The sequence below is a fragment of the Tauraco erythrolophus genome, chromosome 7 (genome assembly GCF_009769465.1).
Source record: "Tauraco erythrolophus isolate bTauEry1 chromosome 7, bTauEry1.pri, whole genome shotgun sequence".
In the NCBI taxonomy this organism is placed as follows: domain Eukaryota; kingdom Metazoa; phylum Chordata; class Aves; order Musophagiformes; family Musophagidae; genus Tauraco; species Tauraco erythrolophus.
Window position 1 is genome coordinate 34,717,722 of NC_141471.1, and position 72,089 is coordinate 34,789,810.

General features: G+C 39.8%; 2 protein-coding genes across 2 annotated transcripts; both read right to left on the reverse strand.

Annotated features, from left to right (window-relative positions):
- Nucleotides 1-2,972: 2,972 nt before the first annotated feature.
- On the reverse strand, nt 2,973-6,590 carry POLR1F (RNA polymerase I subunit F). Its single transcript, XM_086614790.1, is given in 5 exon segments — nt 2,973-3,098; nt 3,101-3,405; nt 4,776-4,984; nt 6,091-6,232; nt 6,373-6,590. Coding segments are annotated over 5 exon segments (963 nt in total). The 3' UTR covers nt 2,973-3,009.
- A 26,361-nt stretch (nt 6,591-32,951) lies between these two features.
- TMEM196 (transmembrane protein 196) lies at nt 32,952-51,633 on the reverse strand. Its single transcript, XM_086614911.1, has 4 exons — nt 51,487-51,633; nt 39,352-39,412; nt 37,271-37,524; nt 32,952-33,014 (listed from the first exon to the last, which is right to left on the reverse strand). The coding sequence occupies exons 1-4, from the start codon at nt 51,631-51,633 to the stop codon at nt 32,952-32,954; spliced, it is 525 nt and encodes a 174-aa protein (XP_086471037.1).
- Nucleotides 51,634-72,089: the final 20,456 nt, after the last annotated feature.

Here is a 72,089-nt window from a genome sequence, read left to right on the forward strand (position 1 = left end):
TTAAACCTTTATGATGATTAAACTTCACAGGAACTTGAAAGTATCAAGTTCGACTTCTTTCCTTTGTTAATTTCAAGCACTGGAAAATCTTACTTTTTTTTTAAGGGGGGAAAAAAAGAAAGAGAAGTGATTTAAAGTCATAATTAGAGTGACAATTCACTTTCGAAAATCCAAGTTTTGTGGACATATTTAGCTAATACATCAACAGTGCAGCTGTGAGGCTGCCAGTACTGGCTCCAACTGTGAAAAGCACTTTTTTTCTTTTTTAAGTCTTTTCTTCACTTGTCCCCTGCTAAAGACACAAAACAGCAGAAAACAGACAACTGCTTTCTCCAATTGTCAGGCAAAGGAATCTACAATTTTATTTCGTAGCACAGTTGCTACTTGCATATTAACCTAGCAGGAATTTCATGTAGCTTGTTAAATTATTTGCAATATTGGAGTAGCAACTTGTTCAGCAATCATGAATTGCTAGCTCCTGCATTTAATTTATTTTTTAATTGCTCTCTCCTCTTGTAAGCCAAGAAAGGAAACGAAAAAACGATACAAAAGGGTGCTGGCCACACTTGTGTGTCTAAAACATTCTGCCTTTAAATAAGGCCCAAAACTGAGACAGATTACATTACAGTGTTAGAAAAGTTGCTTGATACGCTCAAAAAGCCTTTTTGCACAGTTTGTTAAATTACAGCAGGCAATTCTCTTTCAGGAAGAGAACGGTAAAGCAGCAGAAGTGGAAAGAGAGCAATAAAAGTGCTGAAAGCATTTACACTGTCTAAGTCACTCGACTCATTCCTTGCAACTTCAGTTCTTTCCCCTGTACGTCTCCCTTCTCTCCATACTGATGAAAAGCTGGAACAGAGCAAGACAAACTCTTGGTGCTAACAAGCTGGTTTTAGAAACTGGTGGGGCTTGGCTTATGCCGCAGTCACCAACAGTGGGTCTGCTGGGGATGTGTTTCCCTTCCCTAAAAGGGAAAAGTGAGCTATAATGATTATTAAGGACTAACAGATGAAGTCATATCACTCACAGTCTTCGGTTCATCTGCAACAGCAACTGCCTATTCCATCGACATCAATCCATTAAAAGAAGAAAAAAAAAAAGGGGAAACTAACACATAATTTCTGACTGTAAATTACATCCCAAGCTTCCGCCTATCCACGTATTTAAATGTTAAGCACATCAGGGCAGGACTTCTGTGTTACTCTGCAACACTTGACACACCAGAATACTGCCCTCAGTTGACTTTGTAGCGTGCTGTAACAAACAAATTACAACCGTTATCTGACTTCTCAGGTTTTGCCACAGTACAGGAAGAAAGGACAGATGAGACAGCATCCATCCAATTGCACGTAGCTCAAGCGCCAGCATCGTCACATGTGGAAACACAACAGAGACAATGCATGTTCATCTCAGGACTGTCCAGAAACTGGTTTCAATATCAAGTATGCTGAAGAGCAAGCAGAAGAGGATATACTGAAGTTTCTACTGCCTTAAGCAGCTATTTAAGCTCACCTTATAGGTCTTCAAAAACTCTGAACTTGGTTCTTTATGTTGTTACAGTAACATTAAAATGCCTAAAACGTACTGCCATACCACCAAGCCTGGAAAACAGAAACTTAGATTTGTCTTACTAAGTTTGGAGCTTTAAAGATACATAAAATACATTAATAATAGCACAAATACACAATAATAGCATAAAATAAGTATCACCACACTTTAAATTCAGAACACCTTCAACGTGAATGGATATGTTATTAGGCACTGTATATAAATCCAGTAAAGTGAGTGAATAGCATCAGTTGCACTAGAGCAAAATATTTTGTCACCTGAGAACGGATGAACAGCAAGTTTCCACATACATGCAGTTTACTTACAGGCTTCCAAAGAGCTGGTTATGTCTTCTTTTAATAGGTAGATCTACACCAAAGTAATCATTGCCTCCTACACCAGCTAAAAGCTTAGCCTAGTCCATGCTCTCCCCAGAACTCCTCACAATAGAAAAGAACTGCAACCAAAAGAACAGATATTAAAAAAATGATCGTACTTGTACATCAGGAAAATTAGTCCTTAATAAAGGTACATTTGTTAATGTTTGACTGTAATTTTCCCATTCTCAGAACTTTCCACTAACATTAATTCCAACAGTTTGGAAAACACTGACAGTAGGTACCTGCTATTCTAGAGAGCAGTGTTTGAAAGTTACAACTAGCACAAAAAGTTGGGAGTTGCACTTTAGCCTTTTTTTTTTTGAAAGAAGCAGTGAAGTCAATGAGCTTGATGCATAAAAATTATATCAAAGTATGTCCCATTACCAACTGCTTTATCAGCCTGCATCTCAGTGGTATTAACCCGTTAAGTGGTACTTCATTACACTAGATTACACTACTCTTCTGTCTTTCCTGCTTGCTCTGAATCAACTGATCATATTGTTTCTCCTAGAGTATCAAGAATGGAGTGTCCTGGATCTTTAAAAACACCTGTTTGCTTAACCTTAAAGTCAGGCTGTGGAGTTTCATTCACAGGCATTCATGGCTCCTTACTATAATAAAAAAAATTTAAAAAATCTTTTCTCAGCTCCTGGGAATCCAGGTAGGTCTATTTCCCAGAACCCCAAAGACAAGCCTGATCTACTCTTATAAAATCAAGACACTGAGCACCAAAGATGGAATTAAGAGCAGCAAAGATCGTAACTAGCTACTGGTTAATGTGTGGAACTGGGAAGCAGACACAGAGGGGATGCACGTGTACCTGTAATTATGTTCCACTGTTCTTCTGTGCCCTATTCCAGTACATAAAACAGGCAGATATTGCTTCTATTCCATTTCTTCTATCACTTCTTTAAAAGCTCCTGCCTTTAAAGCTGTTGGTGCACATATGTACACAAACATCATCCCACCCAGCTGAGCAGATTGTTTAGTAAAGAAACACACACATGCATTTTGAAAATAGGATTTTATTGGAAGCTTATCAAAACATCTGAAATCATCTTCAGGAAAGGCACTTCAGACTTTAGTCCCTTTTCTTTTTAGCTCTGGGTTCTTGTGACAGCTGAGATAACTCACTCTCTTCAACTTCATCACAATGCTTTCTTTTCTTTTCTTTGACTTTTTATGGTCACTTTGGTAACCACTGGAGTCACTGGTAGGCAATACATGTTCTTGTTCTTCTTGCTTATGCTTTTTCTTTTTCTTCTTCTTCTTATTTTTATCATCACATAATCCATTCACAGCATCAACACTTTGCTCTTCTGCGTTTTCCCTCCCAGTGTTATCTGTCTCACCTAGAGGCTCCTCTGTGACATTATCTCCCCCAGAGTCATTCAAGCCATTTTCCTGGTGGTCGAGACTTTGAGTTTCATCTCCATTTGTACTGTCAGTGACAGTCTCAGATTGTTTGGGCCGCATGCTGTAGAGAAACATACAAAATAAGCTAAAGTGCATCTAAGTGCACCTCACACAGTGAAATGTCAAAATTTGCTAAAACACAGTATTTACACCAAGTAAGTAAAATATAAGCATTTGCTAAAACCAACAACAAACGGAGAACAGGATACAAGAGTTACAGAAAATCATAAAGTCAGCAGAATACTTTCATGGTAATCTCTTTTACCCAGCTAGCTTCCTTCTTATCACAGAATCAATATTCTCTTTCAAATCCTAGCCTAAATTTCTTCTCTAAAATGTTGTACAGACCATTTCGATACTTCTGCTTTTCTTGTAGTCTTTCATCCACTAATCCATAATTACACGTTCTGTAGTAAAGCTTTTTTTTTTTAATAAAGTTATTCTCAAACATGCACAGTCAACAGTCTGTTCAATCATACATGAGACGCGCTGCTGGTTTTACCAAGCCTTGCTGACGTCTATACAGTTAAAACAAAGGTGATGCCAGAAAAGCCAAAAAAAGAAGAAAAAAGCCCCCAAACAAAATCAAAAAACCCAGCAGGTACCTTGCAACTGAGAGCACTGGAGAAAATGTCTAGGAAGACAATTATGGAAAGAATGCAGTTAAAAACCATGGTGGAGGAGATGTCCCCAGAGACAGTGAGAACAAAATCATTAAGTTTCATTGTAAGTTTACTGAGACAATCCAGAACATCCTTCCAGATTAAAAAAGAAAAACCAAACAAAAAACGTTATGATTTTGTCACTAGTAGTCATATGGTACATTTAATTAAAAACATAACCACTCTGGTAGAAAAAAATTGCTCAGCAAACGGCCATTAAAAAAAAAAAAATCTGAATCAACTCTTTTAAAAGTATCACTATTACAATTTTTAGCAAGCTGTTCTAAAAATTTACAGAGGCATAAGTGAAAGGCAATGCATTTTCTCATATCATCTCTGATATTCTTGTTTCAGCAAGCATTTAAGTCATCCACATATAACTATTTGTGATTATGTAATGCGCGCGCGTGTGCAAACACCAATGCAAACATTGTGTTCAGGAACTGGAGTGTTTTTACTTGAAAAGCCTATGCACATTCACAAACACAGCTACGCCAGATATTTGGGGGTGCTATTTTCAACGTGTATTATTTATGCAATCAACAGTTCATAGGTCACTCAAGCTTCTAAAACTCAAAAATCTACTTTTATTTTTCCAGAGAAAACTTCCATGCAAGTCCTTAATACTCGAAAGTTTAGTTTAAGATAACTAACACAAGAGTTTGTGTCAAAATAAGAAAGCTTAAAGATGAAGATATTAATTCAAATCATTTAACTTGTAACAAACCCATTAAAACAGTTACAAGTATTTTCTAGTAGGGCACAATACCTGCTTTTGGTAAGTCCTCCTCGAATGAAGAACACCCCAGCTGCATCGGAATCCAAGTGCAATACTTGAAATTTCAGTTCATCCCCTATTTTTAACCCCAGCTCTTGCCACTGTACAACAGACATTTGTTCAGGTTTAGGGATAGAAGCATTGAAGCATCCATGTATCAGGCAGCCAATATGACTAGGGGCCACTTTATTAATTACACCCTAAAAAAGAAAAAGAATGTGATATGAAGATAAAATAAAGATTATCCCTTTAAACGTACATGATATATATTTAGTTTCCTACATGGACGCTTTTTGACAAGAGTTTATACACAAGTTACAAAGTCAGTTTATCTAGCAAATAAGCTAACCTCTCTTCACTAAAATCAAAGCTATTTCTATATACTCTTTATAAAATTCTTCTCAAAACAGAACTGAACCTGTTATCTGCAAGAGAAAGAAAGTCAAAACATCGGATTTATCTACATACTACAGCCATCAACCTTCCTCTAAAGCCATTTGAAGTCTGATTTACTTGCCTAAAACGGCCTTCATGCTGGCACAGAAGTACTTAGCAGCTAAAGATACCGATGACACCTAAATAGGTTTTAAGTACTCTGCTCAGTGGGTTTCTGATACATTTGCATGTCAAACTATTCACCTTGGTTTTCTCCAAGGATGCACGAAAGACACTGGAGGTTTCTCTATTCCCTTCCTAGCAAGAAAACACATTCTTTACATTTAGAAAGATACAAGCTATAGTGCAAAACGTATGGCACAACAACGAATGTAAGCCAACTCTGAACTTATTTTTCCCACAAGTAGTGACACAACTGTATCAACAAGTTGAAAGCTGTTCTATGAGCCAAACACTTCCTTTTACTGAAAGTCTGGCTTCAACTTGATGTACTGAAGGAAATAAACTCATGAGAACACCCTCAACATTCCTGCCACTATTAGAAAACAACAAGCACACCTGTTTGAGAATTATCTGCTTTTCAGAAAGATATTTGTATATCGATATAAACGATATACAAAATTATGATATAGTATTTAATGTATAATCCTTGTTATACGATATCTTAACAGTATACACTATACATACATTCAACAAATATAGGGACAGACAGTAGAGAGAGATGAAAATAAAAAGTATTACTACAAACTGCTAATAAACTACTGTAAATTACTTACACGCGAATAAACAACGGATATAAACTAAAATATAGCTTCACCTAAGTCCCAGACCTCCGCTGATGACGGAGATAAGCCAAGCTTTGATTATTTAATAAAAAAACGCCCCGTGAGACATCAACGCGTCTACATACCACCAGTTTTTTCCCTTTCTTGGGGCTGAAGATGACGAAGTCCGCCTCGATGTTCAGGTGGATGAATCCTTGGTCGTCGTAAATGTCGCCGAGCTCTCCCACCACTTTGATGTTGTCGTAAGCCACCGGCACACCCTGAAAGCTGGGAGAAGGGGAGGGAGCACCGTTAACTGTTAGGCCGGACACTGTCAGGCGCTGCCCCCGGCCGCGGCGGGGCCGCCGGGTGGGCTGAGGCGTCCCCCGGCCCGGGAAGGCCCGAGCCGAGCCCCCTCCCCGCCGCACCTTTCCGAGTAGCGCAGGAGCTCGGCGTCGAGCTGGGCGCGGATGCCGGAGCGCTTGCGGCCCAGGAAGCGCGGCGCCAGCGCGACGTGCCTGCGGTGCGGCGCCACCACCAGACACGAGTAGCGGCGCCCCACCAGGCCGCGGGCCGCGGCGAAGGAGGGGATCCCGGCGGCGGGCAGCGCGGGGCCGAGCGGCAGCGGCTGCCCCGCCACGGCCATGCTGCGGGCGGGCGGCGGCGGCAGCGACGCCTACAGCTCACGCCACGGCGCGCCGCGATGGCGTCACGCCGCATCCCGCGGGGCGGGGGCGCGGGACGGCGGGGCCCCGGCCGCGGTGAGTGACGCACTTCCGAGCGCCTTCGGCGGCGGGAAGCGTCGCGGCCGCTGAGCCGCCGGTCGGGGTGCGAGAGCCACGCCGTGCGGCCCGGGCACGGAGGGGCCCCGGTGCGGCGGGTCCCGTGGCGGCGCTGGGCCGGGGGCGGGCGGGGAAGTCGCCCCGAGCAACTGCCTCGGTTTTGGTGTCAGCGCGCCCCGGGGCGTGTGGCTCTGCGGGCTCGTGGCCCACCAGGCTGTGCCATTTCCCGTCTCTGCCACAGCCCCGGGCACGTGGGGCGGGCGGCGGTGGCACCCAGAATCATAGAATCATAGAGTGGTTTGGGTTGGAAGGGACCTCAAAGTATCATCTGGTTCCAACCCCTCTGCCATGGGCAGGGACAGCCTCCACTACACCAGGTTGCCCAAAGCCTCATCCATCCTGGCCTTGAACACTTCCAGGGATGGGGCATCCACAACTTCTCTGGGCAACCTGTTCCACTGCCTCACCACCCTCTGAGTGAAAAATTTCTTCCTTATATCCAATCTAAATCTGCCCTCTTTCAGTTTATATCCATTGCCCCTTGTCCTATCACTACATGCCCTTGTAAAAAGTCCCTCTGCAGCTTTCCTGTAGGCCCCCTTTAAGTACTGGAAGGCTGCGATAATGTCACTCCAGAGCCGTCTCTTCTCCAGGCTGAACAGCCCCAACTCTCTCAGCCTGTCTTCATAGCAGAGGTGTTCCAGCCCTCGGATCATCTTTGTGGCCCTCCTCTAGACCTACTCCAGCAGCTCCATGTTCTTCTTTTGTTGGGGATTCCAGAGCTGAATGCAGTATTCGAGGTGGGGTCTCAGGAGAGCAGAGCAGAGGGGCAGAATCACCTCCCTTGACCTGCTGGCCATGCTTCTTTGGATGCAGCCTGGGATACGTTTGGCTTTCTGGGCTGCAAGTGCACATTGCTGGCTCGTGTTGAGCTTCTCATCCACCAGCACTCCCAAGTCCTTCTCCTCAGGGCTGCTCTCAATCCATTCTCCGCCCAGCCTGTACTTGTGCTTGGAATTGCCCCGACCCACGTGCAGAACCTTGCACTTGGCCTTGTTGAACTTCATGAGGTTCTCACAGGCCCATCTCTCCAGCCTGTCAAGGTCCCTCTGGATGGCATCCATTCCTTCCAGCGTGTCCACAGCACCACACAACTTGGTGTCATCAGCAAACTTGCTGAGGGTGCACTCGATCCCACTGTCCATGTCTCCAACAAAGATGTTAAATAGCACTGGCCCCAGTACTGACCCCTGAGGAACACCATTCGTCACTGGCCTCCACCTGGACATTGAACCATTGGCCACAACTCTTTGAGTGCGACCATCCAGCCAATTCCTTATCCATCGAGTCGTCCATCCGTCAAATCCATGTCTCTCTAGTTTAGAGACAAGGATGTCGTGTGGGACAGTATCAAATGCTTTAGACAAGTCCAGGTAGATGATGTCAGTTGCTCTTCCCCTATCCATCAATGCTGTAACCTCATCATAAAAGGTCACCAAATTAGTCAGGCAGGATTTGCCCTTAGTGAAGCCATGTTGGCTGTCGCCAATCACCTCCTTATTTTCCATGTGCCTTAGCATAGCCGCCAGGAGGATCTGCTCCATGATCTTGCCAGAGTTTATCTCCAGAGTCCATATGTATACACTCAGACACACCATTTCGTTCCTTTTCGGATTATATCTCCATGATAGACATTATTTATTTCCTCTTTTCAACTGATTTTGCATGGAATGACCTCCTTCAGGCATCCAATTTCCCGATAGACCTAAATCAGACATTTGGTAGTTTAGACAAAACACTGTGTTTTGATATCATTGTAAATTTAAATGAAACATTCTGTAAATTTAGAGACACTCTTAAAATGTCAAATTACCTTAAATGGTGTTCATCTACAGCATTGTTAAGAATAAAAAATTTGTTTTGTGTTGCAAGGGCCTGAGTGTAATTTGTGCATATGAGAATTTTTAACACTTTATTAAGCATATATTAAAAGGTAGAAAGAGAAGAAAGAAAAAATTGTGAAAGGGATGCAGGTGCCCTGTACGCTGCAGATGGCTGGCAAAGTGAGCTGTAATAGCAAAAAACCCCACTGCGTGTCCTGTTGTTACCAGTGGAACTTGTTGTGGCTGATTAGTGAAAACTTTGGAAAAATTGATCAGGCTTTCTGTGAGCACAAAGTTGCAAAGTATTGCCTGAAGATTTAATTTTAACCTGATTTACCTGAACTGGTGCAAAACGTTGAAAATATTTTGTTTAAATCTCATTTATATCAACTTAACTTGTTTTATTTAATGTATACATGTAAACTGATTGAATCCACATGGGGAGTTATAAAAATTAATTTCTGATGTATCAATTCTGTTAAAGGTGTTACCTTTTCACTGTAGAGGCCTCAGAAACACTGTTGTTCTATAAAAATGAGCTTTACATCAGATAATGGAAATCCTTGAGCTCCCTATAAAGTGTTAAGTGATGCAAAAGCCTTTGAAACTACTTAAATCCGACATCACCAGAAGGTTTTCTTTGACTGAACGTGCTGTGAAGACAGGACATTGTTAGTTTTTACAGGTAAAACAAACAGTATAATTCGCGATACTTTACTGCAAGTAAAGTTGGATTAGTGTGAAAGAACTGACATAAAAATGGCTTTCAGATGTCAGACTGAACTTGCAAAATTGAAAGAGAAAATGTCTTGAGCTACTGTAATCTGTATTCTCTTGTGGCTTTAATCCTCCAAGGTATTTAATGTCTGTTGAAATGAATCGTGTGCTATATGCTCTCAGCTTTCTGGAAGAAATATCTGTATTTTTTATTTCATCTATTCAGATCATAGCTAATCCTTGCATGTGCTTTCAATCTCAGTTAAAGACCTTATACAATTGCTGCATCCACTTCTATTCCTAAATGAAATATGCATTTTATAACTCTTATTTATGAGTGGATTTAGTTTGCAGTGAGAACATATAATGCACTAAGGACTGCACTCAGCTTTATCCAAGATAATAAAAACCTGACTCTGCTCCTTAAATGAAAACTCAGAATAAGATGGAAAGGCAGCATGAACATGTGGACTTTTGCCTTTCTCCCTGTAGGCAATTTGAGCAAGATGGTGCCAGAAGGGCTCCCTCCTTCTGCTTCTGCAGGAATTTGGGGTTATCCCTGCGGAATTCTGTCCCCAGAAAACTCCCTACTTGTGCATGCCTTGCCCTGGAGCATGCAGCACGTGCACTTTCTGGCAGCTTGCAGAAAGTCTCACTCTGGCAGGCTGCAAAATTTTTTTTGCTTTCTATTAGGCACTCTAAACTGAAAACCTACAGCAAAATAGTAATATCATAAAGCCTACAGATACTACATAGGGCCTACAGAGGGCTGGGCTAAATCCTAAACTATGTGGACAAGACGGATAGCCTTTAAAGACAGTCTTTTAGCAGCAAAGCCACTCTGCCACTTGACCTGGAAGACAGGAATTGCCCTCCAAAGCAGATGGTACTGTGGCTATCTCTAGATATCTTGGTTGAGATCAGTACTTTCTAAGTGAATTTCCATTTATCCCTGCTACTGTGCTTTGGTTTTCATTGTTGAGACTTCCAGATTTCCTTTCAGACTAAAGCAATCTGGAGGATGAACTCTAAATCCTAATGGGTATTAAGTCTATGGGGTCAGGCCAGAGCGAATTCAAAAGAGCCTCCTTGAAACTCTTTTACCAGCAACCAGCTGGTAAACCAGAAACCTGCTCCCAGCACCACCTGTTCTTCTCTGCGAATCCACACCTGTCAGGTCACACTGCTTGCTGGACCCAAAGCAGCATTGTCTTGCAGTCTCCTAGAGACTTCAGACCCATCATATGACTTGGGCTTTCGTTACCTGATTGTAAAAGATGTCTTGACGAACGAGATGAATATCAATGCTACTTCCACCTCCCCCAGTCACAGTTCAGTTCTTAAAACCACCTGGACCGTAACACTTAAATCTTGGTATCTCCACAATCATTTCTTGACTTCTTTTTCTTCCCTAGCTGTATATCTTCTTTTCACTTCTTGATGTTAGCTTTCAGTTTAAAAACAGTCTCTTAGCTGACCTTTTCGCAGCACTGCAGTGAGCCTGTGTGTCCAAAAAGGCAGCTAAAATCAATGTCTAAAACAGCACGGTGTTGGTACGTTTGCCAAGTTTCACAGTGGCTGATAAAACTGTGCTTAGCCTGTTTTTCTCTAGCGGTCAGGTTGCCAGTAACAGTCGGGACCAAGAACAAAAGCTGCATTTTCAATCACTGCTGTTTCTTTTCCGTTCTGTTTTATCTGTGTTTGTCTTGTTTTCTCTTTATGGGAACAAGGCCAGACTCCAATAAGGAGATTCCTTAAGAGCCACATATCCAGCGCCTCTCAGCTGGTCTTTTCTTTTATTCCCATACGGTCATTACCATCTTCATTCCAGGTTTCTGAATTGACATCATATTTTGGGTAGGAGCCTCATCCAACTGCCCATTCATGCTCTTTTGTGGCAGCTGCAGCTCATTCCTTCAGAGGGCAACCTCCATCCAGCATTAAAATCCTGAAAGTCTTAGCCGCGATGGAACATACTGCATCTCGTGCAGGGTGGAAGAGTTCCCGTGGCACTGTGCTCGAGTAGAAGATACACCCACTCTTAAGGCCATGTGCTCAAAGGACCTGATGCATTTTGAAATTGAATCCATCTCAGGTTCCTCATCACACAACTCGTGCTCTATAAAAAAGAGAAATGAAGAAATGCCTCACAGCTACAAGTAAAGGGTGGATACGGGAGAAGACTCATGCTCAGAATTTTTCTTCAGATTTTTTAGCTGTCTTCACATTTTTCCTGTGGTATCATAAAATCCTGCAGTATTTTTAATGACAGATGTTGCTGTTGTGCTTAAAATGAAGAATCAGGGCCCAAACTTTCAGTTCTGTTTGAAGTTGGATGGTAATAGGTTTGCTTCAATGTCTTTGATCCTCATCCCAAATAGAGACTAATCCTAGCATGTTTGGTCAGTGAGAATTAAGCATCTAAATGTTATTGAGGATCTCAATTTATGGCCGTAAATGTGGAATTCTGTTAGCCTAGTTTTGTGGAAGTTTTTTTGAAACGCCACCGTTCAATTACATACAAAATTGGTCAGTGTAAGGGGTTGACTAAAGTTACAATTGTTACAATAGTAAAAGCTCATTTGACTGGAAATGTGAGAGGAATAAAGTTATTACTCTCAGGCAAAGATCTAATTTGAGCAAATTCAGGATGATAAGATGAATACTGTCATTGGCCAAAGAAGGCAGATAGTCCTGTCAGTGTACCAGGCATCTCTGCGTCACCGGTTTGTGCAGAAACAAACTGTACCAAACGCGAAATCCACCAGATGGAGCACTAAAGCCTTCAGCCTGAAAAGTGCGGTCAGCAGAGAGAGCCTAACTGCATGTCAGGCTGAGAATTTAATCTGTATTACAATGTGCAGACTGCACTTTATTTTGTCAGCAATTGCTAGGTCAACCTTTAATAGCTAGTAAATGACTTAGAGAAACATTAAGAGAAAGAAATGGGCTAAGACAGCAATTACGTTAGTTTTTTTTCAGCTACTAATTTATCTTGATTTGTAGTGACATTTATGATGTCTGGGATGGATGTCTTGTAACAGTTGGGGACTGGCTAGATTTGCCTTTGGCCCTTGATTCTCCAAGTAGGTTGTTGGCTGATAGGGCTGGCGATCAGCATTGCCTACACTGTGAATCACTCTTCCGGAGTCAAAACATCTCATCTATGATTATGTTACTGAAAGAACTGTATCCGAGTAGCTGCCTGGCCTTACATCTGTGGAAATGAGGGAACCTGGCACAGGATGGCGGGTGCTGGCTGTGGTGCCCCTCTCCAGCTTTGCTGGTGTTCGAAGACATAATTTCAATGGTGGAGACATCGTGACCTGTGGAGATCTGGCTGTTCTGATGTTGAGTCTCTTCCTCCATGTTTCCAGCCAGTAAGTGACGTGTGTTCAGATACGGGCTGGAAGTGCAGCAAATAACGTGAGAACGTGACTCTTTCCATGTATACAAGAGGTGATGTTGCCACAGAAACAAGGGAGGGAAGCAGCCTATGCCAATGTAAAGAAGAGTAAGGCTTTTCTGTAGCATTGTAAATGCTGCTGATGATTTGTCCTAACAAATGAGATGGTTGGACAGGTTGTAAATGGGGTAAATTAGGTCTCTCTTAACAAGCTAGCTGTGTTATTTTACAGTTCATACTCTGAGAAACTTCAAGCAACCCTTTACTCCAGCTTTTTTTAAATTGTCAGGAAAGATAAGAATTAAGGATCCACAGGGGATTGACTCCAGAAAAGCCAGGTGCTATTAATTTTCAGAGCAGAAAATGTCTTTTTTCTCATCCTGCTTTATGACTCCTGTACTTCTCCAAGATACTACAGAAGTCAAAACAATCTGATTCTACTAGTTCTCTATCTTTTTAATGTTCATATGCTGTTAAATCATGTAAAGAATTATGATTATTTATAATTAAATAAAGAACATTCAGACATTTAGATCTAAATTCTTGCTCAGACAAAACTCTAGAAATTATTTAGTTTTTGGTGAGACCCAGGAATTTTTGATTTACAGTGCTGTTCCAGATTTTGCATCTGTTATCTTTTTCTTTTTGTTTTAATGAAAAGCTGTTAATCCTTCTGGCCTGGAGAACGGGTTGCTAATCTGCGGAGTTTGCTATTTAAGAGACATCTAAAGTAACTACCCATTTGAATGAAAGATATTTGATTATATCTGCTAGGCTGCTTTCAGACTAAAGCCCCAATCCTGCAATCTGATTTTTGCAAGTGAGTTTCAGGAGGGTTGACACTTGAGAAGTAGTAAAAAGGAGGAAGAGGAATCAGTTATGTGGGTATATTTTTGTTTTCATCTACAGACTCTAACAAGTAGATTAATTATTGCCTATATTTATGGTAACAAATTATTCTGTTTTCTTTTGTCTGTACTTTCTGATGCAGTTAAAGATACATGCTTTTCAATTGAATGGCCAGAAAACTGAAGCTTTTACTCCAAATGTAATGGAAATGAAAGCCAATTCATTTTGAGGTTCATTTTTGTCTTTTGGCTATATGGTTTTGTTTTGGATCAAATATGGACTCATTTGGATATCATCAAAGAAGTTGTTCTCATTCTATTTCCAACCTACAAGAATGAAAAAAATACCTCAAATCTGATGGGAATTCTTTTCTCATATTGTAAACCAAAGAGGCTGAGTAAACATAACATTTGGCTGTTTATGCCAAACAAAATCTCCAAAAATACTGGCATTCCTTTACCAGGAATATCCTTTGTTAACTGAAAGATAAGCTTTTGATTATTTTGAATCAGTTAATGATGAAGAAATTCTTCCTCAATGTCTGCTTGAAGGCAAGCATAATAAATGATGACACTGATGGAAAACAATTCCAGATTTATTATTTTTCTGCAGCCCTTCTCAGGCAGTGTGTGCTACTTCAGAAAATCTTTAATGTCATTGATTTTCTTAGAAGAGATGAGCATTTGACTGTCAATAGCAGCATTATCTACCTTCAGGCAAATAAAGGATAGTAGTCATTATTCTGAGTGGATACTGAAGAGCTTGATGTCACCATTTACGTTTGAGTGCAGCAGCTCTAGGTGCTGAAGCAAATGCACTTGCAGTAGTTTAGGTAATCTCCAACGTACTGTACCTGTAGTAGCTCTTACCTGGAAAACTATTCGAGTGCCACTCACCCCTGAACGATGCAGTGCTAGGCATCACTTGGTGCCTGAATGATATCTCTGAATGATAGGGCGTAAAACAGACCTAGCATTATTTTTAGGCAATTGCCAGGTTTGTCCTAGTTTACAGAGGAAATTTTCTGTTCTGAGATTAACTTCCTGCTGAGTTCATGGTTTAGTTTGGCAGCTCACAGGGTTCTCACTGAACGGATTCAACTGCTTACCATCACATCCATCCACCCACATGCAAAAATCCCAGGATAATAGAAGTCATGGTTATAGTAAAAGAAAAAAAAAAATCAAAACAGAAAAACCAAAACAAAACAACCAATCACACAACAACCAAAGCAAAACAAAACATGAGAATCAGGGACTCTTCTGTGAGAGTCATGACAAAAGTACAATTTTAATGTTCCCTACTGGTGACTGGTGAAAGTAATAAAAAAATAAATGCAGTGTGGGCAAAATCCTGCTCTCAGTTCAAATTCTCTTTTCACTTACCCAAATCCCCTAAGAGCATGAGAAATTTCCGAAGTGCAGCATTGTCCTTTATGTAAATTTAAATGTGACATTAATCACAAGGTTCTCATCGTTATTTTTACCATCACGATCTTCCTGGAAGCAAGTGAGATGCAATAGTCAAATCCCAAGATATTTGTTAGTCTTCACTCAAGCAAATTTCAACTGAAGCCAAAGGAATTTGTCTGAGTAAAGACTGGCGCGGCACACTTGCTCCAGTGAAGAGGTACCCCAGTGTGACGCTCAACAGGACACTCATTCTCCAAGGCAAAGGTGTCTGTGTGATAAAAGCATAGCTCTTGATTGCCATCTGGACAATGCACTGCTCTGCGTTTCCACTCCGGTGGAAGTGGAAGCTGGATCCTGCCAACTCTGCCAATACTGACTTGCACACCGGATGGGCAGTTGCATATGCACCAAGTAGCTGAAGAGGAAGCCCCTTGTGTCTGATGGAGGGAGGGTGTAATGCCTGCTATGCTCCCATTTGCTCTAGAGGTGGACCTTGTGAGTTGACCTATATTAATGCATGTAGTCGGCAATCATTGCTGTCATTTTAAAATGCACAGAAGACAGGAAATATGAGTGGCATCTTCATGAAACAGTGGCAACTGGGAAAATGGGTGTAGTTATTAGCATCATGTAGAATAATAAAATATTATGATGCAGTGGAGCTGCTTCTGTTTGGGCCTTAGAAATCTACAGAGAGATCTGAAGACTTAAGAATACGCTACGAAAGTACAGCTGTTTTGTATGTGAGGAATAACCTACTTTGTCTCTAATTCTCATTTGTGCATAATGCAGTGGAACTCTTTTCAAGTGTTTGTTAGATCTATTAAAAATTATCGAGCTGACTCTGAGTAGAGAGAAATCTTCTTTTTCTGTTTTATTGTGAAAAGAGATGTAAAGGGTCTGAAAACTGGAGTGTCTTGACTTAAAGCCAGGACTGAGTTTTTACTTTCATTTCAGTACATTCTGGATTGGGCCTTTGGAAATGGTTTCTGCCTCTACTACACAGGATTAACATGGTAGCAATCCTTGATGACTCTGGCTAGTGAAGACATAGACAGTTGAGTGCCACTTAGCCAGGTTTGCAACATCAATAAATATGGTTAATGAATATTACTAATATCTTCAAAAAGTAAAAGACATGCACTACTGTGCCATATTTGACTCAGGGAAACAATAGCACAATGGCTATATAATGGAGAGGCTGAGAGAGTTGGGCTTGTTTGGTCTGGAGGAGAGAAGGCTGAGAGGGTAATTAATTGGCTGTCTTCAACAACCTAATGATTAGCTGTGGAGAAGATGGACCCATAGTCTTCCTGGCAGTGCACAGTAAAATAATGAGAGGTAATAGGTACAAGTTGTAGCAGGAGAAATTCTTAGTAGATACAAGGAAAGGATTCTTTACAGTTAGGGTGATCAAACGCTAGAACAAGGTGCCTGGAGAAACTGTGGGATCTCTGTTCTTTGAAATACTAAAAAAAATGCTTTGGACCATTTGACCTCCAAAGGTCCCATTTGACTTAATTTATTCTATGATTCTAGATTAAATGACAGCTTCACTATAGAAAAATGAGTATTTGGCAGTGACATAAACAGGGCCGTGGCAGTCTTAAATCAGAGTTCACACTAGTAAAAGCTGAGGAAAACAGAACAGATATGACTGTGCCCTGCAGTAGCCCTCAATCTGTCCTGTGGTCTGAGAAGCTCTTCATTCATACACCTACAAGGCAGCCATCAACAGAAGCATTCTAGATGCCTCAGGGAGTGCTTAGAAAGTACTCTCTAGTTGCAAGATGAGATAGTACAGCATGCACATCACTATACTCCTCCCGCTCCAGGGACAAATAGAGATCATGACTCCATTGTGTCAATTTGTCATGGACAGAGACTCCTCCAGAGAGCTGGTGGTTGTTAGCTGTACTCCAGGTGTGGCCTCACTAGTGGTGAGTAGAAGGGAAGGATCACCTCCCTTAACCTCCTGCTGGCAATATGTTGTCTAATGTAGCCAAGCCTTCTTTACAGCAGGGGCACGTTGCTGGCTCACGTTCAACTTGGTGTCCACCAGGACCGCTAGGTCATTTTCTGACAAGCTGCTTTTCAGCTGGATCACCCCCAGCTGGTGCATGGGATTGTTTCCCCATGGACGCAGGTCTTTTCACTTCTCTGTGTTGAACTTCATGAGATTCACATTGGCCTATTTCTCCAGACTGTCAAGGTCCCTCTGGATGGGAGCACAACCCTCTGGCACATCAGCAGTTCCTCCTCCTCTTGCATTATCTTCAAACTTGCTGAGGTTACTCTGTGCCCAATCATCCAGATCATTAATGAAGATATTAAACAGGATGCCACCATTTAGTTACACAGATCTTAAACAGTAATGCCACTATGGTTGTTATCCACAAAATAGTAACCACCTTTCACCAAAAATTATGACACTATGGTTGCTGAGTTCTGCACCATTCGTCTCAACTTAAACCATTTAATTAATGATGTTTTTTATACTGCTGCTTAGCAGATATTTCAGATTGCGTAGTATATGGTGGGTGAGGCAAAGTGTAATTAACATGTTTACTCAGCACGACAGCAGTGTATTGCATCAGCACGCTTTGCAAATTGAAATAGGCTTTTCAAAGCACTCTGTGCTCCAGAAATACTGCAACCCTCCAAGTGCAACTCTCAGTGCTGCTCAGGATTGTGACATTGCTGATATTTGCTGATGATCAGGTGCTGAAAGAAATTGGGAAACGTCACACTCCCAGCCTCCGATTGCATGGCATTTTAAATCTCGGCTTTTCAACACTCAGGCACGCAGATCACTTTGCTCTGAAAACAAACTTCAGAGAGACTGCTTGTGCTATGGGTAAGCATGTGTCAAAAGGCTGGCAAGGGCTGGAGTCGTAGGTATTTCCATAGGCAATGTAGCTGCCCAGGCTGGGCTGGCCTTTGACAGAAAGGGCAATCCAGCAAATTTGGCATTAGGAGTTTGAATCATTCTGTCACCAGTGAACCAGTTTCCTGGGCTCATCCAGCACTGCAGCCTCCCCACAGCACTGCTACTGTGGAGCTTGTGGGGAGGAGGACAAGCAGGGCACAGAGCAGTCATTGTAACTACTTGTGCTTAGCACTTGCCTTGCATATAGTCTATATACAGACCCTGTGTTCCCCTTATATATTCCTATAAGTCTTGTAATGCATATAAATGAAAACTTTTATTGAAATCAGTGTAACTCCCCCCAGGGTATTTCTTCATTGCATGCATTTTTTGTAAGGATAAGGACTGTGCATATTAGATATATGTGAAAGATGAGAGACGTGAGTGGGAAGCTGAAATGCTAAGAGTATTTATTTATATAAGTTTATATTTGGAGCTTAATGAGCTAATAGTGAAAGAATTTAAAGAGTACATATATGTTTTAAGGAGGAATTTGAATCTCCAGACAGCTTGATTGAATTGTGTAATTAGAATAATTTTCACTTACTGCACAGACATTATCCATGATTTATACTTTCTAAACATCTATATTAGCGTGTTTTGCATGGCCTTAAAAATATTTGTGTTTGTTTTCTTTAATTAAATTAATTTCTTGTAAATATCTCCAGCTATTTGTGATAGTTGTGAGTGCTCCCATTAATAAAGGAACTCAAATATGCCGAAAGAAAATTATCTGATTTCCTGAAATACACCAGTTAAGCACGTAGCTTAGCTGTTTGAATAGTCTATCTCCAAAATCAACTAAAAGGCATTCCACTTGGGGCTGCCTACAATTATTATGGCATTATCTGAGATTACTAAGAGATTCATGGTGTGTGATTTCCTTTTTTATATTTTTTTTTGTCACTACTGGTTAGGTTAATAAGTAGCTAAAGGGTATAATAGCCCTGTTGAACCGGTGAGGCAAAGCATACTGAAAGTTCTTACTGGTACTGATAAGAAGCCGTCTATTACTGCTGTTAAAACATTTCTTTCTGTTGTTGCCATAAAAGAGTTTTTCCGACACCTAACACTTGAAATACAAAAAATTTTTCTTTTAAAATTATGAACATGTAATTGGTGGTTTGCTATACTATTTTTGTAAGCCTAACTTTGTGTTTATGTTGAAATGTCTGTAAGGCATGTTGCCTAATAGTTAAAATTAGATGTTTGGTTCATTCAGTTGGCCCTGCTGGTGACTGCCACGGTGCAGCAAGGGCACCGTCCCACAGAACCTGAGCTAGAAGAGCAGAGCATGTCCTTGATGGTAACCAGGGTCAACTGGGGTCCGCTACGAGCCCAACAGGTCCATAGGAGGAAGCAAGTCAGAGGTCAAGCCTAAAAGCCAGATTTCCGTGTCAGGGTCGGGTTCAGAATCAGAGAGATTCGAGACCAAGCACATGTGAACCTGCAACAGGGACCAAGGTTGAACCTCCACTTAGATGCATCTTCCGAGAAAAGGGGAGAGCTTCTGCTGAGGCTTCTTCCTGCCTTTTCTCTTTCTTCATAACCATTTCAAGGCCTGACAGCTGCTTGTCGAGGTTGGGTCTTAGCCCAAGCAGCCAAACCCCTAGCAGAGAAAGAATGTGCTCAGGGCCCTGGCAGTGACTGAGTTTGAGACTTTGGGCCCATAAACTTAACTGGATTTATCTTCTCAGTTTGGTACAATAATATCAACTTCACACAGATGTTGTAAGCCTTAATTCATACTCATTAAGTACTTTGACATTACTAGATGAAATATACTTTTTTAGTTGTTTGGATCTATCATTAGTTTTACATGGTCTTATTTCAGCCACTGAACCAGTAATATGGCATGTATATTTGATTCTCTAAGTAGAATTTAAATCCCATGTTTCAATGTTTCTCATATAAAAGCAATGATTTTGTGTAGTCATGGCTCTCTTTGCAGCATTTCCAGGTGATTACATATGTACTTGTCAGTAAGAGAGACTGCACTACAGCTGCATGGTTATTATTAAAGAAACGTAGTTTATCTCTCTATGAAAAGACCATACAAGTAACCAAAATAGTCATATTTTGCCATGTCACAGTAGTTGTACTCCTTTTAAGTGTACACAATGAGGTCTTTTCTTTCCAGCAGTCTAAACCATGGGACGCAATTGCGTATAGGTAAGGAGAACCTCAGACTTGAAAAACTGCCACCTAAAGTCAATATGAGGATTCATACTGTGAATCAGACAGTACCACAGCAACAATAGGACACAAAATCTTGGGAAAAACTAGCTTGTAACTACAACAATAGGGAAAAAAAATCTATCTGGTCACTTTTCAGCTGGGAAGCATAAAAAAAAGTAATAAATGAAGCCTTTGAACCCTCAGTTGCTTTCCATGAACAGCAGCTTTGTACAAAAGCTTCAGGTTAGTAATGGTGTAACTCTTTCAGGTTTATTGCAATAAATTATCAAAATCCAAAGTATTTTCTTTCATGTAAAGTATCTTTTAATAATTTTATTTTGTTATCATAGGTAGAAGCAGCGGCTATTTGTCATCTTTAAAGTAATTCCAATGAAAGATGGTTTGCAGAGTAATGGAATCTCTCAGGTGATCAGATCACTGTGGTGGGTTGTTATCATTCCTTTGGGCAATACTCTAAAGAAGAAGGGAACATAAAAACATTGGACATGGTTGTTTTAGGAAACAGTAAGAGAGAACAAGATCAAAACCACTGACTTTCTTGAGTTATATGCTTTCAGTTGCTGCTTGTCCACCTTCCTAGCTGAATTTTTGTACGCACAGTAAACTTGGGGGGTTCTGAAAGGGTCTCATTGTTGGCCAGCCAGAACTGATTCTTCTCCCACATCTCATTTTAACCTTACTGACTTAAATGGATGTAATACTGATCTTCTGCCAGGGTGAGAAAGAGGAGATAACAAATATGAGTGGTTTGGTTTAAATCTTTACTTCCGAGAGTAAAAATATTTGCTAGGTAAGTCTGAAATTTAATTTTCAACTAATTTTTTTTTCCTTGTGTTTTTTCCAAGATTGCGTAAGGCAAGGGCAAAGGATCAGTGATGTTCTACAGGTTCATGCCTGGATACACCAGTGCAGGAACTGTTGTTTGGCTGCATTGTGTTGGTGAAGCAAAGGTCTGAACTGCCTTGTACAAAAAGAATCAGATCCTATGAAAGACTTAAACAGCTAAAATGGGACTGAGATGGATTTCAGGTGCCAGTCAGAATCTTGCTGAATTGGCACCTGGATTGACCTGCCCCACTTCAAAAGACTCCTTCTCTAGCTCCATCCTAAACCTTGCCAGAAGCCAACCTCTAAGCAGAACAGGTCTTGAAGGCCCTAATCTGTGGTGTGTGATGAGAATACCTCTAGAATACATGGATATGTATTCATTGGTTGATGAGAAGCTCAACATGAGCTGGCAATGTGCACTTGCAGCCCAGAAAGCCAACAATATTTTGGGCTGCATCCAAAGAAGCATGGCCAGCAGGTCGAGGGAGGTGATTCTGCCCCTCTACTCTGCTCTCGTGAGATCCCACCTGGAATATTGCATTCAGCTCTGGAGTCCCCAACAAAAGAAGAACATGGAGCTGCTGGAGCGAGTCCAGAGCCACGAAGATGATCCGAGGGCTGAAGCACCTCTGCTATGAAGACAGGTTGAGAGAGTTGGGGCTGTTCAGCCTGGAGAAGAGAAGGCTCCGGGGTGATCTTATTGCAGCCTTCCAGTACCTAAAGGGGGCCTACAAGAAAGCTGGAGAGGGACTTTTTACAAGGGCATGTAGTGATAGGACAAGGGGCAATGGATTTAAACTGAAAGAGGGGAGATTTAGATTAGATATAAGGAAGAAATTTTTTACATTGAGGGTAGTGAGGCAGTGGAACCGGTTGCCCAGAGAAGTTGTGGATGCCCCATCCCTGGAAGTGTTCAAGGCCAGGTTAGATGAGGCTTTGAGCAACCTGATCTAGTGGAAGGTGTCCCTGCCCATGGGGTTGGAACTAGATGATCTTTGAGGTCCCTTCCAACCCAAACCATTCTATGATTCTATGATTGTATGACAGTATCAGCTGTCTGCTCCGCCCAATATATTTGTAGTCTTTTTTCAGATGGAAATGGATGACAAGCCCTTATTCTGTGCAGTAGCTGGAGGAGTGAGCTGGGAAGGTGCTTTGATTCCCTTCCTGGCTGGAGGAGATGCAAACCTGCGGTATCTGGGAGTGCTTTAACAACCCAGCTGCGTGGCTGAGAGAGGAGAGGTAAAAAGAGAGGTTAAAACTGAGGTGTCCTGCTACTGCTGGAGAGGGAGGTGACACTGGGTCATGCTGATTTTTTTGAGCAGCTTGCTTCTGCTTTCAGGTTTGCTTAGGCAGTTGTGGAGGAAAGAAATCCCAACACCCAAACCTGAAAGAAACGCTGCGACAAGCTGACAGAGCGAAATTCAGAGTTTGTAGCTCACTGTCCTAATCAGTAGTTCCCAGAGCTGTGATGCTTTGTGTTCTCTTCTGTGCAGTAAATCATGCATGCTTCATTTCGACAGAAGAGGGCCTCCCAGGTTAACCTTTAGCGAGACATGTGGTGAACACTCCTGAGAAATGGAGACAGGAGCTTGAATGCCTTCAGGCTGAGCAAAATGGGCTCTTGCTGTTGAAATGTGACTCAAGAGGTAGATACATGAAGTCTTCTCAAGGCAGCCTGAGGTTTTAAGTGCCCAGTTCCTTCACAAGTTCCTGATATAAGGTAAAGATTCAGAGCTCTGGATCCCGAGAGCAGTAAGTATTTGCTCCTGAGGGGCAAAGCCCACTCATTTATCTCTGGCTAGCTGTAGGTGGGCTAATACTCACCGCTTAGGCTTTCTGGCTGTCTTCTCAAGGCAGCTGTCTCTCATGTGTGGTACAGGAAGCCAGATATCTAAATAAACTTTGAATATTCAACTTTGAGAGTGAGGCACATAAGATGTAGGCCTTGGAAGGCTTAGTTTGCAGCTACATTTATCAGAATGCAATGCCTTTTAACACTGTACTAGACTCACAAGTGGGATTTAACTTTATATGGTATTAAATTATGCTTAACCTTAGTTTAAGTCCATGTTACTCTGTTTCCACTGGAGTCTTTCTAAGAAAACCTAGACCTGTTGTCAAACTCAGGTTCACCAGCACAACCAGGCTGAAGCCAAACTCCAAAGAGTAGTGTGAGGACAGTGCGTGCTTTCATATGCTCCAGACTTCTTCACGGACAGATGAATTGGGTGATGTGAGTGTGTGCAGCCCAGTTCACTTGCAGGCAGCCAAGGGTCAGTTGTTCCAACGCAGCGTGGTTGTGGCGGCCGAGCTGACAGCTGGTGGCAGCTATGAACAGTGAAGGACACAGGGTTCAGCACACTTAAACCCATGCTCAGGCCTGCTCCTAATCTCTTGCTGCTGACCTATCCAAAAAGTTAAGTAATTTGGGCTAAACCAGAACCGTTCTCATTTTCGGTGAGTAGCATCTGCTTCTGCAGTCACCCGCTGTGCAATCAGTGGGACTGCTCATGTGGCACTATGTATTGAGGGTGTTAGTTGGGAAAATACACTTTTTCTTTCCTTCTGTTTTAATTTTTTTCTTTCTGTTTTCATTCTGTGTCTCAGAGCAGAAGGCAAGGTGCCTACATCAGTGTTGCGCATCTTTGGACCGTCTCCACAGATGCTGACTGGAAGAACTGAGCAGCTCTCCCTGGCAGCCTCCTCCCTGCCAGGCTGGCTGTGTATCGGCGAAGAGGACAACTTGGGATGTCTTTCTCTTCCTTGCTTTTTGCTAATTTGCAACTCAGCAGAGAACTGTGGGCACTCTTAGGAGTAAAAGGTCTCCTGTCGTTTTTCACCACAGCTGTATTCCAATGAACCCATGGGATGTTCTAACATACAATATAATTTTCCTGGCAAATTGTTGCTATTTCCTACTTAGAGGATATTAATTTATTTACCTTTACTGAACATGTATATTTGTAATTATGCCTAGGCTGATGCTTTATTTTGGATGAGCTGTCTTGCACAGATTTATAGATTGAGAAAAATTGAACTTCTTGGCTGTCACACACTTTTGGTAGGAAATATTACACATGTTTATATGGAAAAGGATTTAAAGTTCTTATATTTATAAAGCAAGCATGAGCCTGCCAAGTTATGAAACTTTATTTGGAAATAAAGGTTCTACTTAAGTGTTCTTAAGACAGTAGTATAAACATGGGAAATGTAAATGCCAAAGGTATGAGTGTTGCCAAAGAAGGAGATTTAAAATTAGATTCTTAATTCCAAATAAATATGCTGTTTTGACAGAACCTCTTCTCTTTGCCAGTAAGCTGGTGGGCATTTGTTATGTTTCCATTCCTTGACAGACCAAATGAGTATCCTGAAAGTCCCCAGAATGTACATTTATTTGAAATCAAAAGTAAATCCTTCCAAACAAACCTTCACAGTTCAAGCATGAATCTTTTTTGGGGTTAAGAGCAGTGCATTCAGGGAAACCATTAAAAAGAGTAATCTTAAAGACTGGCAAGTATTGCAAACTATAAATGTAGGTGCCATGAGGGGTGAAGGATGGTGCAGACTGCCTCGGGGGACTGTGCAGGCAAGGCAGCTGTGATTGCATTGACTGGTAGAAATGGGCATTTTTCACTATTGGGTGCTAATGGAAAGGTGGAGAGAAGGCAGTAGAAATCCCTTTGTTTGTCCCTTTTCTTTTCTTTTCTTTTCTTTTCCTTTTCTTTTCTTTTCTTTTCTTTTCTTTTCTTTTCTTTTCTTTTCTTTTTCTTTTCTTTTCTTTTCTTTTCTTTTCTTTTCTTTTCTTTTCTTTTTCTTTCTTTTCTTTTCTTTTCTTTTCTTTTCTTTTCTTTTTCTTTTCTTTTCTTTTCTTTTCTTTTCTTTTCTTTTCTTTTCTTTTTCTTTTCTTTTCTTTTTTCTTTTCTTTTCTTTTCTTTTTCTTTTTCTTTTCTTTTCTTTCTTTCTTTTCTTTTCTTTTCTTTTCTTTTCTTTTCTTTTCTTTTCTTTTCTTTTCTTTTCTTTTCTTTTCTTTCTTTTCTTTTCTTTTCTTTTTCTTTTTTTCTTTTCTTTTCTTTTCTTTTCTTTTCTTTTTCTTTCCTTTCTTTTCTTTTCCTTTATTTTCTGTTCCTCCATTAAATATGTACTTAGAAAATTCGTTTGTTCTGATTGATCATTTCTGTGCCTTTGGTTTGCACATCCAGGTGCTATTTTTGCAGAGTACAGGGCAATGCAGATTAGGGAGCTGATTCTCACAGTGACACCACTGCAAACCTAGAGTAGTTGCTAGTCATTGGACTCATCTCAATGTAAGGCTGTCACTCACAAAAGAATCCTTGTTTGAGGCAATTGTCCAGGTTTAACTTTAAACACAAGTCTTAGTCCCATTGCTCTCAGTGGAAGCAGTTCCTTAAGCACATATTTATATATGGACCTCAAAAGGGACATTAATTTAGGATTTGAGAAGTTGGGCCCCAAGGTACATGTACATTTTAGTCTTTGTTCATGAAGCATGAACAATTAATTTTAAATCTTTTTCATTATTTTATATGTGTGAGGTTTTCAAACCAAATATTGAATATAATACTATACAGCATAGAGGAGTCCCAAATATATGAATAAAAGAATCAATTGAACGCAAAAAAAATGTTAAAATGAAAGTGAAGAATTTAAAATATATTAAACAAACATACCTTGTTTGGGTTTTTTTTTATTTATTTTATTTTTTTACTACCATTACATGTAGAACATGCCAATACATCATAAATCCTTTTTCTCAGAATTCAAGATCTTTTTCCAATTTTTCTAGTCTTGCAACATGGATGCAACTGGTTCCTTTGTGTCTACACAAGCTCTCATTGCAGCCAGAGAACTACCACAGAGTTAATAATGTTGCAACACTTACTTGAATGGCAAACTGCAACAAATTAATATTTGTATATTCTTGAAGCTGTGTTATTGGATGCTTATTATCATAGAATGGTTTGGATGGAAGGGACCTTAAAGATCATCTAGTTCCAACCCCATTCTAGCTGCATTACTTGCCAAGAGGCTGTTATGACCCAAGTCCTTAGACTCTGAAAAAGCTAATATATATCATAAGAAGGGGGAAGAAAGATCATTCCCTCTTGAGCAAGCCATTTAACAAAAAGAAAACATCTTTCTTTTGACAGATAGGCATGTAATCTCCATGTATTCTTTCAGCTTTATTTGACAGTTGGCTTGGAAAGCTAACAAGCAGAGCTCTCTCTGTGCAGAGCTAGGCATGGGTTTGAAGCAGTATAGGTGTGCCTGTGCCACACAGTGCGTTACTGTATGTGATCTGTAATGTGCAGAAGCAATATAGTCATATGTGTGTGGTTCTGTGTCCAGGTTTCTCAGCCCTACCTCTCAGCATAGCTAATTATCTCAGGTCAGGAGTGGAGTATCTCTTGAATATAGCTATGCTGTAACTGGTTCTGCGTCTGGGGATTATGAAGGATCTGCAGAATTCCTTGTCACATGGTGCAAACCTTTCAAGATCCTAGGTATATGGGTGTCAGAGTTAAAGTAAACTTGCCAGCCTGAAACAAATTCACACAAAAGATGTGTCTGTCCATCGATGAAATCAGAGGAGGAGACAGATTCTAAAACATAAAGAATTCCTTATTTTCCTCATCCTAGGGATAAAATAGGCTATTTGTCTGAGAAGAAACTGGAGAAAGGAAGCTGAGAGAGTATGAAATGTTATTCAATTTTAAAACCCTTATAGTATAAAGATTAGTTCAAAGCAATCATGGAAAGAGATGAGATGAGAACTCTTAGCCTGCTGGCTGTCAGTTCAGTGTAACTTTGGTAGGGCAGGGATGGTTGGGATATGTAGTTAAAGATACTATCATAATTCCTATGCACAGGAAAAAAAGAAGTTTACATGGAAAAATTGGAAAGAGTTTGGGAAAGAAGTGAAAAAAAAAATATATATACGTATGTTTTATGTCTGGAAATATGCCCTTACAGTGAGTGAATTTAAGAAGCTCGCCCAAGAGAAGGTTAAAACATGACTTGATCCCAGTTTCTCCCAGAGTCCTTAATTTAGCAGAAAATAGTGTAGTGAGAGCCAGTGCCCAAGAAATAAAGCAAAAAAAAAATCTGCATAGAAACAAATAACTAAAATGAGAATAAGGGAGGTGATAGATTACCTCTTTTGAAGTCTTTAAATAAAGATCAGATTTCATTCTAAAAATATATGTTGCTTACCCACATGTTATGTGATTGATACAAGAATTGTCAGATGAAGTATCATGTCTTGTGCTATACAGAAGGAAAAACTAGTTTATCACGAGGTGCTTTCTAGTCTTAAAATCCATTCACGTATTTTTCATGTTTGAATGCCTTAATTTACAAACTTAACAGTGTTATTCATGGTTTTATACCATATTTTTAGGAAACATAAAATAGAAACAAAACAATTCCTTGCATAAATACAATCATTCAGAATCCCATGCCTTTTGTAGCATTTAGATCCAGAACTCTTGGGCTGTTTCAAGATCTCTGCTTGTGCCATCACAGTGTGGGTATCAGTATTAACCTACTGCCCTTTATGCGTAATGGTTACCAAGGGAGCTCTGACACATATACTTTTCCAGGGTGCTACACAGTTAATAAATAGTCCTCAGAAATATAATAGCTGTCAGCATTCCTGGAGTTTATGCCTGGATTTAGGGTGAAAGACAGCAATGATATCAGTTAGTGTAGCAAACCACAGGAATTTAATACTGTCAGTCTGGGTGCTTGGACTTCATGATTTGCTTGAGATTTGCTTCGTTTGCAATCTCACCGTAAAATGAAGGCAGTGATCTGTGTTTGTTTTCTCTGGGCAGGGAAGGTAAGAATTTCTTCAATACTAAATACTTTAAATGATACAGCTGTATTTTAACAGCAGAAATAAGAGAAGATACAAGACATAATCTCCTAGTTTGAATCAGCGTGAAGTGGGAGGGAGATAAAAAAGGGTTCACCTAATGATGTGGGAGAGGATCTGCACAAGTTTGTGGTCCCAGTTACATCATTTCATTTGTCTCACACTAGCTACTAGTAATGAGATGTGAGAAAGAGGGCAGGAAATCCTAACAGCTCTTAGCTCCTTTTAAATCTGTGTCTGCTTTCTTAGAGTACAAAGAGAAGTTTTGTTGATTTGTATACCTGGTTTATATCAGAGAAATTATATCCAGCACTGTAGTGACACTCTGCAGTTCCAGGCTTTTTCAGTTGTGCTTGTGGTCCCTCTTCCTGCCTCCCTTACTAGCGTGTTCCCATTGCACATTATGGCAGTTCATCAAAATAGCTATTTCATGGACGTAGAGTTATTTTAATTAATTTATGTGGTCAACCTGTTCAACATGCCGTAACTGCACATGTTTTTAGAAGACACATTTTACAGTTTATGGCAGGATTAAAACTGGATTTCAGAAAGGATGTTTGGGAAAAAACTCCAACCTTCTACTGATTTCAAAGCAAAATTACACTGATGCGGTAATCATTAAAGCAACCTGCTGTGACTCAGTGGTTAAAGGACATAAAAGATACCTTACAGCAAATCAAATGTAATGTATGGGGGAAAAAAACCAAACTGCCAATTCTATACATGCGCAGGACTCATTTGAGGGAACCACAGAGCAATTGTGAGGCTGCTCTGCACAGCGTGTTGTTAGTTGCCTGGCAGAACTGGGTATGTCTGTCCTGTGTCTTCAGTGTTTCTTTGATGGTTTTGTAGAGAAATGACAAGAAAGATCTTGGTGCGGCCCTCTGGACTTTTTGCTCCAAATCAAAGCTGCTTGTTTCTGAAGCAGAACAATGCTTTCACAGCCAAACAAGTCTCTCCAGGCACACAACTTTCTGCTGAAATTCCAGCTACTGGTTCATCTCACCCAGTTCCCTCTTTTGCTTCAGAACATTAAATCACATTTTCATAGTTTTATAATTAGGGGGAAAAAAGGCCTTCCTGAGCAACCTTCCCAAGTTCACTTAGAGTTCCTCAGGCTGATGATATTAAAATAGAGTGGGTTTAGCATCTGCACTCCAATCACATTATGTTTTACCAAAAACATTCTGCTTTTTTCTCTTTTTCTTTTTTGCCACCCCCCTCTCACCTCCAGAGACTGTGAGTCTGTCTGACTAGCCCTTGTACAAGGTCTAAAAATATTCTTCAAAATCTGTCTCCAGTGCCTGTGCAACAGCCTTGTGGAACTTGGAGGTTTGTAGTGGAGCTCAAGATGTCACTTTGATACAGGAAGGGAAAGTTAGCTGGAATCATTTTAGGCAGAAAGATAATAGGCAGTAATATCTGCAACAATATGGTAGTCTAATATCTGTCTGCTTTTAAATATTTCTAAGCTTTTAATTATTAAAGGGTCCTTTTAACTCCTTCACTTGACTGGGACTGGGATTTGAAAGGATTAAAAATAGCTTAAACTGTTAATAGTCTCTTTTGCTTCTATCTTCAAAATCATGCTCTCAAGGAAAATTTCGGTATGACTATTTGTGATTATGGCTTACTGCATATAAATTTCCTGTTGAATCTGACCTGCTCCACTGTCTTTCGTATCTCTCCAGACCATGTGATGGAAAATTCATGTGTCCTAATGCAACAAATATATATTGAACATTGTGCAAGACAAAGATTCAAAACACATTATATGCACTTTTCTGAACAGTTTGCAATAAAAACTGTTGATTGTTGTAAATTTAAAACATACGTCTGTTTCTCATAAGCTAAGGTTCTATGAAATGCCAAGCATAACCTAAAACGTAGTCTAAAATATTAAAACATACGTTAAGGACTTATCAGCTAAGTCCTATGCACAAAGTTCAATAGGTAACCCTCTTCAGGAAGAGTGTTGCTTGACCTAGTAAATAACAGCTGAATATCTCTGAGAGAATCTGAGCCAGCATCTGCTTTTACAGCAGCATGAATCAGAAATAACTGAGTCAAGGACAATATATGCTTCATCGCATTTAGATTAAAATGGATTTTGGTGCCCAGCCTTCAAGCTATTGGTGTAGACATGTTGGCTGGTCACATTCTGAAAATGAAAGTTTTGGTTTTCATAAAGTTGGTAAGTGGAATGAGTGTCCTTTCAACTGTGCCAGTAATGAAAACATACAGAAAATATTTCCATTACAGTTGGACTCTAGATGCAGTTATGACATGAAATTTCATTAAATGAAGTGGAACATTTCCCACAGTTCCCCTACCACATCCATATATTATGGTAATTTACTTTGAATTTAAGAATTCTGATCCTCTTTGTATGTCTCAGGTAGGAGGAGTCTTTTTCATCCCATTTGTTTCTAAATCTTTTGAATTCCAGCTTTGCATTTTCAAGGCTTTTATTAATGCAGGAACCAGCCAGTTTTTATGCATTTTACAGGCTTGGCAGCAAAAGAGGGAAAAAAACCCTGAAACAATTGTATCTTTTGTTCTCTGGGGCCCAGATCTCTTCTCTCTCCTTCGAACACTCCCTGAAAAGCAGCAGAAGTGGTGTGGTTGTGTTTCATAAATTACAGTAGGGCTTCAAACATTGTATCCGCTTTTCCTTTCCAAAGCATGAGAAAGTGGCTGTTGCACTGACTACTGTGTTGGGTATAGAAGAATCACCTGTTCACCTGCACCATCTTACTACCTGCACCTGCACTCTTACTACCACGCCAGGAAATGAAGTGTTTGTGATAAGTAAATGGATAGTGTTATGGTGTGTTCTTCCATGTCATTGTTGATCAGACTCTGAGCTGTAACTCCAAACCACTCTCTAGGATCTGAAGCTACAATTCCTAGTCCTGAGGTATCACAAGATACCTCTATATGAACTGCAATTTTACTGTGGTCCTTCAAAGCTAGTGATGAAACTCAGTCAGGTAGTTTTGAGGTGGATTTTTGAGTGATTTTTATTTTACTCTTGCTGTTCTTTGATAAGGCCCTTTTACACTCTTTGTACTGATGCAATGATGAAGGGAGTCTTACAGAACCGCCTCCTCTGGTCTTATGTCGAGTGTGGATTTCCTGAGCCTCTATGAAACTCTGCAGCCCATTTAGACACTAGTCTTATCTTGACAGGTTGTGTCCAGAGCTGCAGCAAAAGTGTTCCCAGAAGGGCCACATACTGAGGACAGAAATATCCCATGTTTCCTGCCACTGAGGAAGACAAGCATCAAGCCGAAGAGGCAGTGTCACCTATAAAGAGCCAAAACAAGCTGGAATGTAGTAGGGGAGATAGTCTGAGGGCTGGTAGGACCTGGGAAGGGGAGCACTTCCCTTGAGCAGAGATGCCTTAACATCTAATTCTTTTACTATGACAGTATCTGTATTCTTTATGAACTTGAACAGTCTTATTAGCAATTACTAACATACGTAATACATATTAGTGTATCAGGGACTTAGAGAAGATTCAAAAGCCCTTTGAGAGAGTGAATAAGTGAAGAGAAGCCTTATAAGATGGACCAGTTTTTGACTCACAAGCTTAGCCATCAAAGTAACTAATTTGCATGGAGTTTCAGTGAGAGCCTTAAATCACAGTGAAGATGTTTCCTACATTGTAATTAGATGGAAAACTACCTTACAGACCTAGAAAATCCTAAGGTAATTGAATTGAATATTATTTTATACCGTATAGAGTCAAAAACCAATTTAATGTAATTTCTAGAGGTTTTTATGGCATAACTTGAATAGTAGTAAGATTCTATTCACACTTGTCTGAGAACATGAGTATAAATTACCAAATATTGCCAGTCATCCGTGATGCCCAAACTCGTGTTGAAGTGCTGCACTTTGCAGCACACCCATAGACTCACTATGTAACTCATGAGTGATTTTATATGAATATTTTATATAAATATTATGCTATATATGTTCTGTTACAAATTACATCTTCCATTTTTCATGCCTATATGAGCCAGCGTGTCCTACAATGAAGTTTGAGGTCAGTTAAAGCTGCTGCCTTAACATATTGCTCTAACAGACCCCAAACTCTGTTGTGGGTGTACAGAATTGCCAGCGTGTTCTGACCTTGACTTTGCCTCTGTTCAGCCTTCTTTTTCCTCCTTTCTGAGTTTGCTTCACCCCTTTAGGAACCTTTCAGTGTGTTGGGCAAAACTACAAGCATGACAGTTCAGCTTTGCAAGATCTTTCTAACAAGAAAAAACCCCAAAGATCCTTCTAAAATTTCTGGTTTAGATTTCATTTTATTTGTCATCTTTTATGAACAAATTACGAAATATACTTCATTCACAAATTGGAAATATTTACAATTTCTTTACAACAAGGCATTGTTGAGGTTTTGATTTATGGCGTTCTTAGAGCATTCTGTCTTTCAAAACAAAGACATTGGTGTTGTTTTCTGCACACTGTTCATTTACACTCTGAATGTGAAATGGGAGCCTTTTGGAAGAGTAATTTGCACTCTCTTTTGATACAACCTACTGGGAAAACTGAGACTGGATGCATTTGCAATGTGAGGAGGGGGACTGTGCAGATGCATTGGTGGTACCATGCCACATGATCTGAAGCCATCGTATTACACCAGATGCTGCTAGGTGGGGAGGAGAAAAAGATTCCCCTGAGCCATCCTTCCTCTGCCTTCTTCTCTTTAGGAATTCTGTGACTGTGCTAAATGTGGTCCAGTTTAATTATTTTTTTCTTTTTGAGTCTTCATGTGAAGAAGAATCTTGAGAAGTCTATTTCAAATACTATCACAGTTCTGAAAAGTTATTCAGACAAAAAAAAAAAAACAAACCAAAAAAACCCAAAAGAGAGTAGCCAAGAAGTGAATAAATACTGTATATCCTCAAAACGTTTAGGAGACAAATTTTGAACATGTTTCTAAAAGGGAAATGTAACTGTGCTGTTCTGCAGTTGTGACATCTGAGCCATAAAAGCTAAGATAGTTCCATTTTCTCAATTTCTTGGAGTCTGTTTTTTTCCTGAAGAAAATTCTAAAACCACTTCTTTCCATGGAACTTTTTAAAATATCTTAATATACACTTCCATTATAAATCAGATGTGGACCACCATTGCTTAGGTTGTCTGTCATTTCCTGCAACAAGAATAGAAAACACTAATTAAAATTGCAATTATTTTATGGCGTTTGAAATTTAGTTAGCTAAGATTGTAATAAAAATTTAACAAACACTAAATTTCAAACATTCAGCAAAACTTTATATTTTTATTTGGCTTGATAAATCTTACTGTAAAAAAAAAAAACAAACACAAACATTTCCTCCTACATAAACTAAGTACATTTGAAAGCTGATAGACTGATAGACTGATACTGATTGAGTTGGACATTACTCTCAGACCACATATACAGCATTGATGGCATCCGTGAAAGTTTTGTGACGTCATCCTTTGAAAGTGTATCAACTCAAGATTGTGTGGTAATTTACAAAGGAACAAGATGGTAACTAAGTCTTCATTTCCATTCAAACCTTTTTCTGTGCTGATATACTACAAACAGATGCCATTCGATGCTAGCTGGTATAGACATTTGGGAAGTAGGTCTAGATCCAAACAGGGTCTAAGGGGTTTGACTGCTTGCCTTTGGATGGTACTGATTTTGGTTTTCCCTTAATACACAAGACTACAGTTTTTAGCGGATCAGCAATTGCAATTCAAGTGGCAGATGAGTCATCCTGGGGTAAGCTGACCTAATCATGAGTCAGAATCCTAAAGCACCTAAATTAAGATTTGTTTGGGATTAGATTTTCTAATTCTCAAATTGCAAACCATGCAATACCTACTTAGCCGCTGTCTAAGCCTGGATATGGCTACATTAATTAAGCACTTCTCTCACCTTCAAGGCTGCAAAGCCGTGTGGAGTCTATGCTGAGAACTGCTTTAATCTGAGCAGTCCTAGGCCTATTTCATACCAAATTGAGTCAAGATGCAGAAATGAAGTGATCTGCTGCTTATGTCCAAGGACAGATCGAAGAGAACATCCAACTACGCCCAAAGGAATGGGTGCACATAAAAATGTAATTTGGGCTATTCTTTTAAAATTCATGTAGATGAAGTAGAGGTGCCACTGTTGGGCTAGTTCTAAAATATTTGCATGAGAACCACAAGCTCTTCTCTGCATGGAAAGATTAAATTCACCTCTTCCACCTCCTAGGTATAGTTGGAGAAAATGTGGAAGAAAAGGGATTTGTTTCTCCTCCTTCTTGTGGAAGTTTCTATGAAGAAAGTAAAGCAAGATTCATTGGGCTAAAGAGAGAGAGATAAAGACAGAAAGAATGAGCCTGACTCTATACCATAGTAGCTGAGATTCTTGGTAAAGAGCAGAAAATTCTAGCACCTGGTCTTTATTCCTAGTCTGATTCTTTTTCTCTCTTCCTTTAATCCACAGTATTTGATTTATAAATAGTTTGGGAGGCAGAGACCAGAACTCAAAGTTTCACATAAAGTGGAAGTGCTGGTGCCTCCTCTCTCAGGTGTTGGTAGGTACATTTCGAAGTAGGTCACCAGACTTAATTGTTGCCTGCACAGTTTGCTATTCCTCTCTACAAAGTAATCTTGGGGCCATCAAACCAAGTAGATTTGCCAATTAATACTCCTAAATCAAGGATAAGTTTCAGAGAAAAGAAGCTGTGTAGACTTACTGAATTTTGAGCATTTTCTACCACTCAGCTCTCCATCTGGCATGTGATGGTATTGGATGTATGGTGCCTTAGTCTCCTCATATACTGAAGAGTAACACACATGCCGAACCCTGAACTCAGGATCCTGGTCTAGGGGCTGCCTGCTCCTAAACAAGGCACTATGGTTGCGTATCTGTAGGTGCCTAAACCCTTTGTTGGATCTATGCTGAAGATACCAGTCAGCTTGGAAAGGGACCAAGAACACTAAAGCTATTTAATATTAACTATTAGTCAGCCGTAATTTGATAGTAATGTGTCAGAAGACTACTCATGAGCAAGTGTAAGTTTCCTTTTGTCAGCTTTATCACTTGTATCCTCTGCAGACATAAGCTATTAGAATACAATAATTTCAGAAAATGTTGAAAATCATTTATTTCCCCCAATATTTCTATTTTAAAAAATAAAAGTATTAATAAATTAAAAAACGTTGCTGTATTCAAGAAATGAAGGAGCACACAGATTGAAAGCAGAGTGAGTCAATGGTGGCAACATCCAAATAGGAACATTTGGATGTCTGTTACTAGGGTGAATATTTTAAATACTTAACTTACTTCCAGATTGCAGCGTCCACCACGTAGAATTATGTCACCACCTGGAAGCACCATTCCTGACTCAGACTGACATCACAGCATCAGCCAACTTTGATCAGCTGAAACTATGACTTCCTCTTAGAGGTGGCCCTTCCTGAAGTGACATAACAACATGGTAGCTCCCTAGTGTTCAGCGTACCTTGGAGGTAACTCTGGTGTCGGGGGAACCACCGGGCAGCTGGGCAGGTCGGTTATTTCAATACCCCTCAATCTCTAATATAAATATAACAATTATACAATAAATACAGCACAAACAAATGCACATGCAGTACATGTCTATATTACTGTATATCAGTATAAATATACAAAATAGTCTTATATAAAAATCACTTTAAAGCTATTTTATAAATCAGGGACTAATTTAATGCAAGTTTTTAAGTAGCCTTCGTTAGTTTTTAGGGGCATGCCTTGAGCTAATTTACTCAAACCTGCCAGCAGCAGGCAGTCCACAGGCTGTAGGTCTCAGAAGTCCCGAATCAGACCATCTATGCATGCATACTTGATTCTACAACACACATGCAGGGAGTCCACCATCAGTGAGGCGCATCCCACATTTGCTGAGCATGTGCAATAGGGTTGCTCTGCACGTACATCATGGCCCTTCACCTAAGGTAAATGGGCACCTGGCAGTCCTCACTGCTAAGTGTCTAAAAGCTCAGTAGGTCAGCAGGCTAGGAAAGGATGTGGTGAACAAATGCTATGCCTGATCATCTTCAGCCCAAATTGGAGGGTTGGTAATTTGAAAGGTTTTTCTTCCCAGGTCATTTCTTTTTTCTTTAGCTCTTTTTCTCTCGGATGGGCTTCATCTTTGTCCTTGTTGAGGCAAGAACATCTTTGAAAGGCAAGATCTAGCCTACTATCTCCAAGATGATGGTCATACTTGCCTATGTAGCTCATCAGAATTCTGCTTTGATTTAAAATGAGAGGGAGAAATGTATCTCTTCCCTTGATTTTATCACCTTGTTTTATGTTACTGTGGTAACCCATAGTGTTTAGCTTCTTCTAAGGTGAATTCAGTCTCTATTTCTGCATGGAGTCTCATCTCAGTTAAGAAACCAAAGAACAGCTGCAAGTAATTTTTACTTAATGAACAATTAACTGCTCTATCATGTTTTGTCAGGGAATCGGAAAACATTATACAATCTGAATGAATTAATCCTCACTCTGCTGTTCAGTAGATATGTCTCAGTAGATATGATATAGATTGTTGAACTTAACTGTAATGCAAACTTGCACGTGGAGGTTTAGATGGGCAGTCCACTTGACTTTTGTTCCCATCTCTACTCATTTCTCAAATGAAAGGCATTAGATAAGAAGTCCAAACATAAAGCACAGGGTGTCAGTGAACATTTACTTCTCAAATACGAATCAGATCTGTTACTCCAAGGAGCTGATTTCAAGAATTCTGTTCAATTAATTCTTTTGGCCCTACATGCTCAACTTTGAGAGCTTAAGTTTCAGCACCTAAACATAGACCTAGACACCTTGGCAAGCTTCCTTTTAACAGAGAAAGGCAGTAAATGCTTGGTGTTGCTGCAATTCAGACCAGTTTCATTTAGGTGTCTAAATATGCCCTTAGGTGCTTAGGTTTAGTCATCTGGGTTTGTGAACTGTGGCTTTTGTGTTTAAATAACCTACTTTATAAGCTGAGTACTTAGGAGAGGAAGAAATTGATTAAATCCTGGAAGCATGCGATGATGTGGTTACAGAAAGCATTCTGTGCTTTTTCACAGTACAATACATGATAATCCATATTAATAAGGCTTCCAATTATTTATGAAGTACTATATTTAGCAGCTAAGCCCTTGAATAGCTATACAATGGAATTATGTTGAAAATGGATGTACTTCATTGAAATGGATGTACTGCAAATATACAGTACCTAAAAATAGCTCCATATAATGCAACATAATAAAGCTTACACAGAAAGGCAATGTTTCATTTCCCAGAAGCTCCTTCTCATATAAAACTGAAAACTGACAACATCTCTTGCCAATTGTAAACGTTAACACATACAGTAGCATTTTAGGAGAAGCAGAACAAATAAGGGAGGACACACAACTCACTTTTTCTGCCATTTCATGGGAGTGATGCAATGAATGTTCTCTTTCTGAGAACATTCGCCTTTGTTCATAGCTGGCTAGCCGACAAGTGAGCCATGAAGAAAGGGTGCAACCACCAATTCCAATGCATGCAAGAGACATGGAGGCAAGATGCAAAGAATAGAGAGCAGACGACTTCTTTGTCAGAGCACGAAGAAATTGAAAATTTAAGATTCCTCCGATCAGTCCACAGATGCAACAGGCAGAAAAAGTATCATCTGTCAGGAAAGACAAGAGAGATTATGTCACAGTAACATTTTTCAGAGACAGATTCATTCTTATAAAAATGGGAATGACCATAATTCAATGCTTCAGTAGCATCATGGATTGCAAAACACTTCACAGACACTCATTTTTAACTCCCTCAGTTCCCACAGGACTCTAAGGGAATACAACACCTGCTGGGGTACAAGAGTTAAGATTGATGTTGCATGTAAAATAAAGTTGGGTGGAAGAGTTGCTCGCGTTAAAAACTCGTCAATGGAAGAACTACTAGGACACAAATCTTCTGAGTTCCAGTGTTTCATTCAGAACAGTAACATGACAGAATGTTTTGTAATTTTCTGTTGTGCAGTTTCTCACCACTCCTCAGGAGTGAACGCCTCAATTATTCACAGTCAATCTCTCTTGCTTTGTGTGCCATCTGACTCTGCCTCTTGTTCAATCTTAATTTTTTTCAGTCAGACAGCAGTGTGGAGGCTTCCTACAGCTTTTGTGGGGACTTCAAAAGTGTTCAAGGCAAATGTGCTGGACAAAGAAGCAACAGAAACAACAAAGAAATCTGTGATGCAGCTCTACTGAGGGTCAGTGTGGTGACAGTTTTTAGCTTGGTTAAAATGTTTCTGGGAACTTTAGAAAGATGTGAAACAGGCTTCAATCAATGAGACATATTTAAAGACCTCCTATCACTTTAATCACAAAGATGTCACCTTGGTTCACAATGTCCTTGAGCCACAAATGACTCAAGGGCAAAAGACCTTATTGTGGAGACACTGCTAAATTATTGTCTTATTCACTTGCTTTGATACTGCTGGCCTGTTAGATGTTGATCTAGATGGGCCTTTGATGTTACTTAATATGACTGTATATGTACTCATCTACTGTGATAGGAACAATTTATGGAGCCTTGTAGACCACTTCTCCATGACTGGGATGAGAATTTCGTCACGAACATGGCATTCATTCAGTAAGTATGTCGGCGGTCCACTGGGAAGTGACAATTCCATGAGACCACCAGAACAGACAGCTTTTAGAAACCAGTTATGGTCCACATGCGTTAAGAAATGAGACACTCACTGTAACAGAGTTTAACTCATTCATACTCAAAAATAATCTGAGAATGCTCTTGATTCCCTTCACATTTATGCTGGTTTTACGTGACTTGCATCTGTATATGGCAGAGTAATCAAGCTGACAGAAAATGAAGCCAGACATTATCACTTACAATAGGATTGTGTCTTTCACATAAAGTTCTGCTGAGACTTGTGTAGTAATAACACCATTTTACTGCAGTCAGAAAAATGGCTGTACTTCTGATTCTTAGAAGAGGCAGAAAACATCTGCCATCACTTTAAAACTGGCTTATTCATGATTCAGATTGCAAAAAGAACTTATTAAAACAGCAAACAGCTACAACACCTAGAATCAAACTTGGTCAGCAGCCTCATTGAGGTGGCAGCCTAGTTGTGCCAAACTTCACAAAATGGGTTTTTGAAGGAGAAAAGTTACAATCCAGTGAAGTAATTGGAGAACTTTTTATTGACTTGGCATAAATTTGTGTCAACAGGTTTTCTATCCATATTTATCCAGACAGGGATAAACAGAGATGTGTGGCTTAAATAGGCATGACCTAAATAGGCCATTTCAGAACTGCCTTGTTTAGCTTGATTAACCTGAAATGCTGATTGCTTTTTTGGACTGCTGACTTGCAATTTTTGCTGACTTTTTATCAGAAACACTTGGACACAGAAGGCCACCAGTAAGGAGTTCAAGTTAGATAAGTATGTCTTTCAAATACTTATGTGTTATATATGCAGTGGAAAAACTTACAACAAGTCCAGATTTTTTTTTGGCGCACAATATTCCACATATGCCACAAAGCAGAAACTGCAAATCAAAAAAAAAAACCACAATTATTTCATCATTTAAGGTCTTAAGTTTAAATCCCGCTGTGTTGCTGTAGTGGTGATCATAACAGTAGGTTAGGCAATGGTTACAGTTGTCAGCATCTTTATCACAAACCTTATGTTTCAGGAATTTATAACTCAACCATAAGCAAAATTATCCAAGAAGAACAATCTGGAATGAGAAGTCAGACTGAGGATGATTACTCATAAAAAATTTTTTTAAAAAATCCTACTTTTAAGCTGCTTGAGTAAACAACACATAAAAAAACCCCAACAATGTTGCAAGCAAAAGATGCCTTTTTACTCTTTTTTTTTTTTTTTTTCCCCTCAGGAAAGTTTAGCAAGGTAGTAGTCAGTGATCCAAATCATCTACTTTCAGGCATAGCTGATGTACTTAATGCCCTGAACTTACAGTGGGAACCACTGAAGGATCATGCATAGATTGTTGTCCTCAAGCTGGTGAAACTCTGGGCAAGAATGCGATTCAGTTATCTCTGTGGGTGCAGGTGTAAATACAAGTACATCTGTTGGTGTGGCTACACTGAACATGCAGGAAAATCTGTTTCAGATTTTAGACAGCCCACTTCTGTAAGAGATAGCATGAAGGTATCTATACTTTTTTCATGTATGTCCCTTTCCAAACTGGTCTCCTAATTGTTACGTCAAGCATTAGGCAAAAACTAATTAACAAAACCAGAAACACCCCCTACCAGCTAATATGAATAGGTGTTTATTCTTTTTAGTGACCTGCATCAAAGACCGATGACATTCTTTGATGTCTCTTTTTCCTTCTCCAGAAAAGTTTAACAATGGAAACAGCACACAGTTCCAGATGGAGCAGTTGTGGTAGGAACTATGGTAGTTGTATGAAAGCAATAAGGCCTTCTCCGGGTGTTTGTAATACTGTCAGAAGATTTCTTTGATACCTCATAAATTCCTTTATTAAGAAATCTATGCTACTTATTTTCAGTAAAGCTAAGCCTACAAGCCTATTGGGAAATAATGTTATAGTTTTTAAACTGATTTTTCCACGTCCTTTTTGCACTGAGATGATATTTCTAGCAAAAGGCTCTACTTGTCCTTGATACAGGAGTAAATCATAGAACAGACCTGGCTGTTACATAAAAAGTGAAAAAAAATTAAGTAGTTTTTATACAGCATTCAGAGTCCATGTAATATATTGCATGTGCATCTCATTTGCCCTCCAAAATTTTGAAACTTCAGTATCTCATTTGAAGAGGTGCTTTGATACATAGTTTATCTCCCTCCAACTAAAGTAGTTCATGTATATAGCTAAGCATAAGCCTTGAGATGTATTTTTACTCTGTTAGGCCCATTGAATCAATTAGTTTAACCATTAATATGGTTAATTTTTTTTGCATTATTTACCTTCATACTAAGCTTGGGATGTGGGCTTAATAGCAATCCCATTACAGAGAGGGCTGGGTCAGGTAGACCATGGCACTGGATGGCTCAGGACGTACCAGGACATACAACTGGTAACTGCTACTAGAGCTCATTTACTGAAATAACAAATAAAAAACCAGTGGGTAAGGCTCCCTCTGTCCCTTTCCCACAGGCAGAGGAGATTTCAGCTCAGAACTATCACATCTGCTTGTAAATTTTCACTCAGGTTTTCTGTGAAGTTTTGGAGTTTCATTCCCAATTCTGTCATTGCAGATTCCCTTCAACTGAAGGCATGCTTCACATTTTCGCTTATAGTTTTGCATTTCTCAACATTGAGGCAGAAATCTCAAAAAAAATTTTGTTCGAGACATCACTGTCATTAAGTGCTATTCAGTCAGGCTTGATAAAGCAGATTAATAATATAATTTCTCTCTATAATGATTGAATAGGATTAAAAGGAAAATTTTGTATAAGGAAAATTTATGAGATCTGGAAAGCTCACAGAAAGGGTCTAGAAGATACCATCAATGATAATTTTAACTTGTAACAAGTGTGTGTTAACTAGTTTAAAAAGCTAGGGTTTTGATAATTTACTTTCAAAGATAAAAGAGTAAGTCACTTATTTTTTCAAAAATGCTGTAATTCTGCTCCTATTAGAGACAGTGGATTTTTTGCCATTGATTTCAATTGGAGAAGAATTTCTATTTTCATTGTACAATCTTTGCTAGCCAAAAAGGAATGTAATACACAGGTTATATTAGTCTTGCATATGACCAAAGGAGAAACAAGTAAATTACAAATTCATTCAGCATTAGAACCCACCAGTTTGGGTAGTTCTGCTATTCTTTACTGTTTTCCAAGGACAGGACACACACCCTTCCAAATCACCTTTATGTAGTGCCATATACATGTATATTACCTAAGGTATTTCCCAGTTGAAATTCAAAGAATAGTGAATGATCTAATCTGCAAGCCCTAAGGTCCTGGGTTCTCAAAACCCAGAGGTGACTACTGTGTTCCATAGTTGTTAAAGTATCTGAGGGCCTACCTGAACTAATGATCTGGATGTAGGAGTTGAATGTACATGAAGTAAGCTTGCTGGTGATACAAAATTAGGGAGAGCTATGAGCTCTCTCAAGGGTAGAGAGGATTTACAGAGAGATCTGAATAGACTGGAGAGCTGGGCAATCACCAACTGTATGAAATTTAAAAAAGCAAAGTGCCAGATTCTACACCTGGGATGGGGAAATCCTGATTATACGTACAACTTGAGGGATGAGAGGCTGGAGAGCAGCCCAGCAGAAAGAGATCTGGGGGTTTGGGTTGATGGCAAGTTGAATGCAAGTCAACAGTGTGCCCTGGCAGCCAACAGGGCCAACAGTGTCCCGGGGTGCATCCAGCACAGCATAGCTAGCTGGTCGAGGGAGGTGATTGTCCTGCTCTACACTGCATTGGTGTGGCCCCATCTCGAGTACTGTGTGTGTTGCTCACCAGCCTGGGCTGCAGCACCAAGGATGCTGTTGCATCTTCTGCAGCCAGGAGGAAATGGCCTGCCTCTTGTAGGCAGGGTCTGTACTTTGAGTTCAACTCAGTCCAGCTGGGTAATAATGATTGGATGCCATACTGTGTGCAGTTTTGGGTGCTTCCATATAAGAAGGACATCAAACTATTACAGTGTGTCCAGAGGAGGGCGACCAAGATGGTGGAAGATCTCCAGGGCAAGAGTTATGAGGAGCAGCTGAGGTCACTTGGTTTGTTCAGCTTGGAGAAGACTGAGAGGTGGCCTCATTGAAGCCTACAACTTCCTCAAGGCAGGCAGCAGAGGGTGAGGTGCTGATCATGGGACACATGGAAATGGAATGATGCTGCATCACAGGAAGTTCAGATTGGACATTAGGAAAAGGTTCTTCACTGAGAGAGTGGTAGGCCACTGGAACAGGCTCCCCAGGGAAGTAGTCACAGCACCAGGCCTGTCAGAGTTCAAGGAGTATCTGGATGATGCACTTAGTCATATGGTTTAGTTTTAGGTAGTCCTGCAAGGAGCAGGGGATTGGACTCAATGATCCTTACGGGTCCCTTTCAACTTGAGATATTCTATGATTCTATGATAATATTTTATTGTGACAGGGTTGGTATGTATATTCTGCATATATTTTCTCTCTCTGTACATATTTATACATGTACACAAGGAATAAGGTGTGCTGTAGTTAAAGAACCCAAGACAGAACCAACTGAAATATTCTATTCTATTCTATTCTATTCTATTCTATTCTATTCTATTCTATTCTATTCTATTCTATTCTATTCTATTCTATTCTAACTCAGAGGCGTTGGATATTCCTGGTTCTTCCACTTTCGTCTGTGTGAGCTTGAGAAAGTCAGGCCAAAGTTATATAATCCACATGACTATGAGAAAAGCAAGTTGTGAAACTGAATGCACTAATGTGCCTGAACATGTTATAAAACGTTGGGAGAAAAGCACTTGGGCAGTAGCAAAGGATTAATATTATTTGGGATTTTTTTGGATGACAGTGTGTGCATTCACAGAGAAAAGGCTTGTTCAAACAACAGTATGGTTATTTATTTATGACTAAAGGCATTTTACTATTAAACCAATAGATGAATTTGAGCCACAATGTCAGGCAATTAAACCTCATGCAAAGCTTTGAAAATGATGAACCAAGTTTACCACTCTCTTCTGAGATTGCAGACGATTCTAATTCACTGTAAGCAGTAGAAACCTGCTTTACAGAGAGAATATTAGCAATACCTCGAGCTCAGGAATACGGCTCATGCAGAGTTGCCTTAGCTGGGCTTCTCAGTGTGGAGACCTCTAGAAAGGTTAGGAAGTCAGTGGGACATTATGTGATTGACTCTGATCGTTGCCTTTTGATAGAATAACTAGGAACTCGGGAATTTTTTTTGATGATGCTGTAGTAATTTCCAATAAAATTTTCGATGCCTTAGGGTTGTGATCAGCAGTAGTGAAAAGCAGATGAGAGAAATATGCTAGCACTTTGTACCAGAAAAAGAATACAAGTACAAATCAGACTCAAAAGGAATTTCCTATGTTTGTTCCGGTTTGTCTTTTTATTTTGAGCTCTTCTATTTTCTAATACTGCCAACTGGAATACAGCCACCATGGGCTCTGCTGTCTTGCCACTCTCTGTCTGTTCTTGGCTCTCCTGAAGGACTTCATCTTCATGTCAATGCGTCATGCCATTTAAACTTGACTTGTAACTGTTGACTATGGTTTACCCATGACTAAATAATACTGTCATAGTGAGGACTTGCTCCTTTTTTACATGATAATTGATTATCCTCAGTCAATTTTTAGCAACCTCTTGGACTCTTTAAATGTAGTTACATTTTCTAACCTTGTCAAACCTGAAGTAAGTTAAGGCAAACACACACTGAAAATAAGTAAATCAGGAGTAGAAAAGAAATGTATGACTGAAGATGAGCTCCTTATAAAGAACGATCAATTGTTGAATTGCTCACAACTCATGCCAAGAATAAGGCCAAAACATTTAATGAAGGATAAGCTAAATTAGTAAGTTCTCCAAAATGCTCTGGGAGCCAGGAGAGGCCTTCAGCTGGGACTCAAAGCAGTTGTTTCATTGCTGGACTTTTGTTTTAGTTACTATTCATGAGAAAAAATCATAAAAGGCTAAAAGACCCAAAATCTCCCCTCATCCAGATCATTGATAAAGATATTGAACAGAACTGGCCCCATTACTGAGCCCAGGGGAACACTGCTTGTGACCAGCCACCAACTGAATTTAACTTCATTCACCAATTTTTTGTGCCTGGCAAACCAGCCAGTTTTTTTACCCAGCAAAGAGTGCACTCATCTAAGCCATGAGCAGCCAGTTTCTCCAGCAGAATGCTGTGGGAAATGGTAACAAAGGCTTTACTAAAGTCTAGGTAGACAAAATCCACAGCCTTTCCCTCATCCACTAAGTGGGTCCCATTGTCACAGAAGGAGATCAGGTTAATCAAGCAAGACCTGCCTTTCATAAACTAATGCTGAATGGGTCTGATCGCCTGGTTGTCCCATACATGGCACTCAAGTGATCTGCTCCTTAACTCCGTAACCTTCCTTGGCACCGAGCTCAGATTGACAGGCCTGTAGTTCCCCGGATCCTCCTTCTGGCCCTTCTTGTAGATGGGTGTCACATTTGCTAAGCTCCAGTCAACTGGAATCTCACTGGTTAGCCAGGACTGCTGATAAACAGTGGAAATCTCTCTTCTGGTCTGTTGAACTTTGGAGTAAAGAACCAAAGACCTCCCAGAAAAGGCAAATGTTTATTTTGAGCTTGCTTTAATTTACTTTATATTAAATATTGGCTTGAAACAAAACCTCAGATCCAAACACCCAGAAATTTCAGTAAGGAGGCTGAAATCTCAATTTAGATTCACTTTCTATGGTTTGGATCCATCCCTATTTTGTATTTTCTGTAACAAAAGATTTGGCCTCTTTAACTTTCTCCTGGAAAAAGAGGGCTTTCTTACTGGTAGTCTGAAAAAAAGATTCAGTTTTAATTATATCTACAGACAGCCAAACATTTGTTGGTTTCCATCGTGCAGAAGAAATGGAACTATTTTTACTTTGTATATTGAAACTAAAAATCCTTTCCCTCTTCTGTTTTGAGGAGGCAAAAGCAATCGTGAGTGTAATTCTCTTGAGAAAATGAAAACTGTCTATGGAAAATCTTTCTGGAGAGAGGCTGAAGAAAATAGTAGAAAAAACTTGTTGAATGTAAGGACTGTTTGATCCCTAGTTATTGTTCATGACAAAGCAGCAGCTCAAACTACATACAGTCTGTGGAAAGCCCTCGGCATTCTGGGTCATCCATATGTATCTGATGAAATAAAGCAAGGGAAATTATTCCAAATTCCAGTATAACACACTGAAAGTGCAAGCAAATCATACCTATTCAAATAATCTTCCACTTGGAAGAATAAACCATCAAGACAGCATCAACAGTTTCACGTCTATCTACTCTTATCAGCTGGTAAACTAGAAAATCTGTGGTTTACACTAAAACTGTATAAACATGTGACTGCCATGAGAATACCAGGAAATTAGTAATATCTAGAAAGGATCATTCTATTTAATAATCTAGTTGCTTCAGCTCCATCCAAATGAGAAAAAAAGCCGAAATCCCTAATGAATAAATTGACCACAGAAGGTATCTCTAACTGTAACTCTTCTTCAAAGCAGTATTTCAGAATAAGGATTAAGTTTTCTTAGTGCAGGTATAAAGGGCACAGAATCCTCTCATGAATGCAAAGGTATCAATAGCACTGACAAATGACAATAGGCAAAAAGAGCAAGCCTAGGTAGTAGGTTTGCCTGTTACCTCCTTAGAGAAACACAATAATCTTTGCAAAAGGGGGATGGAAACTTTTAAAGATATTGTTGTCTCATGCAAGCAGTTGTGGAGACAGGAATGTCTAGCTGCCTGCAAGTCATCCAGACACAGAACCAGAAGCAACAGCATTGCCACAACCCAACCCTGCGTCCCACCAAGTCTGTCATGCTGAGAGTGGGGAGCTCTGCTATTTGAAGTGAGACATAGTGTTAAAACATGTCTAATCTGAGCTAATACCTTGACCTGACAGTGTGCTGTTTGGTCATATCAGATCAGGTGGTGCCACAATTCCCACTGATTCAAGCCATATTCAAGCAGTTTAAATTCTACCCCAGTTCCTGTGGTTAGAGTTTCCATTCACCTGGTTCTAGGCCTGCAGAGACACTTTGAAAACGGGAAATGGTTTTTAGAAACACTAAAAACCATTAGTTTTTTAAGAAGTTCTTTAATTTTAAAAGAAATTTAGAAATAGATCTCTGAACCTGAAAGTCTACCTGCCATCAGTGATTCAAAAAAACTTCTGGTCATCTGGAAAAGCACTCAAATTCTCAGCACAAAATAAGAATATTTATTTACTTATTTAAGGCCTATTAGAATAACAAATAGTAAATAATGCTATTTGTTGGTTTTGTATCAAATTTAGTCTAGAATGACTCATTTTGTCTCAAAAAATAATAAATTAAAGATTATTCCCTGCAGGTGAACTAAAGTCTTATGTCAGTAAGACATTTAAGCATATCTTTAAGTCAGTCTAGATTCAACAGATCCTCTTAAATACAACCCAGAAAATACAAATCCCTTTAGACAGACCGTCTTCTAGATTGGTTTATGCTTCTGAAGAGTCTGAATGATGAAGAAAGCCTACTGAAAGGCTTCTCAGCTGGAGAGAATTGTCCTGCTTCCACGGAAGGCAAGAAGCTCCCAGGCTTCGTACATCCTCACTCATCTATAGGTACAAAACTCTTTCCAGCTTCCACTGAGCTCACTGACAGTGCTGCAATTTATTTCATCGGGAGCAGGAGCCAACCAGAAATATGGTCAGTTTGATGAAAATGCAATGCACATGTTAAAATAAAGTAGGATCACATCTGCATTTTGTCTGCATGCTGAAGAGTAATGTGATTTTTTTTGTGTTCTTCTGAAAAAAAAAAGAAAAAAAAAGTTTGTTCTTTCCAAAGGAAACTTGGCAGCAGCAAAAACTAGATGCAAAATTTAATGTTCTAAAATTTTAGGCCACCAACATAGATTTAACAGTCTAAAATGATATTCTTGCTCTGGGAGAGTTCCATACTGACTGATCCTTCAAATCCTGGGGGAAAAAAAGTCATCGAAATAAAATATTTCAAGTGCCAACTTGGAGCAAATTTCTGTAGCCAAACTATAAATGCAGATTTTTAGTAGGCAGGCAGACTTCCACTGTGCTAAAATCACAAATCATGGAAACAATAACTCTACCCCTACAGACAGACAGACTGACCGACCAACACCCAGAGAATGCATATCTCTCAAATACTTTTACATATTTGTCTCTGTAAGGGAAGAAACTATCACTCTTGAGGGGCATAGCCATAAGTGAATCATCAAGTATCTCTCTTGCATATGAAGATAGATGCCATATTTGACTGAAGGTGTGGCTTTTGTCTCTCATTCTCTCTCTCTCTGTCTGTGAGAGAATCTCATCTATAGCACAAATTTTTTCACCACTTCAGAATAAATGAGAATTAGAGAGATATACATATATGTGTATGTGAATATATAGTCGCTACTCATAGTGATAGTGATGCAACCACTATGTTCTAAATATAGATGAGAAAGTATGTAACCATTAAAAAAATATCTGTGAATACTTCTTGAATTATTATCTTTTTGTCTATGCAAAACCTTCTGCCATGGATGCTGTCATTCTTGCTATGTTAGTGCTAGTGGTTCAGCATGCTTGTTGGTTGGATCATTTCTATAGTACATCATATAACTGAAGTGGAACAGTGAATTTCAGAAATATACCTCAATTTATGGAGAAAAGAAATCTGGGAGAAACTGAGTACAGTCTGGGGAGTAGATTGTACCAATACAATCATAAAACCCAGAAAGAAAATCCAGAAATCAACAACACGTTCACCTTAGGTTATATGGGACTGTATTTTTATTTTATTTTATTTTTTTTTGCAATTTAGCAGCCGTGGCCTATTTTAAAAAGAACAGATTGGATCTGATGTAAAATAAATTGGATAGTTGTCTCCACATGCTCCAGATAATTTGAGAAGTCAGTCACACCTTCAGTTGCTTTCTTTTGGTTACTTTTTAAGAAACTCTTACTATCTTAATCCAGTGCAACTCCAATGAGAGCAACAAATTTTCTAAATTTGGGAACTCTTTTCCCATTTCCATGCATTTTTGATGTAGATGTTGTCTAGGCTTTCCACTTCATTCTTGTCTACTCCACTTTCCCTGGCCTGCTTATACATAATGCAGGGCATGCAATGATCGGAGCGCTTCAGCCCATGCTTAACTTCACTTGTGTCTGTAATTCTATGGGTGGGACTCACATACTTAAAGTTAGGTGCATTAGTAAATTATCTGGCTGAATGGAGACAGCAAACACTAAGAACAACTCTTTTAAGAAGAAATCAAATGTGCATCAAATACAAAGCATCATAGGGAGGCAAGTATAGGAGATAGAATGTGCAGGCTTTTAAGATGCCCAAATTTTAGGAATTCAGGTTAAGGTTTCCATGGTAATGCTATCTTCATCTACTTCCTTATGAACTTGGGCCTCTGCTGAGTTCCACCCACATAAGAGGACAGAATAGGGTCAAAGTTTTCAGTATATATCCAGGTAAATTGCAAGAGACATGACACTGTTCAACTTAACTCCAGTGTTTTGCATCCTGACATGTCGAAGTGTTAAGTGTTTCCTTTAATGTCCCTTTCTTTTCCTTAATGTTCATTTCTCAAAGGAAAACCTTGATTCAAGAGTGTGAATTGGGAAAAAAAGTAACATATTTTATGCAAGACATATTCTTTAATATAGGCAACATGAGCTCATTGTTAAGACCCAGTGAGCATAAAGGCAGCTTATGCTGCTTATGCTGCCTTTCTGCAGCAGGACAGCTCTGAGGATTGTGCAAGCAAACCTTCCTCCAGTTGATTTAATTTGGACCTAGTTACCCATGGCCCTAAGCATCACTGGAGAATGGTAGATCTCTGGGCCCTTTCTTGTCCTGTGTCATCTGCTAGTCCTCTGGTCAGAAGAACACAACCTGACAGACAATTCGAACTGCTGGAGTGGTACAAACAGGGTGCCATAATGGTGACAATTAAAACCACGAAGATCTTTAGTTCAAGGCAAAGTAAGTAAGCCTTTCTAACCATGTCACCCCACTCTGCATGCCGTTGTGATTTCTCATTTCCCCTACTACATGAAGCACGAGCTGCTTGCTTCCACTTTACAGCTTCTTTGTGGCCTCTCTCTGCTTACCCAACCTGGGGTTGTTTGCTCAGTTCCCAGCAGTTGGTGCCTGCCTCTGCTGGCTCTGATTGTGGGCATCCTTCATCTACTTGTTACATTTTCAAACAAGTCCCTTTGGATTCCCTTCTGTGCTTCTGGACTCACATATGGGGAAAATTTCCTATAAAAATCTGCAAAATCACTTCATTGTTCTCTGTCTTATTCCTCTCTAAAACTCTACCTACAAACAGTTTGAAATCACCCAGACTGCTGATGTGTTAATGCAACTACATGTTATACCAGTCAGTTTTGGTTTGTCGTTTCTTTATACTCCCTTACATCCTTTTATCCTACATCTGTGTCTTACTTTGATTATAAGGTCCTTGGAGCCAACATCTAATGTAATAAGATCTTAATCTATGGCTACTACAAACTCTGGGGTAGCAGAAACCATAAAAATTAATCAGGCAGTTGTGCAGGAAATGTGCATCATCATGAAATGGTATCAGCTGTGACAGTGTTGTCACAAAATGCAATCACTGCATAAGTACTGATCTCACTGACTGGTCAAAACTCTTCGACTTCAGTGAAACCCAGGATATTGCCCTCTGTCATTAAATCTTCAGATAGATACCTGGTTTTGAGTAATCTTTTTTATTCATCAGCAATGATCAGAAACCTCCTTCTTTGAAGTGATTTTGATAATAGCATTACCTGTTGGCCACTGTCTTATCCTATCTGGTCTTCATTCTCATTTCTCATCTACTTGTTCTGCAGTGCAGAATTATGTGTGTGTTTATATACTGCCAAAAATATTTATGACAGTTGTCAATATTTAATAATTATTGACAGTGAGAGTATTACATGAAGCACTTTGTGAGAATGAATCTATAAATTACAGAAGGTTACGCTGATGAATAACCAAAAGTGTTTTGCATTTTTCATCTTATCTCAAACAAAGCAAACAATCCTTTCAGAAATACTGCTGTACAATTCAAGCTGGCCAAACCCAGCTTTGGAGTCCAAAAATGCCCACTCATGTTTAGGCTGAATATTCAATATTTCCCACTCTTTGTTTCATAAATATAAATAACCATTTGGAGGAAAATTCTTCCTGGAAACATGCATATCTCAAGCTGAAAAAATAAGAAAGGTTTCTGAGAAGTGAGAAATGCTCTGTAATATGAACATGCTGCTTCTATTAACCCATTATTGGTGTTTGATTTTTTTGTTCATTTTACAAGAAGCTCAGAGTGCCCAGATTATGAGAATGTATCTTTCCTTTTTCTTCTCATTTCCTCTTTCTCTTTTTCCTCCAAAAGCTCAGAACTCAGCTAACATACCCTTGACATTATTTCAAAACACTCTTTGGCAGTCTCGTCGTAAGGGACAGGACTATTCTTTTCTGAAAGCAAAACTCACGGTCAATTATAAGATTGTAAGCTATGGCCCGTATTCCACTGGAAGCATCGGGCTTTCCCAGGTGGGAGAGTGGGTTCACAGAAAGTTCAATTGTTCACAACAAAACCGAAAAATGAAAAGGACCGAGAAAGAAGGAGTCTCCCCCCTCAACACACATACACCTCTCCCCACCGTGCCTCCCCCCTTGCCCCACGAGTATGCAGACTGCACCCCATGCACATTGGAAATGGACCCGGCGAGGCTCTTGGCGCGGCATGCACACGCGGAAGGGAAGGAAAGGGAAGGAAAGGGAAAGAAAGGAAAGGGAAGGGAGGGGGATGCCTTCGTACGGTCTGACCATCACCATAAAGAGTTAAAGAGAGAGTGAAATGGCTAACGTACACACACCCCGCTCCATACCGGAGAAGAGTCTCCCAGCTGAGGTTTATGCTCTGTGAGGACCAGGCTGAAACTGACCGCCCCCACGGCCACGCTGGACACCCCTAACCCTATCTCCAGCACGGAGAGCACCAGGAGGCTCCCGATGATCTGGCTGCTGGTGCACATCCTCCCTCGGTCATCCTTCCTTCCCGATCAGCCGGGGAAACCGCGCATCCTCCTTCTCCTCCGGCGCTCCCGCGGCCCTAAGTCGCCCCCAAACTTTTCTTCCTCCGCCGGCAGCCGGGGCGGAGCGGCGCATCCGCGGCCGGCGGGCGCTGCCGAGGGGCGGCGGGGCGGCCCGGAGCCGCCGAGCCCCGCGCAGCTCCGCGCGGCTCCGCGCGGCTCCGCGCCGCGCCGGCAGCGAGCGGGGCCGCGGCGCCGCGGAGCTCTCCAAGGTGCCGGCCCGGCGGCGGGCACAGGGCGCCGCTGGCGGCCGGCTGGGCAGCGCGGCGGTCCGTACGCAGCACCACGCTCCTCAGGGGCTGCGCCTCCTCCGGAAAAGTCGACCTTGTCTGATCGCCTCCTGCGCTCTCATTGAAATGACCTCACTGAGATTTTTGTGGTGGTTTTTGGTTTTTTTCCTTCTTTCCCCCTCTCCTTTCTCTCCCCCCGTCTCTTCCCGGGTTGGGGGTGGGGGGGGAGAGGAGCGTGGCGAGCCCACCCAGGCTATATTTATGTATGAATCTAGACCCAATGCACAAGCGAGGCGCTACGGCAGCCCCGCCCCAGGGCCACAAGGCACGGCACCTTCCCCCGGTCCTCCCCCCGGCACCCCGGCTCGCACACCTCCTCCGTCCCGCGGCCGATCGGGCCGGCGGCAGGACGCGGGGAGCCGCGGCAATGAGCTGCAGGCTGCCGCCGCGCAGCCCTTCCGTAAAAGATGAGCCCCCCGATGGGGTGTGCAAAGGCCTCCCTTCTCGCAGGTGCCGCTGTCAAAATTCAGGAGGAAGTCCACCTCCCTCTTGCATTAGTATAATGGCTGGAGTCCGTCATGTCTCACCACTGCAAAACTCTCTGGTCTTTTCCAAAACACTATTGCCGAAACAAGCAACTGCTGTAGCTGTCCTTGTCACTCTAACAATGGCCAGAACCGTGTCAGTCCTAAAGCAAATGAGCAACAAAGCAAAATATACCAAGAGACCCAGAGCTGCTACTCGAGTGGTGCTGGATTGCTTGGAGTGAATCTTCATTTCTGCTACTCAGATACAGGGAATGTTTTGCCACTCTGACTGCAGTTTTACAATCCAGATGTGCTGCACAACACGATAACACACAAACAATCAATCTAGCACCTTGGGTCTCCTAAATATGCATCACCAACCTACAAACAGTTGCCTTAACAACAGGGGAAAAGTTTTCCTTCAACAATTCCTTCAACAATTATTTCCCCCAAATCTAGACCACGATTCAGAAACATCAGTGTAATGCAGGATTTGGCTGATTTTCTCTATATAAATTCTATTATCTTTTTTTTTTTATTCTAAACATAGCATGCATGGAATTTTTCCTTGTATGCAGAAATCTAGAACTCTTAACCTGTATAGAAATCCTACACTCAGGCATCAGAATCCAGAAGGGCAGTCTAGACTTTTCCATTATTTTGATAATTTGGAAGCAAGAGCGAAATCCTGATTGAACTTATTTTTGGAGCTCTAAAACCTGTGCCTTGTGTTTTGAGAAGACAGTCATTGAACCACTGTCATGGGGGGAGACGGGATGCTATATAATGCCTATGCATAGGTATTATATACACTTGAGAAGATCAGATCCACCATTATAGGCCAGAGTTTAGATCTCATTTGTAGAAATCTTGCTATCTTAATTGCTCTGAGTGGGGCTGGACTGGCATCAAAGTCTGTCACCTTAAGCTGTTTATGTTCTTTACGTATCTGAGAGTGAGAGAAAGGGGTCCTAAGATAGAATCTTGGTGCTTTCTAGCCTAAAACTTAGCTGTTTCGTGTTTTCTCACACTTTCCCCAGTTCACAGAAGCAGAACAGGTGACTACATCTAAAGGAAAGATGCATTATAGTTAAAGCTGAATTGTCCCCTTTTCATCTCTTGTGTTTTAAATGGTACCTGACATCTCTTATCATTAAAAATCAAGGCACAGCATAAAAGTTCCTAAGCTACTATATTTATGTAGGAGGATGGAGAAAGCACAGATTTTCAAGTACCCACATGGGTGTGGGAAGGTGTTTCTGCAATGACAGTATCCTTATTATGTCAGATTGTTATAAACAGTAAAGTGTGCTAAGGTGCAATGATTTTACTGCTCAGAGTATATTTTACCAGGACTATAAAAACCAGTGGTGATAAGAGGGGAATTGTGTAATGACAGATATAATTAATATATTTAATACTTGCAGCCAGATAGAGTGCCTGTCATACCAGGATAGAGCTCATGTGACAGAAATAATATTTCCATAAACAGCTTGTTTTATGTAACATTTCCACTTCAGTCATAATAAGCTGTCAGAAAGGCAGAGGGGAAGAGACCTTGTGAAAAGTGTGTCCTAGATGGAGATCACTTCATGTGACAGTCATTAAAACGGGAATATAAAACTGGAGTCCCATGGCAGGAGAGGAAGTGCCCTGGGCACCTGCTTTCTCATCTGCAGACTGCAGAGAGGTGAAGAGCTAAGCAAGACCTCAGCCAGAGTTAATGAGACTGCCCAGGAGGAGCTGCGTGACTTATCTCTGCCTTGCACCCTTTCAAATAAAGACAGGAAGGAAATGTAATATTCTAATCATTATCTTTTTAAAATGAAAGATACAGTCTTTGTCCATGTAATCACTTTAGTTTATTTTTACTATGGTGCTGCATCATCATTATGTGCTGATCTAGGCAATTAACTTTACACATGGGACCATTCATGCATACAATTCAGCACATGCTTACATCTTTGCAGCATTAAGGCACTCTTTTCCAGAGTTATTTAACTGCTTACTGTCTCAGCTGGCTGGTTTTGAAATGTTTCCTGTATTTCTAATTCCCATAGCAAAAAGCTTATGATGAAATACTCAGAAAAAAAGTTTAAAAATCATTCAATGTGCGGGCAAGTTTTCATTATAACTGCAGAAAGTTAAATATTGAAATCCCATCTCCAAAGTACAATTAACTAGAGTCATGAGAGCCTTGGATTTTTTTAATTTAAACTGTTGGATTCATGAACAAAAGTCATCAATCTTACTCTTCTTAACTTTGAAGGAAAAGGCTTTTTTTCTCTTTTTTATCATTGGAGACTTTAAAAATGGTTCATGACAAAATAATTCTAGTCACACAGTGGGATGAAGGGTAATTGAATGACATAGTGCTGGCAATGAAGAAGTAGGAAACAAAGTTTCATTTGTACTAAGCCCCTTTTATATGACTCTGATGACCAAAACAGAGGACACCAAGAAGGTTATAGCCTCTCTGTTGGAAATGACCAGTTTTCTGTAACACTTTTGGCCATGTATTCATAACTGAATTCATAGCTGAATACATCCTGTTAAAGTGATTGAATTTATTTATTCCTTAATTCCATGTGTCTCTAAACCAATACTTTATAGCTTTATAGTGAGAAAGAACTGAGCCTATAGCATTAAATTAGAATTCAGGCTGTTAAATCTAATTCAGCCTAGGTAAACTGTGAATAAAACTGAAACTGTATAGATATCCTATGGCTACTTAGAAGATGAGAAATAAGTTGGTGGAGTTCTGAAAGGGGAGGTACTCACTCCCTAAACATTGGTGTTAATAATATGCACGTATAAAGTAGCAGTTTTGGGTAAATAAACAGAAGATTGAATGATCTTAGAAGCTGGATTATTCTTTTACCTTATGGATTTCTTTTCTAGCCAGTCCTCAGAAATATCTATTGAGCTATCTTGGAATAAGTGACCTAGACTAAATGATTTCTACCAGGACATTCTTTAGGAAATTCAGCCTCAAGGACAGCTTGCAAATCCTCTTCTTTTCACAGGCACCTTCTGCTTTCACCTTACTTGGCAGATTCCATCTCTTTACACTGTTTTGTCACCTGGATCCCTTCAATTAAGTTTGACTGAAGCAGAAGCAATGGAGAGCAGCACTCTTAACAAACGGCTTTTAAGTGCTTGGGGTAATACTGTGCCTTGGGCTATACAAAGAGATGCCCATTGATTTAATTCTAAAACTAGCTGTATCAATTGCATCCTGTCTATAGAAAAGTGTACAAAACAGCCTTTAGAACATTCCCTCTTTTCTGGGCAAAATCAGCTCAGTACATTTTACTTCTTAGTTTGTTCATACTCTAAATTAGCATGCACTGATGTTCTAAAATGGGAAGCAAAACCCATCAGAATCTTGTACAGGAGATAAGGGACTTTCATTGATTTTGTCTGCTTAAAATTCAATACTCAGACAAACTTTCTGCTGAATGGGTAGCTCAGCTCCAGCAAAGCTAGGATCTGTGGCACTTATGTGGCTGTTAAGGTTGTTAGGTCACAATTGTTTTTCTTGGATCAAGTCATTAAGGTATTGGTTTATAAAACACAAAAAATCTGATGACACACGCTAAAACTGCTTGGCACATGGTTTCATTCAAGAGGTTAGAGAATTAGTCACAGTCATTGATGTTTGGTTGAAAATTTCACATGTTTTCAGGTTTTGCTTGAGTAATGAATATTGGATAGACTCTATATAGCCCAAGTTAAAAAAGAGTATAAATTTATTTTTCTTGGATTTATTCTTAACTACTCCCTCTGTCTAAAACTGTAAGAAAGTCTGTTCCCCTCAAGGCACCTTTTACTAACTTGATTAGATGGGAGAAGGATTCTCCTGCAGTAGAAGAGATCAGAAATCTGTGCACAAATTCTAAGTCTCCCACCACTCCTCAAAACATTAATTAAGAGCACACGTGAATTTACTTACCCCAATGTTACATACAAAGACATGAGTCACAGGATCTTTAAAGTAACTTGCCTGACATTGTACATAAAGCCTGTGGCTAAACCAAGAAGGTCTCTTTCATCCAACATCAATGTCCTGTTAAATAAACACTCTTTCTACATTAATACATTTTCTGTGGAAACTGCAAGAAAGGATGATCATCAGAAAAGATAAACTTTTCCCAGGAACTGTGATTCCCTGGCTCTGCAGCAGATAATTCCCTTCCAGTGAAGACCATTGGATGTATCTGTAGGCCCATATTAGCCCAGCAGCTCTGTTCATGAGTATGATATACAGCACTGAAATGTCTAATTAAAACAAGTACTCTGTAGCTAACATTAATTTAATACTTGTAAAACAGTTCCTGTGCATTTCTTGGTGCAGTAGCGCCATGCTAAAGAGGCTGTCATAGAGATCTGGGGAACATAAATCAGATGAAATGACATTCAGTAACACAGAGGATGAGTTTTGTAGATCCCTCACCTCTGATTCACTAAAAGGTGTCACCCACTGCAGAATCTGGGGCAGAATGGAAAACTGGTTGTTCTAGGTACTGTTTCGAACTGTATGATCAAACTCTGTGTGTATGAAGGTAATTATATATTTATCAGATGATCATTAGAATATTTACCTTTTTTCACAGGATGGACAGAGTCTTTACTAGGGACACAGGAGAGTTCAACTCTACACACATTCCAAAGTGGTCTGGGCCAGTAACGTCCTGTCAGCAGTTTCTTTTGAGAAGGAGCTCTCCTTGCTTAGGAGGAAGTACATTTAAGCTATTAAAGGAGGGTTTTCTGGAGATGGTGTCTGTCTAGGATTGTACTCTGCTGAGCAAGATCTAGATGTAAGGAAAAATGTTCTTGACATGGGATTTCCATGGGATATAGGATTAAAGAAGAATGAAGAAAAAGTTCTCCCTACCATGGAGAAGAAAGGCTGGGACCTATCATCTGCATTTGGGAGGCAGAAGCAAAGAGGGCTGGGGACTGACAAGACTAGTGGCCAGCAACTTACCATTCTGCGCTGAGCTGTTGTTTTGTGCTAAAAACCATAAGGGGAGAACATTTTAATGAAACCTGTTGTGTTTGTTTCCATGTGGAAGGAAAACGAAGCCAATACTAATTGACTTAATGTAGGCAAGCATTACATTTTTCTACCCACTTTTGTCCTTATTTTGGGGATAGAAAATGCAATTTTGTGATGATGACAGCATAGCTTGTTGGAAAAGGACAAGGAGGAGACCAGAGGGGGATTTCTGGGGACTGGCAGGGCTGGGAAGCGTCAGCAGTCCTCATGGGGGTAAAGGTGTTGTTGTGGTTTAAGCCGGTGGGCAACTAAAGGCCACACAGCTGCTAGCTGACCCTCCTCCATCCCCAGGGGATGGGGAATAGAATTGAAGGGGAAAAGGGAAAGAGACCTGTGGGTTAAGATAAGAACAATTTAATACTACTATTACTAATATATGAATATATATGTGTATAATGACAATAATATATACAAACAAGTGATGCACAGTGTAATTACTCACCACCCCTTGACCAAAGCCCGTCCCATCCCAAACTAACGATCCTGAAACAGATAAGCCCCAACACTGCAATCCCAGATGAGCAAGAGGCCTGAAAAAAGAGCGAGAGAGAGATAGTACTCTGAATGGGCAAGAGCGAGAGCCCAGAAAAGCAAAAGCTCTCCTTTCTGGTCAACCCTCATCTTTATACTGGGAATGACGCTGCATGATACGGAATGCTTCATTGGCCAGTTTGGCCCTCAATCCTAAATCTAAATTCAAGCCTTAAGGGGAGTTGTGGACCCTCTGTCCTGACCATGCTCCCCCCCAAGCCTGTTGTGCTCCTGCACACCAGCAAGAACACGGGAAGCTGAAAAGTCCTTGAGGTCTCAGTGCCAACTATAAACATCAGTGCGCTATCAACATTCTTCTCATAAAAAATCCCAGTCTAAAACCAAAACACAGAGCTCTTCTAGCTGCTAAAAAGAAAAACTAACCCTGTCCCAGCTAAAACTAGGACAGGATTCTAGGAGAATCAGTAGTTATTTTGGTGGGCTGGAACTGTGAGAGAGAAGATAGACAGTTCAGTAGGGCATGAAGAGAATGGCAAGTGAAAGTGTTTGGAAAGTAATGCAGGGTCTTCTTGTCTGTTGCTTATCCTTTCAAGTATGCGTGGACTTGCTACAAACCCAAGCCCTTATACATCACTATTTTGAATATGTGAGGGGAAGAGAAGGGTCATATAATGCCATTCTTTCCACAGAAAGAGAAAAGAAGAAATAGCATAGAAAATTAAGAAAAACCTTGCTGAAGACTTTTTGTTTTGATGCCAAGGGCCTGCGAGTTAAAAAGTGTTGGGGCGAAGACTGCCTTGTGCACTCTAACCTGTCCATCAGGAGGAACAGAGATCCATGTTGATCCATTAAGTCTCTGTTTCATCAGACTTATATCTGGCCAAACAATCTGCTCCCTCCAGCAACCTGATGACTTAAGCTGTCATATATGATGTTTATGAGAAACTGAGGCAGGAATGGGGTCTTATACTGAAGGAGTGAGTCCTTGTTGAACTCTCCAGCTTCTCTCTGTCTGGTGTGTATATTGCAATCCACATCTTAGCATCTCTTAAGGTTTCTTAGTAGGAAAGGATGCTCTGAAAAAATCAGGACAGGAGAGGAGGATTTTCACACCACCTCTGGATCTCACTCTCATTTTGAACCACCAGAGAAGTTATTCCATAGCTCTATAGTACATCTCACAGTTCCATTCCTAAAGATGTGAAGCTGTGGAAAGGTGTTACAGAGGTATATAGCACGCTTATAGCAGCTCTACAAATTAAAAAAGCCATTACTGTGCAGTGCTTTCTTATACTCTACTCAGTAATCATTAAATCTAACAGCACAATGAGCATTTTGTCATTTCTGAAAACTGCCTATAGTCTTGAAGTTATTGCACTTTAAGTAATGGACTACCATACTAGGTGTGAGCATACAAAAGTTAACAGTTCTTAGAACTAGCTATGCCAGAAGAATCTCACGGACGTCTTCTGAACACATCTCATTTTCATCTTGTCCTCTGCAATAAACTGAGCAGTTTTCAAATGACATTTATGTTGTCTCTGCTTGCAAGAAGTCTTCACCAATTACTCTGCTGGTTGGGATGAACACTAAGCATACTGATCCAAAATAAAAAGAGGAACACAAATCTTTATTCCAAATAATTCATTCGATGTAGTGCCTGGGAAAAATCCTGACTTAGTCACCTTTTTTTGTTTTAATACATTAACCTTGGATGTTCAAAACAAAGCGAAAGTGAGATAACATCATTACTGTCTTGCTATATAAACAGAATGTATAAACAGTCTCTGCAGGATAGTAAATTAAAGTGCTCTTTGAATTGCATGACTTACATAACCCATCTGACATTCTGCCATCTTTCAGTCTCTGGCCTTCACTTTGTGGGGTAAGTTTCATATTCTGCAAAAGTCCATTAATCAAGATTCAATTAAACTCTTCCAATCTGAATGCAGTCAAAAGATTTTTTTACAGTACAGGTTGTAATAAAGCATTCTAAAACCTAAAACGCCATGAAATTTGTGCCTCACTAGAACCTCAGTACATTACAGATCTGCCATCATTTTTTAGAATCCTGCAGCGCATTCAAGTAATAAAGGTTAGAAGGTGTCTTAGTAATATCAGCCCTCACACAGTACAGCACTCAAGTGTGTGTTCAAAATTCACCTTATGAATAACGCTCTCCTGAATGAGGATGAACCTGACACACGTACAGCTAAATATGCACTAAAGGGCTTTGCTGAATCAGAGTCATTACAGCCTCCATCATGTAGATTCACAAAGCTGACATTTGCCTAAATGGGAGCATGGCCTGAATGAGGGCTGGAACAAACCTGGACATGTCGAGTGGCCTGACAGGCTGCATAACTCAGCATGATAGGGATCTATGCTGCTGCAGTAACCAGGAATAGTTGCCCCCCGAAACTGGCACTCAAGAACCTTGGGACCAGTATCCACTCCCGTTTTTTAACATCCAATACGCTGTAGGAAAAGGCAGAGTGCCGGCTCCAGCTGTTGCCTGCTCATTTTCTTTGGCTGAGTCATGAAAGAGGGTAACAGCTGGGACAAACCCTCTTAAGAGCCCTAACCTGAAGCCTGTTAAGACAGTTTTGCAGATGAATAAGAAGCATGGTTATTTCCCCTTTGCCAGCTTTTTTAATTAGATCAGAATCTATCTCCCACTGAGTAATTTTTTCACTGATGAGATGCATTGTGTCTAGCAAAGATCTTCAGCATGGGGCATCTGGGCTCTTACTTGAGGAGATTTGGAGCTGGGTTGTCTTTTGTTGAATTATACTTTTGCAAAACAATTGTTAAACTTTTGTACCCAATATAGAGTACAGAAAAAAATAATAAGAGTTCAAAATAAAAATGAAATTATTTATGGGCTAAACTTTAATTATTCCCATTTTTTTCAATGTTAGGCAAAAATAGGAATTAATGGTTAAAACTAAAGATTTCCTTCAACTGTACATGCATCCACCAACCCCTTTTCTCTGCCGAACTGTAATAATCATTTTTATAAGAAACGTATTGTGTGGAGAAAGTGAAAAAGGACTCCAAATTGATAAGCTCAGAGGGCATAGAGTTGAAAGAGTGATTTGTCAACAGGCCTGGAAATCATAGCTTTCTTGGACTACACCCAGCAAATTGTTAGTTTCTGTAACATTTTATTTTATTAAAGATCTATAATCTGATCCAATTCCTTGCCTAGCTGGTAGAAAACTTTCTACTGAGTGAAATGTAATTTAAATTGGGTATAGCTGTGTAATGGCTATTAGTTGGTCAACATTTACAAATAGTTTTTATAGCTGAAACAAAGTGTATTTTGCTAGACTAAAATCCTACTACATCTGTCTATAAAACTGAGACCATTTTTGGTCAATAATTTCTGTATATTGATGGTTTAGCAGCAGCAGCTAGATCTGCTGTCTGGCTGGGAAAATTGTCCAGTCACACCACTGTCACGGGCTTAGGGAGCTTATGCAAAAATGGCCAGTGTTAGCCGGAGGAGGCCAAAGGCGTGCTGGCTCTTTTTTCACCTAATAAAATCACATCTAGGCTTTATTTGAATATATGTTATAGATGTCGTATTAGAAGTTAGAATTCTGACCTTACAGCTGTGAAGAGTAAGTGTATCTGAAACAACCATCCCTAGAGACACACCTTGAGTCCTCTGGACCGCTGCTTGCCCTTGGCGCCTGTGGTTCCCATGGGTTTCAGTCAGATCAGTTCACACGTATCTGACAAAGAAACCAGGTCTCATCATCAAAATCTCCCCTCACTTTGCTACCGTCACACTTCGTGCCAGGAGAGCTCTGGTTACTCAGGTAATTGCCACCTGCACATGGTGAAAACAGATAGTGCGCATAGGTTTGCATCCAAGTCCTAATGATCTGTACTATCATATTGTACTGCTAATCGGCTCTCTGACTCTTTCTGACTAAATGTTAAAATAACAGCACATCAACAAAGCTACATTCCTTAGCTAATTGTACAATGATTAGTTTAGTAACATTTTAACCTGGGTGAGCAAGAAACGAATGTGTCCTCAGCAAAAAACTGCTGAGGAACATCTTAATTGCAATTGTTCAAGATAAAGTACTAAGGGCACAGGAAGGATTACAAGTAATGATCTTAAAATTACATCCATCTGGCAGCAATTACTGTAGTGGGGAATCAAAACAGTCCCATACCTTCCCAACTACCAGAACGGTGAGTACTAGCTAATAGTAAAGACTGATTTTTTAATAACTTCTCGCAGTCATATTGCAATAATATTTTCACTTCTGCTTAGCACTTTCCATCTTGAAAAGGCGACCACAGAGCTGTGTTGTGGTTTCTGATTCAAAGCACATTCCCCAACATGGTTCGTGATACATCTTTTGACATTGTATGTTATAGCTCAGTATAATTACACCAAACTACTGTAAAAAACTGCTTATTACTGTATAATTTTTTTTGAGGGGATTATTTTTTGTGCATGTAGAGAGAAAATCAAAGCATCTTAAAATAAAACAATAGTAGTCTGAGAAACTGTGTATTTTAAAACCTTTCACATACTCTCACGCCTTCCTTAAAATGCATCTGTGGGCACTGCAGCCTCCTGATGGAATGGAGTAGGTTATCTTCATGAGACTGACATTTTCTTTAAGAGCTGAGACCATGCTACTCTGAGAGAGAGGCTCCATCAGATCTTTTTTGTAGAGGAGGAAGAGCACCGTCTTAGGCCAGGCACTCTCAGCCATCTCTAGGAGACTTCGTTCCCCTTTGCTTTTTAGGTTTCTTTTTTTCACTGGGCCCTGAACAGACTTTCTCTCACAAAAGCACGATTTCCCTCACCATTGTTCCAAACTCTCTCAGTTTAAACCATACCTACAGAAGTCCTTGATTATGCTTTGCGTCTTTGGGACTGCTTAACAGTGCCATGAAAAAAAAAAAAAGTGGAAAACTATTTCCAGCCACTTCAGGATGTTTCCCTTTTAGTGATATGAGCCTTTTCTCCAAAATGTTTTGGGAATAACTTTTTAATATAGTTGAGATATATATTTTTCTCAAAAATTGACTTTTAGTCTAAATTAAATGTCCCCAAAACAGTACTTTCATTTTGAAAATAAAACACTAAATGTAGACAGAATGTTTTTAAAGAAGAAATTTTAAAGATACTTTAAAAATGAAATTAAAATGTAGCATAAATTGTGTCATGCCTGCAAGATACTTACATGAAAAATGGTGACAGTTAAAAAATAGATGTTTTTATGAAAAAAATGTTTTGGAGAAAAAAAAAAAGAGGTCACTTAAATATCATAAACAGAAAATATTTTTTCCCTCTCGCCATGGTACCTCTTCTCCCTTCAACAGCACTCTACAAATAATAGCATAGCTTTCTGCTTACTGTTCCATGATATTTAGGAATTGAAAAGAAAAGATTAAACGTCATTGAAAGAAGCATATTTTAATCAGTTCCTAGCTAAGGTGATCAAATGCAACTCAACAGAGATCAAACAAATAAATTTCTGTGATTTAAAGACTTAAATTGACTTAAAATTAGGCATTGAGTGCATTAATCTATTTTAAATCTGGTGGAGATGAACCAATGAATTATCACCCAAGAATCTAACCTGTGGGAATGGATATGAATAAAAGCCTCCTGCACCCATATTTAACTACAGAATAATTATGGATTTTAACTTTGCCTACTCCTACCACGTCACATACACCTTTTTATTCATCAGCTGTTTCTCAGAGCTGTAGTACCTCAGGGAAAACCATCAACTCTGGAAGATTGTCTTGTCATTCGTAATTCGTATATGGTTCCCCTCACTGTAGATATAGATTACAAACAAAGATAAGGAACGTGACGATTTAGAAAAACCCTCCATGTTGTTTACAGGAAACTGTCTTTTATATTATATCTGTTTTAGCATTGCTTCAAATTATTTAATGTTTTCCTTCCTAGTCACTGATTTAGAAGGAATATTTGCACTTTCAGAGAAGAATGTGATTGCCTTGATTAAGCATTCAAATAATTTAAATATGTCAGCCAAAAGATGTTTCTTACTTGTTCAGGATCTAAACAAAGCCTTTTTTAAAATCTTCTTAGCATGGAAAGACATATAGCTAGTGTATACAGCCCTATCTATATGTATTGTATAAAGGAAAACAAGGCATCACAAATGGAAAAAAAAAAAAACAACAAAAAAACCCAAACCAAAGAGAAAACATTCACACAGAGTAAGAACCCTACCGGGCTAGTGAAATCGCCACAAATTTACTAAGCCAAATTCATAGTGACATTTAAAGTTAAATAAAAAAACCCCAAAACATCCAGGTATACTTTGTATTCCCTTACACCACTATCAATCAGGAATATGCAACTGAAACTAGTGTACCATCGGCAGATATAAAAATCCGTACACCACAGGCTCATGTATAACTCCTGCATTTCTGGAGCAGCATAAAGAAAATCTCAGTATATACAAGAATAGGATATTTGCTTCTTATTAAGTCGTTTAGTCTATTAAATAAGAACCTGTTGTTCTCTGAAATAACATAAAAATCAATTAATAAACTATTCCACAAGTAACTTAAGCTCATAGGCACAGAGTAAAGGGCTTCCTGCTGTGCCATTGGATTGAGAGTGAGCAGCAGCAGGTTTGGTTCTAGATTGCTGATAAGACAGAATCACAAAAATGATAAGACGGTTGAGGTTGGAAGGTATCCCCGGAGGTCATCTGGTCCAACCCTCCTGCTCAAGCAGGGCCACCTAAAGCAGGTTGCCCAGGACAATGTCCAAACAGCTTTTGGATATCTCCAAGGAGGGAAAGAGTCCACAACCTCCCTGGGCAACCTGTACCAGTGCTCAGTCACTGTAAAAAGTGTTCACTGGTGTTCACACAGAGCCTTCTGTGTTTCAATTTGTGCCCATTGCCTCTTCTCTTGCCACTGGGCACCACTGAAAAAAGCCTGTTTCCATTGTCTTTCACCCTCCCTTCAGGTATTTATGCACATTGAGACCTTGTGAGCCCACTCACAAGGCTCCTTATTTTCCTTCTGCGTTTCCCATTTGTAGGACAGAAATAATCCTTGTGCTTTCCTTTTTGTCTGATTCAATTTAGAGCATGCCCTCCTCAGAGGCTGGTTCTTGTTACCTGTCAGCATTGCGCCTACTCCAGGGCTTTTCGTTTGCGTAGAAGAAAGCAGTAAGTGCTGTCACTCCAGATCTGAATCAGTAGGGCTTTGCTGTGGTGCCAGCTTAAGGCACAATATTCTGTGGTTTTGGACAGACGTGATGATGCTTCAGCCCAGAGCCTGTCAGCAATAGAGTATCCTCATAAAAAGCAAGGTCCCCAACAGTTTATCAGATCTAAGCAAGGTTTCTTTGTGAGATGGTTCATGATAACCACCCTGGCTTTTGAGGACAGGCTATGTCCCTGACTTCCACTCTTGTTTCAGGCAGGATAAAGGCTTCCAATTAACTGAAGAGCCACTAAACCAGCCTTTCCTTTTTTTGAAACAAATGAGTGCTTTTTGGTTTAAATTTTCTTGCTCTCCATTTACAAAAGTATGTGAAGAGCAACATTAATTACAGATTTACAAAAAATCTTTGCTGCTGGGCAGAGAGAACGCTGTATAATCCTGAGAATGCATAACGTGTCCATAGGCATACAGTTTCTTAATTTAAATAAACAAAACAATTAGTAGCTTGACAAAAAGGGCTGAAGTTATTTCCAAAATAATCAACTATTATTCAGTGCATTTTAGCTCCAGAACAACATTTTTCAAATTAAATTAATTCAAAGAGATCACAGGGAAATGCCTCAGGATGAGGTAATACAGCATAATCCCTGACACAGGCTATTTTAATAGATGTTGCTGGCTTCAATCCTTTGTGTTGCCATACAAGCATAAATCACAATTTGAAATTATTTGAGCAGTAATGCAAAAAGAAACAAATAAAAAAAGCAGTACAAATAATATCTATTAATAGATAAGGCCAAACAATTTTAAGAGAACAGTGCTTTCGAGATAAAATAATTATATGGGAATGATGCTATTTCAATAACATTTTTAATTAAAAAAATGTGAAAGATTTGCTTAATTTCCTCTTAGTCATTTTGTTTTCCATTTTTTGTGGATTGATGTGAAATTATTCTATATATAACAATAACTATTAACTTGATGTTGACATTCTGTGGCAAAAGGAAATATTTTTACTTGACTTTTTCCAACAGGACAGAAATCAAGTTAGAAGCATTTGTCACAGAAAGGAATGTAAGTTTTTCTGATGCTCTCCACAAGCTATTGTACTAGTCATCCTCAACAACTGCAGAGATAAGGTGTAGGCCTACTAGTTTGTCTGCCCTGCATGCAACTTGAAAACTCATGTTTTTCATGTATAAAGATCTTGCCTGACTTAAACTCCTAAGTCAGGTACAAGACATTTCCTGCTCCAGTGATCAATCTGCAAAGGAAAAATAGTCCCTTTTCATACTCTGAACACCCTGTCTTGTTCCCTGCTTATCCTCTCTTTGTCTTCCATTTCTCACTCCTCAGTAGGTAAAAGAAGCCGTCTCTCAACAAATTACTGTGGTATCATAGAAATGCTCATATCTATGAATATTTCTCTTCTATTTTGGGTTCTTTAAAGTCACATTTGTTTGAAAAAATATTTTAACTATCAGCTTCTTCCTGTGTGTGTCTGCAGGTACCGATGTCAAGTATTACAGACTTGGTCCTGCTGTCACTAAAGTCATTCAAAAAACACCTGCAGAGATCAGGTACACTAGAATAGCTGCTGCACTAAACCTAACTACAGGATTGCAGAAATTAATATACTCTACAATGTTGCTATCGTTTAATTTTCTACTAGTTGTGAGTCCATCCCACTGATTTCATTGGGCTTCTGATCTGGCAGTGTGGATGGAGGTAGTATCTGCTTTACTATTTCAATACCACCACAAAAGCTATTATATCGGCAACATACAGCTAAAACAGGTTTGGAAGAATGATCTGGATTTTCATCTTTCTCGTGTATCAGCAATGAAATTGCCAGCTAAACCGTAATTGTGTATTCTTTACGACAGGTAATAATAGGAGATGCAGGGAAGAGCACAGCTTGTATTTCAGCTACCATGCTGAGCTGAAAGAGCTAGCAGCTTAAAAAAACCACATGTTTTGATTTGTAAGCAAAGCACATTTTATTTGGGTGCCACCAAGAAAGAATACACCAAGGACCCTACTGTAGATGGAAGCTGACCCTGGGGAAGTCAATAGGAATTTTCCAATGACTTTAGTGGAACTGGGATTTCATCCAATATCTATTTTCTCATATCTCGCAGCTTTGCAGGCTTATAAAAAACTTCCAAACAATACTTGTAAAGAACACAAGAAAGATTTCTCTGCAGAAATATATCTTTGTTTCTTTGTCAAATGCTCTGCTTTGCAATGTAGGCATGCTGTTCCCACTGACTTTGGCAGGAGTGAGGCATAGGCGTGCAGTGAAGAGTTTGACCCTTGAGCTTGATGCCTTTCTCTGGTTTGGCACACAACCACCAGACCCTTGGAGAGGGGTCTTGTTCCTTCTGTCTATGCATTGACTTGCATTTAACATTCCGTCTACCACTAATCTGGGTCTTGATAGGTCTCTGAGCAAGGCACAACCTCAGATCATAAATGAAACTACTTCTTTTAAATGCATAAGCCCAGCTAGAAGTTTTGTGACAGCAGATGGTTTCTAAGTTAGCTTTGCTGTAATGTAACATAGGATATTTTGTTTCATCAGTATCATACAACTTTCCCTATACTAGTTTTGTGCAGCAACTGGCTCAGTAATTCTCCTCATTAGAAATGTACTGAGCTGATGAGTGAACTTGGAAACACATAGCAGGTTTTTTAAGATGAATCTCAGACAAGTTCCCCAGAATATGAAGGCTGCTCAGGTACCTAGCAGTGTTTTTAAATATGCCTGGTTGGGAATGACTTTTGCCCTCAACATCGTTGTAGCTGTCAATTATTTAGGCAGGCATCTGACATTTCAAGTCTGATGCCTCTTGTAAAGTCTCATGCCTGGCAGCAGAGAAGAGGTTTTCGAGCTCATTCTTTTCTGCTTTGCAGCCACTAAGCTCACACTCAGAGAAATACGAAGTTACTCTAAACTGTCACAAAATTTGAATAAAGTCATCTCATCCAAAGAAATTGTATCATGGACAAAACAGCTAACAGGCAGGGGAGCTGTAGCCAATTCTGCTCTGATACATAGTATTGTTATTCTTATTTTTATTTATTTCTTTCAATGGCAAGGTAAAGGTGTATTTGATCCTTGAAATCTTAAGCCAGGTTTTCCCTCACTGTAATAAATGATTTAGATTGATATCCTTAAATTTTATTCCATGTTTTTCCTAGTTAATCTTGTCTGAAGTTTTCATTATATAGAAAAGTCGTTATTAGAAAAACTTCAGTCAATGTATGTGCAGAATGTGACTCACAAAAATTATCAACGTGCCACCTCCTTTTTTAAAAATGTTTATATGTTGATTCTGCAAACGTTACAGGAGAATATTTATTCTGAGGGGAAGTTTTAGGTGGAGAATCTCTGGATCTAAAGCTTCACAGAAAGGCAATAAAGTTCCTAAATATAGATCCAGTAACAGCTACTTTAAAAATATATATTTTGATGGAACTCACTTTTCAATCTTTAATTTTATTAGCCTTTGGAAGGAAGAATGTTTCATAAACAAGGTTACTTTAATTCCATGTTCACTTTTTTTTTTAGTGTCACCGTCCAGGACTGTCTGATACCAGCAGATCTCTTGCTGGCTGCAGTTTCCTTTCTAAGGTCTTATAATATAAAGTATTTTTGGGAGAAGGAAAGGAAGCACAGAAGCCAGTTCTGCTTTCCATCACATTAAGGAGGCAGGCCACTCCATTTTCCCTTGGCTCATGGAAGCCTCTGAGTTCAGTGGCAATTTGATGTGCCACACCTGACTGTTAGATGGAGACCTCATCTCCTCCACAGAATTGAGTGTCTGGGACTTGAGAAAGAAAGCTAACTTTATAAAAAAAGAAAAACAAAAGCAGCAAGTCGTCATCTTCTCATTACTTCCATGAAATTAATTGCCCCAGTTTAGCTACTCTGAAGCTAATTTTCCAAGGAGCTGCTTCTTAGTCTTTTCTGCATATCCTGTGAGACAGAGCAGCAAAGGTGTCTGTCAATGCCACGCGCTGGTCTGAACCTACACCCTGATCCTTTTTTGAGTCCAGGAGCAGGAGGTGGCTGATCCAGCTCCCCATGTGCTGCTCATTACGCAGCCTGCTCTGCCTTACCTACTTCTGACTCAGTGGATCCTCAAGGACTTGACTGAATATTTAATTGTGGTCTAAAAGAGCTAACGCTGCTGCTAATTATTCCAGCTGCTAACTATTCTTGTGGAGACTTGGCCTCTCAGCTTCTTGGAAAAACACTTAGTGGTCTTGTACTCTGTTTTTGCACTGCGACTCATTTTAGCCAAAGGGACAGGCCTTGTGTCTGCAGAGCATCAATGAGTACCTGCTTGTGAGCTGGTATGAGAGCATTTTGATAGCATAACTGTTACAAAAATGCAGTTCATTTGTATAAATATGCATATGCACACCCCAATGAGACTGGTTATACCAGTTTCTCCCATCCGTAACACTCTTCAAGCTCCACCAACCTTGACCTTTGCAACCTCCAGATCAATGGCAGGTTTAACAGTGCTGTACATGGTCTTGATACATCCATGTAGCCCACGGATGAGCGCACATTAGAGCAGACGCACCCTCAAAGGGACTGCAGCCCATAGAATTTAAATATTTATCATCTTTGTTTTCCAATACCTGAGTCAGTAATTAAATGTTGTAAATTAAGTTAAATTCCCCAAGTAGAGCCTGTTATGCCCATCACAGTAACTGCTGAGTGATTTCCCTGTCTTTATTTTTCCCTTCTTCTTCCTATTTTCTCCCTGTTCCGCTGGAAGGCAGGGAATGAGTGAGTGACTCTGTGGGTTCTTGGATACTAGTCAGGGCCAGCTCACCATTCAATGCTCATTTTTCTAATATTTTTACCTAAATATTTCTTGTATATTGTGTATATTTGAACTCTTAAAATACAAGAAAGTAGACCTGACTGCAATTCATGATGAAAACAGATGAGAGGAAAAGTGTTTCTTTATCTCTAAATACCCACCAGTAGACTTAATGATGGGCATCATGCAAGGTATGAACACATATTTGGGGTCCTTAAACGTTGAGACAAAATTTAAACACTAAGATGCTTCCATATGGTAAGGCTTACTGACAGAAACACAAGTATTGTTTCCCTAATAGCAATGTCCTTATGTTTCTTTCATCTGTTTTCATACATTTAAGATTTTACAGGTTACGTACAATTTTTGTTTCAGTTCAGAGTTACCTATTGGGCATGACAGATAATTAATTCTTTGAGGAAGACTACATTACTAGACATGTGTATGTGCAGGAAGCCAGCTATCAACATCGGGGTCAAATATCATGTTCAAATCCATCTTAAAATGTGTCCAGTTCTTCCACTTCTCTGTACAAAAATAACAGTTGAATCTCCCCAACCACAGTTGTGAGATCTTGCTCATTTTTTATCTGAATACTGCATATGCCCAGGTATGTGCAGTAGGTAGCCTCTTTCTATTTCAGTTTCAAAGAATTCAGCACAGCTCATCTGTTCAGTCATCCAGAATAACTTTTTATATTTCTCTACCTCTTTGTTCCATTTCAAATATGATTAGAAATGTTTTTTCTCTTCTCTCTAGTATGCCCTTTGCCTCTGTTTATCTTCACTTTGCAGTTATTTCACTCTTTAACTAGATCTTGTTTATTCTGAGGATTGCTTTTCGTGACATCTTTGTTATTTAAGCAGAGATGCTCTGAAGTTAATAATGGTAATATTTTTTTTATTAAATAGGGATACAACACTTTGCTAAATACAAATATAACAGTTACTTACCTCACTAAAAATAAGGCTGATCAGAGAAACATTGAGCAAAAATGATGGAACTTACTATTAGACTTTGTAAATGTCATGTGCTGTACAACTTGTTTGAGAGACCCTTCAGTTTTCAATTTTCAGTTTCAATTTTTTTTTTTTTTCTGAAAGTGAGCACTAAAATATGAGTCTTCCATGAGTGATTGTCCAACTGGAGACATTGCTGTGCAGACGCTTTGAAGTACAAAGAAGTCTCTTTAAAATAAAGCCCTACATATATTTTGGAGACTGTTCCACATCAGCAAGAACCCATACAGATGAGCTGATGGGTGACAAATCTAAAGAAAAAGGGAAGAGGCATCCCACTATAAAAATATCTCCTGAAAAGAACGGTTAAAATTAAAAAGGACCGTGACAAAAGGAGGGGTCTTGTAACAGTAAGAACTGACTTTGCCTTACCTTTGTTAAAAACAGGAAGTATATAAAAAGTTAAATTTTTGTGTTTCTTTCTGTTAATAACAAGTTTCTTTCTTTCCATAATTAATCTATCTCAATACACATGCGCTTCAGACACCTGATGATGATGATGATGAGAAAATGGTTGCTGTATGTATATGAAATATCTTGCCTTGGTATTTCACAATGTTATATTTGAAAATCTTAAATAAATGCCAAGTAAATTAGAAAGCCATATATGCTTCATAAGGTTAGAAATAGTTTTAGCACACCAAGAATGGATACTCCAGTAATTTTTTTCTCCTCAGTGTCTTGGGGCAGGATGGTTCAGCTCAAAGCCACCAAAGTGTGCACAGGAAGAGAAGCTGGGATGTTTGCTGCTGATTCAGATACGGTACAACATGCTCAGTCTGTTCTGGTCAAATAATAAAGTGCTTACTGGTGCTGCGCTGAGGTACAAGCACTTTCATGCTCTCTTCTTCAGTAAAGCTCATCCTCTGTTCTTTGAATATTTGCAAGGCTTTGCAAATCACTTTGGACTATCTTCTCATGCTTTATTTGGTGAAACTGCCAAACGCTGACCTCCCATTACCTGCTTACTTTTTCTAGTTGAGTGAACTATATCATTGGTGCAATTAATTTTTCTATTAGCTTGCAGA

Bases quoted from the DNA above. Each gene is read 5' to 3' on its own strand.
- TMEM196 (XM_086614911.1), bottom strand. From the start codon at position 51,633: ATGTGCACCAGCAGCCAGATCATCGGGAGCCTCCTGGTGCTCTCCGTG. The intron at 39,413-51,486 runs GTATGGAGCGGG...TTTGATTTGCAG, and splicing joins AGCTGGGAGACTCTTCTCCG to TTTCTGCTTTGTGGCATATG. The intron at 33,015-37,270 runs GTGAGTTGTGTG...TTCTTGTTGCAG, and splicing joins CCCATGAAATGGCAGAAAAA to GAAATGACAGACAACCTAAG.